At 33.6% G+C, this 72,089-nt stretch overlaps 1 protein-coding gene and 1 long non-coding RNA gene across 2 annotated transcripts; both read left to right on the top strand.

The window, feature by feature from the left end:
- Positions 1-18,799: 18,799 nt before the first annotated feature.
- Positions 18,800-22,600, top strand: run (segmentation protein runt). The gene is made up of 3 exons (XM_023169852.2): positions 18,800-19,508; positions 19,872-20,042; positions 21,833-22,600. Exons 1-3 carry the CDS (start codon positions 19,067-19,069, stop codon positions 22,387-22,389), a joined length of 1,170 nt encoding a protein of 389 aa, XP_023025620.2. The 5' UTR covers positions 18,800-19,066; the 3' UTR covers positions 22,390-22,600.
- A 17,645-nt stretch (positions 22,601-40,245) lies between these two features.
- On the top strand, positions 40,246-42,086 carry LOC141482576 (uncharacterized). The gene is made up of 2 exons (XR_012465593.1): positions 40,246-40,483; positions 41,934-42,086. It is a non-coding gene; the product is annotated as an uncharacterized lncRNA (long non-coding RNA).
- Positions 42,087-72,089: the final 30,003 nt, after the last annotated feature.

Here is a 72,089-nt window from a genome sequence, read left to right on the forward strand (position 1 = left end):
AAGAATTACAAATGAATAGTATAAAGTAACAATTATATTAAGCAAAAAAATAATAAATAATGCATATGAATTTTCCCCAAGAATCACTTCGTCCGTTGGTGAAAACCGTATTGTTCAATTATTCCATTATTCTTTCAAGTAAAACAACGGAAGAAATGCATAACCTTGTAAACTCAGTCGTACACAAATTTGATGACTGGTTTTACAGGAATAGACTTATAGTTAACCTGAGAAAAACTGTCTGCATGGAATTTGCAAATTCATCTTGAAGCCTACATGATTTCAATTTCATTTTCCGGAATGAATCCTTGGCATTAACAAGCTCAACAAAATTTTTAAGAACAATAATGGACTCACATTTCACGTGGCAAGAACATATAGAGTTCACATCCAAGAAATTGAACCAATCGTATTATCCCATTAAATCCCTTAAGAATAGATTAGATACTAAGGCACTGATCAGTTTATTTCGCTAAGTTTCAATCCATTATTTACAACAACATTGCTGTCAGGGGTTTAGCAACTGAGGTGGACAGAATTTTCATAAAACAGAAAGCATTACTGAGGCTAATTTTCAATCTAGATTACAGAACGTCATGTAAAGAGATTTTTCGTCAAAATAAAATAGTAACAGTTGCCTGTTTGTTCATTCTAAAAACATTGACGTATATCCATGAAAATAGAAGACAAACTAGAGTAGAGATCGGAAGTCCATAATTATCATACTAGGAATAACCATATTCTCATCACCCAAAAACACCATTATGCAAAATATAAAAAGTCTCTGCTGGTATCCGTATCTTTAATATACTGCCATGCGATATGAAGACACTGGCACCTCAAGTTTTTAAAAAACAGTTGAAAGTGTTTCTATCAGAAAAAGTTTTCTACACAGTAGATGAATTTATACTTGAAGTTGTTAATGTCAGATCATTGTCATTGTGACGTATATATCGTAACATTTTGCTTATTCATCTATTTCTATTTTTTACTTATATTTTAATATTTATATGTTTGTTTTACAATGTGTGTCACATTATTTTTTATTCAAATGACATTTTATAATGTTATACATTTATATTATACCTAAGAAATATGACCTGTCCCATTTACATAATGTAGCACAAAGGACTAATAAATCTATCTATCTATCTATCTATCAATTACAAATAATAAACTGAACTTCCACTTTAACACCCTTATATTTTAATAATATTCTAAACAGTAACTGACTAACACACTAGATACATTTTACGAACTGTACTCTATCAAGAGGAAAACATTAATGAATGAATAATCATTCCCAATTTCATATCGCTTCCACTAATACCTTACATAACTCATTACTACTCAAACTATCAAAATAAATAATGACATGACAGATTCTTTTGAATGTGTCATCGAATTTCTCTTCACAGCCATCATTTACCTCCATCAACGCCTGCAACAAAAATGCCAGTTCACTGTATGAAAGTCCATCCAGTAATTTTTCAGTTTTTCGTGTTTCGACAGACAGACACGGTGTTTAAAATTGGTATTGTCATGAAAGATTCGATTCAACTTTTGTTATTTAGAAGAAGCTATAATTGAGATTTCAAAGCTTCATATTTTCTTAACGAGTGAATCGATTTTGAATTCAAAATTTCTTCTCAAGCATGTATCATTCGGACACACTTCCTATTGAAAAAAGAGGCTCCGAGGTTTTACAATGGTTTCAATGTCAAAACTTGTTTTTCAAAACGAACAACATGTTTTTGACTTCTTGCGAAATGATCATTCCCTGACAGTTCAGCTTTGGGGTACGAATTCGATGATCATTCTGTATGTGTGATTTCATGTAGCTGCAAGACATGAATCGACGCGTGTTTCAAAATTAACATCATTTGCGACAACTGAATGTGTGAAATTTTATTAGTGGGCAGTTGGACCCTGCCGAATTATTAACCCTGGATCCGATGAAACTAACAATGAAAAACGTGACTTTTTTCAGGGAGGGTACATATTAACAATCGTCTGGGGTATGCAATGAGATGATTTCTTGCCACATTAGGGATGTCACCCTAGCGAGAGTCATTGTGGCAGGCGTGCATAAATATATGTCGATATTAGATAGTATTTCTCACGAAACGAATTTACTTTTTAACAGTGAATAGATACTTCAAAAATGTTCGAGATTTTTATTGCTTTTCACCAAAAATATGTTTCTCGCATGTATACAGGGTGTTTATTCAAGGGGCTATTCCAAGGATATTTTGTTCTTCGATTATTTTTGACAGGGCGCTTTGTTTCGAAGATACGGAGCGAAAAAGAATTCCGACAATAACAATTTATTATCAAAAATTACATGTAATGTTTCTAAATCTACAATTAAACACAGAAAATGCACGTCAAATACTCTCGTAGACAAAGTCAATCAGTTTCAACCTATTCGATACATACAAATATCACTTACGAGACATACTATTCAAATTGATAGATTTTTCATCCAGTGTAGTACCAGTCCAGTGTAGTACCAGGACCGTCTTTAACCTATTGCAGGCCCTGGGCATAATAGGATAATGGAGCCCCTCTACGACTTTGACAGAATAGACTTTGTTAGAATAGACAAAGAAAGTAGATAAACAGCGTTAAATATTTATTTTCATCAAGAATCACATGAAATGAATAGATTTTGGCTGGGAGGGCTGTTGGACGGGAGTATAAGAAGTGGAGGCCTCAAAGATTTTAGTCAATTAGGTTGGAGAGTTGGTTTGGAGAGTTTGATTTCAATTTTCTATGTAATTTCTCAAATACATTAATTGGTTGATTCAAACTTGGAGCTTCATACTTCGCTTCGTTCGCTCAATTTAAATGGAGCCAGTCAGACTGATCAGAGTATCACTGATGATTTTTCTTTAAAATGTGTATGTGCTCAGTATACCATTATATATTCAGATTAATATGAGCACGCTGAAGTCGGAAAGCTGAATTTAGCGCGAGAGTAGAATAGCTTCGCGCATGTAAAAGCTAGTAAGCTGGTATTGTAGTCACTAATTCAGGTTCGATTTCTTCAGATTATAAGTATAAATTTTTTGGTAATGAATATTGGTTATCGTTTTGGTGTTCTAACAGGAACTAGGGATTTTGTATTTGATCTGAGGGGGCCCCTATCAATCCCGGGGCCCTGGGCACTTGCCCAAAGTCCCCACTAGGAAAGAGGGGTCTGTGTAGTACGCTATACTTCCATTCTGGCTACGTTAATGATTTTTGAATTAGGTACCAGAATTGTTATTGTCGACATTATTTTCCGCCCCCTATCTTCGAAACAAAGCGCCCTATTAAAAATCAGCAGAGGACAAAATATCCTTAGAATAGTCTCTTTATTTTTTGCCGCATGTTTAATAAACACCGTGTATAAAGATAACTGTCGGTCATATAAGCATTTCTGCCAATCAGTTTGGTACTATCAGTCTCTAGTTCTCAATTTTAATACGAAACATTCACTCTCATCACTTCTCAATCCATTGGCTACTGTAAATCACTAGTTTTCAATTTTAAAGAGACGAAACATTCACCCTGATCACTTCTCTGCCACACCTATGAAAAAATACTCGAACTAGAAAAAATGGTTGAAACAAGAGCCCAAAAACAAAGCATTCTTGATTGAACACGAGACCCGCCATAGGATTCATCAGTGATGCTAGGCTGAACTACGAATGTATTGTTGGACTCAACTGAACCAGCTGTACACACAAATGAATACGGAGATCAATATTTCTTATTCATTAGAAAACCTAACTTTGAGACGTTACACTTGCATATCTGAAACTTAATATGAATTATAATATGTATACTAAAAATATGCTGCTTACGTCTTTGTTGTTTTGGTATTATTGGTGTGTATTTGAGTCATCCAAATAACTTGTTAATACGTCAGTTGTTATAGAAGTTTGTAGTATTTAGACTGTGAAGGCAAAACATGATCACCGAACAGTGAACAATACCTTAAATTATATCGTGCACTAGAAAAAAATTTCAAATTCAAGAAAATAACAAACGAGTTCCTGTTAGATCCATAAAAGCCTTAATACTAGCCAAATGAAAACAGCATATACTATATCAAAGAAAAATTGAAAATATAATCAATATTTTTTGGTCAGTATCGTTACCAAAGAATAAAATTGCTCTTTGTAAGCTATGCATGAAAAATAAAGTGAGTTTTCATGATGTTAAATTTCTCCCGATTTCTCTTGTCATCTCTAATTGCAAGAAGACTCTCTTGTCTCGTCGTGTCTCTCGATCAAATTTGTTTCGTTCATTGGCGGAAACTCTACAAATGAAATAAATCCAAATATTTTTTATGGAATCGACCAAAAGAATGCCCAGTTTTTTCACCTCACAACATACAATTAAATAGTTCATAATTAAAAAAAAAAAAAACTAACGTTCTTTTTCTTTTTAATTTTCGAGATAAATATTCCTGAAGGCTAGTAAAATGCAATTGTCTAAATAATCGATAATGCACATTGTTTTTGGTTTTAACTGTTTTTACCAACAATATTTAATAGAAACAATTTGGATACGTTGATAAAAGATACAGCCATTGCAGTGAAACAGACAGATAATAGAGATTTAGGAGCATACAAGATCAATGAAGTGATTCAGAACCATCCATTCCCTTTATCAAACCGTAGAGAAACAGGCATAATGAAAACTATACAACACGAAAGCTGACAAATCAAATGCCATCGTTATCCTTGAACGAGAAACATATATCCAGAAAATTGAATCAGTCATTCAATATGAGAACCTCACTGTCATTTCGCGTAAGGAATCATACGTTAAAAGGTAAGACCTCGTTAGTCCTTAGCTCGCACAAGTTTCGACTTTTGAGAGTTGTTTTTCGTAGGGGTGCTACAGCTGGTTAACGGAAAGCAGACAGACCAGAAAGATCCAACGAAAAATAGTCAAAATGAACTAAAAAGTTTCTTCTCAGATACTGAAATCATTTTCACGGAGTCAGAGAAACAGAGAATCAGCAACATGAACCTCTCCTGCCCTAAACTATATGGCCTGATGAAAACACATAAAAAGGATAACCCCATAAAACCGGTAGTTTCGTATAGGTATAAATAGTCCGGTAAAAGAATAGGGAATACATCTCAACATGTTCAAACGTATTACCGATTTCGTCCCACCTCACAGCATTGAAAATTCACTGACGTTAATGGAAAACATAAGTAACCAAACTACGCCACATAATTCAATTTTAGTTTCATTCGATCTGAAAAGTATGTTCTCCAACATAGCGTACAACGAATGTAAACCCCTCATTTTAGATATATGAGACAGTACAACAACAAATTTTATAAACAGGATTCAGGTTTACTCACCCCTTAGTCCACTTTTAGCGGATATATTTATGAACAGCTTGGAGACCACTATAGTGAGTTCAAACCTGGGTAAAAAACATATTCATTTTTGTTTGGTATAGATATGTAGACCATATTCTCGCCTGTTTCAGAGGTACCTACTACACGACAGCTGAACCAATTTATGAAATTCACGAATAACCTCAATAGCAACATTAAGCTCACACTTGAAACAGAGAAATTTCTTAGACCTGACCATTACACACAATCAGAATGAATGTGAGTTGAATGCTTTCAGAAAACCTAGCTAAACAGACATTACCATCCCAAGTGATTCTTTCCATCCAGACAGTCATAAATTAGCAGCCTACAATTCAAAGTTGCACAGAGCATTCTCACTGCGTTTGTCTGCTAACAATCTAGCTAGGGAAATTGATATAATTACACAGATAGGTCATGATAATGGTTTCAACTCAGATGCAATCCAGAAGTTAGTCAAAAAACAAAGCAGTAAATTCACTCACAGATTAATATAGGTACCCCCAGATCAAACAATCAGAAATCAAGAAATGGGTAACTCTTAACATATTTTGGTAAAAGAACGGAGATTATTGCGGGTTTCTCCATAAAAAATAATGCGGAAGTTGCCTTCAGACCACATGCCAGATTATCTGTTTTCCTTTTCAGTGCCAAAGATAAAGTGGACAAGTTGGAGAAATCTGGAGTTTATAAGCTTTAGTGTCCGGAGTGTAATAGTATTAATGAGGGACAATATGGTCGAAATTTCCAAAAACGGTATGCTGAACATGAAAGGTCCTTGAGACTAGGTAAAATGATTCCACGTTTTCAAACCATTCCTTGACATGCAGCCACAAGTTTCCGAATCTAAACGATACGAAACTTCTGCACTATGCCAGCGTTGCAAACTCAATTATTTAGAATCTTTGGAAATTCACAAGCATAAATATTGCGGGTGCAACCTATTAAATGATCAAATCGATTTAGTTCATTTACCGGTTTTCAAATTAGCATATCCATATTGCCACTAGAAAACAGGTACTCAATCAAGCAAAGTACCTCTATTATTACCTATAGTGGGGTTATATAAGGGCTAATGTAATCAATCATTGTTAGTTCAATGTATACGTTTGAAAATGTCCGTATAGGACGAAACTGCAGTAACGTTAGTTACAAATAAAAGTGCTAATCTATAATATTCAAGTCATTGATATCAACCAAAGATATTACTTTTTGGTCAAATTCAAGACAATTTTAAATAACCATTGCAGTATTTTCCGAACTCCCAACAAATTTTTTTAAAGTTTTTCAACTCACTTTCACTTATGAACATTGAATCATTTTCACAATTGAGTATTAATGTACTCTTTCAGCACTCATTGTATATGATATAAAAAATCAGGTTGAATCAGCGTACATTGTTAACCAGTCCACGAATACATCCCACACGATTCCTACCCAATTCCTTCGCCAAACGTTAAAATGAACGAATTTGAAATGTATTCACATTTAATAGTCAACCCCTCGTTCCACCAATTTTCCTCTAGTTCAACAATTTCCTCAGGCCCAAGTTACTTCGGTATCGAAAAAGTTTTCAGCTCGTATTATTGCAACTGTTCTCGTGGCACATCAAGGTGCGAGTTTACAGCTCAACTTCATCAAGTTACCTAGAGAAACAGCCGAAAAGCGACAGTGCGGTGGGGATGAGGGGGTGGCTTGGTGTGCGGCATGTTAGGGGAGGGCCTAACCACGGCGAGGCCTCAAAAACCACGCAGGGGATTGGCTATATACTATCTCTCTCGTTACGTTGCAACACATTTTTCCGTCCGTCCTTCTTTGGCTTGGGTAGTTCTATTTTCCGTCGCTTTTCTTTCCTGTCTTAGTTAGGAGCGTTGCGGTGAGCTAGAGCTTGTCCCTGTCTAATTAGGTTGATGATAGACTGGTCCGTATTCAAACAATTTTTATTGGAAAAAAATGTCCTCTGTGTTTTGAGATTGAAATATTCCGTACAAATTGGGTGTTTTGAATTGTGACAGGAATGTAACACTCAACTTGTTCGAGTATATGAATGTGATTGTTTTTGACAGAACACTTTCTTTTGTTTTTATAGGCTAGGATGATGCTAACGATGAAAATATATATTGAAAATATAAATACACAAATTAATTTTTCAACAGGCTTTTATTAGCTTCACCTGTATGTATGTATGTTTGTTTGTTTGTTTGTAACTCTCAAGCACGGGATCTGTATTTGACAGAATTATCGACATTATTTTGCTTGACGGGCAGATGGCGCTCTACGTAACCTCCTTGATATAATACGAACTCACTTTACATGTATTTCTTCATTTGAAAAATGTATTTTATTTTTATCAACAAGTACGCCTGCTGCCTTATTTTTAACCCTCCTTTGCGCGCCTGCTGCCTTGGACTTGGTAGCTGATTTTCAGGCTTCCTCTCCGGAATCGGAAAATATCAATTGTCATTTTTCTAAACAATATACCGCTGATTGATCCCAAAGTTTAGATAAAATATATATAGATATATATTTTAAAAACATGCCTATGCATATATGCATACAGCATATGAAACTAAAAAATGAAAAATAAGTATAGTTTAAGAAACTAAAAAACACGGTTTTGAAGAATATCGAACTAGAAAGTGAAACATTATTTCTTTCAAATAAGCTTAAAACAATAACGAGCGAAAAATACTAGTAGGTATAATTGTGAAAAAAGCGTGGGCACTTTGTGCAATATTACAATATTTATTTTATAAACGGTTTGGAAAATAACAGAACGAACGCATTTCACTTTGGGTACAATAGCTACTCCAGGGATAATTCAATGAAATGAATGGAAACACTTATGTCTAATATCCACTAGTTATTTCATTTTTACGACAGGTTTCGGATTTTATCCCATTATCAAGTATGAAAACTAACTAATACATTTGAAATCTGAAAACGTGGTTATATGGGGAGTTCGTAGCTAAGCTAGTTTGGGACCTATAATTATTTTCTGTGGACACCAACAGTTATATGAGATGATGCTTCAGCTGTTGTGCGGTGTTTACACTTTGAATATCCTGTGAGAAATAATTCCTTAAAAGCTCTAAAACTACGCCTCTTATGAGATAGCTTTTTGATTTATATGGTGTACAAACAGAATAGAAACTATTTGCTGAATTAATGAAAACATTCAGTAAAAGGTACAACTAGCATAGAATAAATCCAAAATACACACTGTTCTCGAACACCAAAACTTAAAACATTCTTCTCGATGGTCGTTTCACCAATCAAGTTGAAGTCCTCAGAAGATAAATGTAACATTTGGGGCCTGAAATAACTTGAACTTTTTGTTGATGATTTCAGTCCCAACCAAGGTGTTGATATACTTGATATCACATTCGTTTTCAAATGAGGTCTTTGAGGAACGTCCAATCAGACTCCTTCACAGACAATGTTGTGTGTACTATGAATTTGTTAATTTTTTCCAACTTGGTGAAACATAAATTAAACCTGCCGCATAATACTCTTAGAAAACTTCAAACAAAGAAGAAATCGGCATAAGGAGCAAATGAACTATTCGAATCCTACTTAAGTGATCCATAACAAATAGTTGACATTGATGATGATAAGTAACCCAAAAAGAGTTACTTATGGTGTTTCCCAAAGCACGGTCTTGTGTTCTACTATATCTATTATCTATACAAGGAGTTTTGTAACTACGGTATGAAACTTCAGAGAGGTATTTGTTAAGTAGTTTTGAGTTCTTATGAACATTCATTAAGTTCATATAAACATATGTCCAGAGTTGCTTCGTTTCTGAGATAGAGGGCATTGAAGGTATTCAAAAAGTGTCATAAATATCCTTACACCGATTAGGTTGAAATTTGCTACAGTTATTTGAAGTAGTAAGTCACCTTTATAGCCCTAACTAGATTGAAATTAGTAGTTCCAGTAGAGTCTCAGTGAGCACCACTGCCAACAATTATGGGAAAAAAGTCCGCCATCAACTTGTAGTTTTTTACTTTTCTAGATTATTCAACTGAAAATAAAACTTTTTTGTCGCTTGTATTTTCTTCATATCAAGCTTTTTTTTCGAAAAAACTTCAAAGCAACGTTGCATATCATGAACACCTGCTTTGGAAAATAGCTGACAGTGATAACGTTGTCATATCAGTGGAAATCAGAGTTGTCAATTAACAGTGATTCCATCATGAATAATTTCACAAACGCTGAAATGGCTGGCATACACTTTATTCATGGTTTAGCAAATGGAAATGCGGAAGAGGCACAGATAATTTACCAAGAGATATCTAGGTAAACAGAGTAATTTCATGTGCTGAAACATTTAGAACTCCACATGCAAGATTATGTGAAGAAGATCCTAAATAGTACCAGTAAGATTACACAGCTGGAAGTTAGCCCAAAAACTGTTTTGACAGTTCCAAAAAAAATTCTCCTATCCCATATCACATATAGCGAGTCCAAACTCTACTGCTTGAGGATTTTCAGCCAAGATCAATATTTTACTGGTGGTTGATCCATAGGATCACGCACATGACACACAATAATAATAAGTTTTACCAAATATTTTATTTACGGACAAAGCAAATTTTTCACATAATGCTATCATGAACTTTCACAATGACCATTTTTAGGCTGACGAAAATCCCCATGTTATTAGAGAAAGTCATTTTAAACAACAAATTTTGCTGATCGTTTGAGTAGGAATGATTGATGACTATCTCAGTGGCCCATTTTTTCTACCATCAAGATAAACAGGTGAATTCTACATGGACTTTTTGCGAGATCATTTACCTATTTTGTTATAAGAAATGCAGTTACTTGTGAGATGTAACATATAGTTTATGAACGACGGGGCTTCATCAGATCATTTCAGTGTTCTTGCTCGTCAGCATCTCGACATCACCTACCTTAATCGCTATATTGGACGTGCAGGACCTCAAAATTGGCCAGCTCGCATTCCTAATATGAATCCTCTAGATGTTTATTTATGGGATCATCTGAAGGCTCTTGTTCATAACACTCCTATACTAGAATAATTTACTATTGCAATGGAATACTCCAGGAAGTTTTGTCAAACAATCAATGACAAATCGAGTGTAGTCGTGTATTTTATCGGAAGTTGGACATTTGACTTATTTACTTTTAGGTTGAGATTATTGATTATTTACTTTTGGTTTTTATTTAATGTTGGTCACGGATAGATTTTCTTTCGAAAACGACGTTTGATATGAAGAAAACACAAGTGACGGAAAAGTTGTATCTTCAGTTGCTCAATCTAAAAAGAAACTCAATGTCAATTTTTCATTATTATTGACCAGTTTATTGAATAAGGCATTCCGGAAGGACCATATTCAGTTTAGCAGATGACTAATGATGAATAATACCATTTACATCTTGCCGACAAGCTGCCTAAAATGGGTCTATTAATCATCAACCAAGCCATCAATTCCAGAGAGTACCTCGATCAAAAACCATGGTTTTATGATCGACTACACATTAAGTTTAAAACTTACTAAAACAATGGCTCTAAATTCCTCATCTGTCTAGTTCAATCACAATTATTGTCCTGTGTCATCATGGATTGAGAGATTAAGAATTCTCACTTAGGTGGCTAAATACTCTGCAGATATGAAATCTGTTTAAAATATGTTTTTCCGTTCACCAGCTATCGCACCCCTACGAACGACAACCCTTAGAAGGCGAAACTTGTGCGAGCTAAGGACTAACGAGGTCTTACCTTTTAACGTTTGATTCCCAACACGATAGCAAGTGAAAATCGATCGTTCAGCCTGGGGCTTGAACAACCGATCAACACGGCTTTGAGTGAGTGAACAAAGCATCCACGTCGAACCGACCGACAACCGACCGGCTACCGACCAAAATAGGCGAAGGAATGATGTTTTCAAACGATGAATCATCAAATGTCAGTAATGTTATGGATACATGACAGCTTTCATGCCTGAATATACTTATGAAAGTTTTCGAACACAAATTAAAAACGAAATTTTGATGTCAGAGTTGAAGAAACTATATTGTAACAAGAGTTACAATGGCACTGTAGTTAACTTGGCCCAAAGGTTGAGTGAATAGAACTCATAAGCAAAACAAATGAAAAAGAAATCGAAAATTTGTTCAAAAATTCTGATAGAGCTCTATTTCATGGAACTATCAATCGAATAAGTGAAAAAGTACCACAAACGTTATTGTGAAAATTACTAATTCTGTAATCAATATGGTGAATGAATATTATTATTATCATTATCAATATTTCGAATAATTCCGACACGACAAAACCATTTTCAGAGATATTTTCGAAAATCCCACAAATAATCCTATATAATATTGCTGTAAGGCTGTCTAGAATATTTGTTGCTGATCCTCATAAAAATTTACTTGTAATTATAGATTTAACGAGATTATAATACACAAATTCTGAGTCGTCCAAGAAATCGATTCATGTTTTGCTAATTCCATTTCGAAAACCATAACCCAACCTTTCACAAATCCTATTTATTTTTACCATAATAAGGTAATGTTCATGAATTTTGTTATACCAACACCCATTTCGTGTTAATTACAGAAATTCCGAGGACTCAAGACTTATGCCGGCTTAGGCAATATTTCTTTGCTGTATGATTGCAAACAGCCACAAAGGAGGATAGAATAAATTATTCTTAAGTTTATAGACGTTGACCCAATCTTGTTTAGTAAATGGATTAAGGTATCTTTATAACCCACTAAGGTAATTTGTTAAATTATTTGCAGTGATAACAGGTATTCGCTTTTCTCGGAAGAGAGGTAGCTTATTGAACCGTCTTGTTGATGACTGCTTTTTCACGTTATTTTTATTTCAACTAAATATTTGTCGTTTTCATCTTTTCAGTTCTGAATATATGTTTCACACCCGTAACTTTGCTCAGAATTCAGCTTTCTCATTGTCATTTTATTTACCACATATCTTCTGATATGACAAGATGCTATACTGAATTAGGTGAACAAAAAGATGGAAATGCCAATGAAAGGGTTATTTCATTATTTTTCTGAGAGTCAGTTTGTGGACTTCTTTGCCTGATGAGATTCTTCTTGAATTACAAAGTATAAAAAAGGAGATATCAGACTTCAAGGAAAACAAAAAAAAACGTTTCTAATCATTTCATCGGTGGTATCAGATGAATCAATTTAGTGATAAAAGTAAAATCACAAAGAAGAAGTGATTATTCATAATGTACTTGAGTTACATGTCGATTGGAAGATATTCAAATATTACTTGTACTGTGAAAAGTTCACATGATTGAATAAAAATTGTGTTCCTTCCTTTTTCTAAAAATTAGTTTTTGAACTAATTTTAATACCTAGTATTTTAATACTACCATAGGTTGAAGTGAATTATTATGATTATAAGAACAGGAAAAAAAGGTTTTGACTTTCTACTTCTCCATCTTTATACAAAGAAATAATAATAATAATAATGTTTATTCACCATTTTTTATACACTTGGGTATATAAGGTAAGTCAGTTGAACTACAAGCTAGTGAGGATAAAAAGAAAGAGACTGAGCACAGATTTACATCTATATTCATGTATATGAATATACATATACACACATATATTCATATATACACATATAAACACATATACAAATAAGCGTATATGCCCACATGGTGAACATTTCACACCATTCACATAATTTAATCTGAATAAAATTACGTCAACTGTGAATTTGATTATTTGTGAGATTGTCAATTAAAATATCTTGGTAACTGTAATAGCATCTTTCTAAAAGTATAGTTTTACCACAATCATGAAATACTTTGTCACTTGTGATTTTTTCAACTACGTTTGGCAGCTTATTGAAGCATGTAATAGGGATTTTTTTTACAGCTTGTTATGGGATGTTGTGGGATTTTTAGAAGATCATCATTTCTTGTATTATTACTGTGTTATGAAGCAGTCTTATCATATAATTTTTGATTTTGTCTAACAAGTAAAATACATTTGAGAATGAAGATGGAGAGGTCTGTCAATTTTTTTTTGGCTATAAAAACGGGCCGGCAGCTATACCGGAAATCCATATTAAAGATTAACCTTATGATGCATTTCTATGCTATAAAGACTCTGGAAAAATCCCTTGCTCTGCCTCAAGCCATGATTTTTCAAACTTATATAAGGGTAGGCCATGGCATAATATATGCTGAGTAAGTCAGTTTCATCTAAACAGGATTTCAGCTGTTTTATAGCATAATATGCTCTATTTAGCTTAGCACATTATATAGTCCACCTGCCTATCCCAATTTAGATTATCGTCTAGGTAGGTCCCCAAAAATGTATTCAGAAGTTCGAATATTATAGCTAGAGCGTCGACCAATTAGAATATTTGTTCAGGAGTGGAAGTTAACACTGATCGATTTTGAAGTATTTAGAATAAGCTCATTTCTTTGGCACCAGGTACTGAACTGATCAATAATGTGTTTAGATTTGCTGATGCGTTTCTCATCATTATTCTCTGCTATAGTTATCGTTGTATCATTAGCAAATATGAATATGATGAAACTGTAGAGGTCCTAGAACAGATCCCTGTGGTACCCCGAATTTTATCGTCTTTTACTCAGATGTCGATTCATTGCAGATTACAATCATTTCTCTGTTTGGAGGAAGCAACTAATTCCAAAATAAATTCTTCACAAACATGTGTAGATCATGCAGAGAAGTGACTTTCAGACTGAAAGAAAAATCCTTCTGGAAATAACAACCTTCACATAAACATTAAATTTAATGAAAGAAGAATACTTTTCAAACCACTGCTTTTATATGCATATTGGATTACACAAAAACACTTTTCTCTATCCAGTTTGTATTTCAAACATTCGTTATGGAATTGAATCAGGATTGCTACACAGTACAGTATTAGAAAGAGGTGATTTTCACTCAAATGGAACATTGTCATCCTCAATGGCGTACATCGGTGTTCCGGAATGAAACACTTGTCTTATTGTACCTTCAGCACCGATCTATAACATTATAAGACGAAGCCCTCAATTCATCCATTACATTACGACTTGATGTCATGGATGTGTTAAATTTTCTCGTGTCACGGTGACAATATGTAATTATATTCATCATATATTAATTATATTCACAGCCGGTGTCATGATTGAAAAGAGCAAAATCCGGACTGGTATCAATGTTTACAAAGGGTAGTACAGTAACCTTGTTCTTAACGGAAAATAATCGAAGTATCAGTTTCATTAATCACATTTTATTCACCAATGAAACTACCCTCAATAGAAATGGCATTACGAATAACCATAACGCATACATATAGGTCGAATTGAACTTCTACGCAAAAAACGACTCATCACCAAAAAAGTTTCAGTCTTGTTTGGGCAGGCGTTGTGAATAATAATTTAATAGGACCAGTATTTCTTCCAAATAATTTAAATGATGGAAATTACTTACAGTTTTCAAAAAATGATTTACTAGAATACGAAGAGGTGAATTTGGGAATATGGCAAAATATATGGTATTCGCAAGATGTAGCTCTAGCACATTTCGATAAGAAAGTTAGGGAACAAAATGGTTTAGACTTTCACGGCTGAGGTTTTCAGTGTTATTGCTTTTCGAGTTTGAAAGCCGTGGATTTTTGGAATTTCTTCCTGACGTTTCGCTGGAGCGAGTGGCTAGCTTCTTCAGAGGCTTGCTGTCCAGAGGCTTGCTTGCTGTCGTCATCGGACAGCAAGCCATGATGGTTAAACCTCTGAAGAGGCTAGCCACTCGCGCCAGCAAAACGTCAGGAAGAAATTCGAAAAATCCACGGCTTTTAAACTTGAAAAGCAATGACACTGATAAAGTTAGGGAATTTCTTTTCGATCTGTACCCTGGACGTTGGATCGGAAGGGGGCCTGATGCACCTATTTCTTGGCTAGTCAGAAGTTTATCTGTAGGAACTGCAAGTGTTGAACAGCCAACTGAAAAATGTTTGAAGGGTAGTGAAAAAGAACCCGCATTTCGAAAAAGTACTAAATGACAAACATTTTTCTAAAACGGTGTATTGAACCAATGGTGTTACAATACTGATTTTATTGTAAGGCATAGACAAGTTTTGGGGGTTTTAGGGGTTCAATATCTCTCTAAATATATCACGAACTGAACAGATTTCGTGGTTTCATATGAACAAGACGCTCAAATGATGAAAAAGCCATAGATCAATCATCATCACGAAATGTTGAAAAGTTCATGAAATATTGTGAAATATCAATTTCCATTGTGTGCTTCCCAAAAGTTCTATTTTTGTTTTCGTGTGTATATTTGCATTGTGTTGAATTACATCTGATCGAGTTATTTTTGATCCCACAGTATGTGGTTCAATTCATGACTTACCTTTTTGTTACACCCTGCATGAGACGACAGCTAATATTTTCAAGATACTTAATTGGAATCTGAACTCCAAACTTGACCTGCTTCGAATTCACAAAACAGGACCAATTCTTGATATTTTGCATCAGATATACCTATTGAAAAGTATTTTAGAGATTTATAGAGAATATTGATCTGATTTTGAAGGTATTACGAATTTTTTGACGATAAAATTTGCAATTATTTACTTTTCTCCACTTTGCTTTATTTTCAATTTGATTATCAATGCAAATTAACAGTTAATTCACATTGTGTACATTCTGTGACATACCAATCAATAAATAATCACCAAATTATTCTTATGTTTATTTATAGACCAAAAGTAATAAAACATTCGAAATCATCAAACTCGATATCTTTATTCGAATTATGTAGTTTTCTCTATATATTTTTTCTCGATATTCCGAATCTAAATTTTGGTAATTGATCCTCTTTGTAAAACAATGATAGAACCTTTATACAACTGCAAAATTTCAAATTTCTATTCTTTCAAATTCCAAAGATATAGTGGTCTCTTCATCTGCGACTCACTATTCATAAATATAAAAAAACGGTTTTGATTTTAATATATATATATATATATATATATATATATATATATATATATACACGATTCAAATTCAAATATATTAACAAATGTACAATATCAAATGCATGTATATAAATATTAAAAAATTGTTAGTATATGCATAATATTTTAACACAGTCTGCTAAGTGTAAACACTTGTGTTTGACTGGGTTATTTGAAAAATAAAGATTATGTTCAGGGCCGTCGCAATGAGGGGGGAGGTGGAGGGAGCCTCCTCCCCCTGCTTTTTCGACTTGGGAAAAAGTTGGGAAAAGTTGGAAAGATAGAACAAAATAATAGTAAAAAAATGAATAAAAATAAAAAGAATTGAAATGAGAGAAAAGAAAAGGAGAGGTAATAAGAAATGGGAAAGAAGTAGGAGAAGGTTGGGGTTTCCCAACATGCATAACTTGAAGAGAATTCTGAGTTGTTTGAAATCTTCAAAAAAGTTTAATTTCTCCCAAATAAGAAAACAGTCCTGAACAGTTCACAAATTTTGAAGTGACAATTTTACAAAATTCGCAACTTGTCGCTGTTTTTAGACTTGTAAAAGTTGAGAAAATTCGGACCGTGAAGATAGAAAAAATAATATTATAAAACAATAAGCACAATATTATTTAAGTGTTTTTTCCTTTCATTTGAATTTAATATTCCTATACATGTGGATATGGTGGAAGACCAAGGACCTTATTGTCTAAAGTAGAAAAATTCCCATTATTATTTTCATAATCACCAAAATTTATTTTTTGTTCATACCCTAACGGGAATAAGCATTCAGCCAATCTTTGGATAGCTAAGTAATAAAATTAATATATTATACCTAGTAGTAACTAATTCCTCGCCTTTCATTTCTTCGAAAGTTGGGAAATTTTGTTGGTGCGGTTGGGAAAATTTGGATTCCTTCCCCCCCCTGGTTTTTATTTTCGCTACGGCCCTGATTATGTTAACTGTTGATACGTGATATTGTTCATGAAAAATTAATTGGAATGAAGAAATTTATCAATAATAGTATTTTATTATGAATGAGTGTGAAATGAATTATCTGTTGAACTGAATTATTTCAATGTGAGCACATTTTAAATTTTCTCACTATTTGGTATCTAATATCCAATAGTGTAATATTTTTTTATATGCTGTTGTTCTCTGGAATTATATTGAAAATTTTATAACCAATACATTTGCAGTGTTGTTGCATTAAATGTAGACTTCACTTAGCAATTTGAAAGCATTCACTGGTCTTTGATCTTGTATTATACTGATGTTTTAATAGGTATGTCAGTATTTGCAAAATGTTTTTTATATAGATGGTACTGATTTTGTAAAATGTTTGTTTGAGATTCAAAATGAAATATTTTCTGAATTAAACTTTTGATAGAAATCTGAAAAGTTTTTTAAAAATTATTTTTATTGCATATTTATGAATAGGTCATAATATTGGAGAATAATGCATGTGATAAAATATCATTAGCGTTTTCACTTCAAATATATTTCTCAGAAGCCTGAACCTATAGAGACATTTTCTTAATTTTTTTGTTAACTCAACTGAATGTTTCTTCGACTTCAGGCAACAATCTACATAAATTCCAAATTATTTTATTTCTGGGGTTCTGTTTAAATCAAGAGTGCAATTGCATTTCTGAAACTGTATCTGTAAACATTTCGAACTATGAATTTTTATTTCATCAAATTTTGGTTGATATTTTTCACTTCATGAAAATGTCATGAATTTAGTTTTCGTGATACTTCCTGCATATCACTAATGACCACCATTTTGTTAAAAGTTGAAATTTCATCATCTCGAAGCTTGATTTTAATTTAAAATCTGGCAGTCTGTGAGCAATGATTTTTCCCACTTGGAAATACAGTTTCTAGAAGTAATAAATCAGTTGACATGAGAATGAAAAGCTATAATATTATTTGAACATATTCAATATATGTACTTTTCTTGGCTTTCATCATTTGTAATCTACCAACAAACTTGATGATTTACCATCTAAGCACGACCCATCGCTATAAAAGTGAAAGCATTTCCCAGGAAAGCCAACAAAACAACCCGTTATAAGTGTGCAAACAATTCCAATTTCTATTATTCCATTTCGAAAACGGCACACCTTATTTACAATCCAAAATTCACCCACAATGCAATATTTCACGGTAAAATTGCCCGAAAGCCCATGAATCTAACCGTATAATATCTAAGACAAACTTTCATTGAAAAGATTTACAAGCCGACTCTGTCCTGTGTAAACCAAAAATTATATCTCACTCTAGCGTTTGTCGACAATCACACCCTCTTTCATTCACTAGCGGCAAATAATTTTTTCTCCCTCCATGACTAGTCAACAAGATTTCCGTTTCTCGCTCCCACCAATCGGGCGTCGCAGAAGCTTCTCTCTGTCGACGAGATATTATAAAACTTTGCCCAAACGCATAGACATCTGCCCTCTCTGTCCTACCTGTGCCGTAATCCAGTAATTCGACGCTTCTCTTTCCTCGTCGGTCTAGCTATTTAAAAACTACCCTCCTTTGAAGTAGTAGGAGGGGGTGATACCCGAACGTTAATATCCAGTTGTGAAAAAGTTTTGAATCAGTATTTCTCACGAGTTTGGAAGTGTTGGAACTTGGATAGTTGAAGAAAGTTTACGTGGTGTTTTATATAAACTGTTTTGTGAGTGTGGACTAAATGCATCTGCCGAACAGCAACACAGCTATAATGGATATGTACAATTCTGTACAGGAAACTCTTCAGGAGTACCACGGGGAGCTGGTCCAAACTGGCAGCCCTGCTATCTTATGCAGTATCTTGCCAGTCCACTGGCGGTCCAACAAAAGTTTGCCTATCGCCTTCAAGGTTGTAGCTCTGGACGACGTACCAGATGGGACTGTGGTCACCCTCAAGGCTGGTAATGACGAAAACTACTGTGCGGAACTCCGAAATTGCACATCGGTCATGAGAGGTCAAGTAGCGAAATTCAACGACCTCCGCTTCGTTGGGAGATCAGGAAGAGGAAAAAGCTTCACTCTCACCATTACCATCGGATCTTTGCCCTATCACCAAATGGCGACTTACAACAAGGCCATCAAAGTAACCGTGGACGGCCCGAGGGAGCCACGAACGAAATCTAGTGAGTATTCCGTTGAACTCGTCTAAAAATAAAACATCAGAATCTCTTTGTAAACCAGCCAACAAGCCAATAACGACCGTTTAACGTCTTTTTATGTTTGATAAACAACCAAAACAATACATAAACATATGCTGTCAGTGTAAACACATGAAAAATTTAATAGTCACGAAGGTTTGTCGGCATATCAAATCCTCAGCCAAGAAAATGTCAGTTTTATGGTTATTGCGATCAAATTAAAACACTGGAATCCATTTTATTGAGCATGTGTCTTGCATTTGGGGAATTTACTTTTGTTTAAAATTTTCGGGATTTGTAAACACGGATAATGTTTCAAGAGGTACTTAACTGGTGTTCTTTTTCTAGATTACCAATATGGATATGGGTTGCCAGGACTGCCTGGTGGCTTCAACCCCTTCCTTCTCCACCAAGGGTGGCTGGATACAGCATACTTGACTTATGCCCTGCCCGATTACCTCAGGAGAACGACAAATCTTCAGCATCAACAACCTAATGTACATCAACCCCTAGTGAAAGGTAAGGGCAGACACTTAAAAAGTTTTATAGTTGCAAAATTATTCAGGGGTCAACTTCTGGAATGAGATTTTTCAAACATGTTACTTTCAGAATGAGGAAGTAAAATCTATCAAATCCATACTAATATTAGACAAGAAGAATCAATATTAAAACACATCAAATAAAATTATTCACAATTGTCAATTTAGGGAATTTTATTCAAGGCAATAACAAAAATTCTCGATTGCTTCAAGTTAGTCTCAAAATTTGAAATCTTCATAGTATTCAAATTCTAATAATTGAAATGACTATCATTCTTGTATATTTGGAAAATTAGTGTGAATTGAGTGAAAATTATTTCGAGAAAATACACATTGATACATTTTCGTGTAATCTAAAACTTGGGTGTTCTATAACTCGCCACATGAGCTCATATTTTTCATTAATAAAAAACGTATTTTTTTATAATCGGAAACATTTTCCTACCAACAATTTTCAATGATTATAAAAACAATTTGACATTTGTTGAAATTTTTAATGATATTTGATATTTCATTAAAAAAATCAGCTACGTAAACAATTGTCCATCAATATATCAATTAACTTCCAAGGAAAGGAAAAAAATTGAATAGTTTTGATATTTATTGCAACTACCTATAATTATTCCACAAATGGAATCTTTTATTTTTCATTATTTTTGTGGGCAAGAATACATATTTTTTCTACCATTCAATACTCACAGTGGTGAATAGTTATTTCATATGAGTTCTTCATTGCAATTTTTATCTGAAAGGAATATTCTCACTTCAAATATGTACCCTTCTTTGAGTTTTTAATGATATAAGTTGTTTATCGTTCTGCCAGTTATTTTATCTATATTAATGACATAAAAATTAAATTGAAAAAGCAGAAAGAATTTGTTTCTAAATATTAATTTCTAGATATTTTCCTTTTGATGTTAAATGTATTCACAAATCTTTGTCTATAGGTTGCAAAATTCGTAGAGTTTTGAATGGACCCATTGAATAAATTATGTCTCATTCCAGAAGATTGTATTTTGTGGGATTTTAATCTGCTTATCTAAATTGATTTGAGAAGAGAATTTTAATTTATCTAAATAACTCCTCGTCAAAATTAATTTCTTGTTTCGATAATTTTGGGTAGTCTTAAGAAAGTAAACCCCCAATAAGGGAAATTTTTCATTTTGTACTCTAATCCGATTATCCAATACAGGGGATGACCAATAATTACCCTTGTTGAGAATAGTGACGAATTTTTTTGCGAATTATTTATTTTACAAAGTGATGTTCTTTGAAGTCTAGCCTCTTTTCATAACGTTTCCGCCACTCCTTTAAACTGGTAAACTACGATTTGTCTCGGCAAAAACCTTTCTTTTAAACTGATTTTTTGTCTCTCCCGTCAATTTTCATGTTAGGGAATTCAAAAAGTGAGACTGGACTGCAATTCGTATTGCAGTTCAGTTCCACATCAGCAAATAAAATCAACAGAAGAGGAGAATCCAAGTAATTTTTCCGAATTTTTGAATCTACCAATCCAAAATAATGAGTTCCAAACCGTTCTCTTCCAAATGTAATACGCCTTAGCCGTAGTTGAACTTTTGACCCTCTGTAATGTAGTAATGATCTTTACTACTTGTATGATCTTTTATTCTTTAGGGGAAAGGTTTTGCCTGTTTGGCCAATATAAAGTTTAGGGGTGTGTAATTCATTTGATTTTGTCGTTTGACGTCTCGATAATATCAAATAACTCCTCGAAATAACTTGTTACTAACGTTTCATATTCTTTTTCAGGTCCTCCATTAGCTTCCAGTCTCCCGCCACCCCATGACTTCTACGCCCAACCCCAACCCACCCTCCCAGCTAGTTTTCATCATGGGCCAAACTATGTACCGGCAACAATACCGCCGTTTCCTCAAGACCTCACCAAACTGCCTGGTTTCGACATGCACCTACGGCACGCAATGACTAACCCTTTGGACCAGCTCAGTATGAGGATATCCCCCGTTTCGAATAGTCAGAGCAGTAGTCCTCAGCTTTCCATTAATGCTCAAGAAACCAGGATACACTCTACCATGGACCAAAGTTCTGGGTCTGCTTCGGAAGATTCTGAAGAAGATATTGATGTTGTTAAATCCGCGTTTTTACCCATCAAGCCCGCTAGTGTTCTTTTGCAAGAGATCCAGCATCCCGACTCCACCGTGCAGGACAAGGAGCCCGCCAAAAGTGAACAAAAATCGCTTATTTCTAGGACCGTTAAGCCTATTTGCTCGAATTCGAACTCTTTGAATACCAAACTCAAATCATCCGCGACAGTTGGTGCAATCAAGGCTGTTTGGAGGCCGTATTAGTAGTTTTTTATTCCAATGATGCAATATTGTATAGAGCTTTATTTATTTGTATATAGTGTACATAAGAAATGTGTTAGATATTTTACAGAATTTAACAAAAATTAATAATGTACTGCAAATGTGATAGCATCAGATGTAACTGATAGAAATATAGGTATTTTTTTATAACCATCGATCGAAATCTTAAAGGGTTTATGATTGAGGTGATCAAATAAATGACCTTTTGTTATTAGTTATGTCTTTTTATTCCAAATTTATTTCTGAATAAATTTAATCTCCAGCGATTCAAATAAAACGTGATTCGCTACTGTCGTACAGGCACCGCTCTTAGAACGCCTTAAGGTTTTTGCTGTAGTGCTTGTGTTTTGTCCTTGAAAAAATCCCGCAACTTTTTTATTTTGCTACTAAAAAATGCCTTTGGGTTTAAAAAAAAAGTACAATGTTATTTTTCTTCAGATCGTGACATACGCGTCACACATTAAACTTCGCAGATCGATAGAACTTCCAATTGAAGGAAAACATTTCTTTTTCATCTTCAAACACTCTGAATGTATGTGAAAATAGTGTATTGACTTTTTCTGAAATATTTTCATGGCATAATAAGCAGAATCATTGATATTGAAACAAATTATTTTCCTTAGAAACAAACAATGTTTATACTAGGAAAAAACAATTAACAATATGAAAAAGAACATTTGATTTGTCAAGGAATTCACTCAACTGAGATATTATGAAGTATTCATAACACAGGAACAGTTCATATATATACACACACGCATATATATACACACAGTTCATATATACACGATATTTTTTATTTCTTTTCAGTCTTTGATTTTTCAAACTGATAGTTCAAAGCCACTTCAATGAATTGATTATTTTTCACGATTAAATTCAATATTCCGAATAAGATGTTTGAAATATCATGTGACTGGTTATGATGATATTTGTATTCATTCATAAAATGAAAGTTAAGTTTTTCATTCTTGTTCCAAATTGATGAAGGTGCAAAGTTTGTGTTTATTCAGTATTGATGTGTCTTATATGAATGAATAGTTGGTTCCTGAAAATATCATATTCCTTAGTTCTAGTTTATAAACCAGAAATTTGTAAATTCCGTTCACATGCACCAAACTGTGTGAAATATCATTCCACAACGCCATTATCGCTACACAATATATTGTGTGGCAATTTTGTGAAAGATATCTGATTCAATTCCATAAAAAATGTTTGAAACACAAACTAAATAGAGAAAAGTGATTTTGTATAATTCAATGTTCATACAGAAGTCATCGATGTCATCGATGACAGTATGTAATGGCATTCATTCGCTTATTTGATTCATTCCCAGTCATAGGAATCTTGTTTAAATCGGAAAGAGAATAATTTATGAAAAAAAAGATTTTGGCTTTCTACTTCTTCATTTTTATACAAAAAATGTGACAATTTTCCAACGAATGTGTCTTAGTATAATAAAATCAACCATTGAACGTTCGTATTGCCGAGCACAAGAAACACACACAGCGAGGTGAAACCAGCAAATCAGGAATAGCAGAGCATGTTTGGACTCATCAACATAACATCGAGTGGCTTCACGCTGAAATCATATACAGGGAGAAACATTGGTTTAGAAGGAAATTCAAAGAAGCCGCATACATGTTATCCAACAATGTATTCAGCCAAGTTAGCGTAGAGATACGCAACATATGGAAACCCATCATCAAGCGAAAAATGATCAACTCCCGCCAAACGGTCATCTCCCACTAAACCGGTGAAGCGGAAAAAGGAAAGCGGAGATGAGTGAAAGTACTCGAATGACCCATTAATAGTCATCACTCGGAGGAATTAGTCCAGTCATCACTGGAAGACGATTGTAGATACTAACAATCGAAACGTGAAGTAACTTGGCTTGGTATCTCTTAATTTTTTATTTTATTTCAGGTTTTTTTGCTAAATATAATTCTTATTTTCAGCTATTCTTTTTTAATTCTCCTTTTTATTAGGTCTTTCAGGGATTTCAAATCATTTTATATAATATCAGTCAATGGAAGTCCGATCTAATGAAACTCATCATGAAACATTGTCAATCACTTTTTTGGGAAAGGAAGTTTTTGGCTTTCTACTTTTCCATCTTGATACAAAAAAAAGGATGAGGGAATCTTTCCAAGAAATGAAGTAAGAAATCAATGAATTATACGATATGTGAATGATATCTGATTTTTATTCCACAACGAATGTTTGAAATACAAACTTAGTAGAGAAAAGTATCTTCTGTATAATTCAGTATTCATATAAATGTATTTGTTTCGAAAGAATTTTTTTTCTTTCGTGAAATTCAATGTTTATATGAAAGTAGCTGTTTCAGGAGGACTCTCTTTAAAATTTGTGTCTGAAAGTTACTTATTTGCATGATGTACACATCCATGTATAGAGTTACTTATTTCCGAATTAATTTCTTCCTTCCTTTCTTTGGAAGATTCCCTCATCCTTTTTTTTGTATCAAGATGAAGTAGAAGAAAGTCAAAAACTTTCTTTCTCAAAAAATTGATCACTCCTAAAAAATATAACCCCTTCAATTCACTGTCAATCACCTTCAAACAAACGTGTAAATTTATCTCTGAGATTTTGAGGTCTTGTGATATCACTTTCGGTAAAAAATCTATTTCTGATGAATATTGAATCATGGAAGATTTTCGTTGGCATGAAATTTGTATATGTAAATATTTTTTCTGTTTTGATTGAATGATAATCATTGCCAATGAAATGCTAATTCTGGTAGAGAAATAAATTTTACTGAACATCAAAATTAAAAACTTCAAATGCAGGAACGTTCTGAAATTCCTGTAGAAATTGTAAAAAAGACAAAATATAGCACAAAACATTCTACCCAAGATACCGAGAGACACCTGCAACAGAGAATATGAAAAATCACTGAATTGGATAGCAGTATACTGTGTTATATATTATTGATACTGTCTTGAAATCCGTGCTGACATAAAATGCACTTTCCGACCCGTAAGGGCATAAAATACTTTATTGTGTAGTTGGAATAAAAAATAGAATAATGAACTAGCATGACCAGAATTGTTTTTCAAAATGAACAGCCTAACTTCATCAGTTATATCAATGAGTCTCAAAAAAAAGTAAGGAAAGTTGACAATGTTCAATGTTTACAATGAGACTGATACCTTCCAAAACGCTTTCAAAACCACTAACGAATAAGTCTGTTTTCCATTTCCCATTTGTCGCCCCCTTCCCTCCCACCAACTGTGGTGTTTAGATGTATGAGGGCTATTATTATCAATTATTTTCAGTTAACTGTATTCCATTGAAAAAGTTTTTATAGGACAAAACTGCAGTAACGTTAGTAACAAATGCAAGTGAAAAAAATTATATATAGTTTTATATCTCATCTTTCATATTACCAATTCATTAATTCTTCAATTGCATCTGTTCTTGATCCAAAGCTCGTGAAATTAAAAGTCTGCAGAGTTTCCGAGTATGAAATAATTCAAGAACTATAATATATTTATGTCACACTTCATTGTGAACTTATCGCTGAACAGTTTACAAAACCGTAACACGTGTTTTTCAGGCTCAAGTAAAAGCGAGGACGGCACCCCTTATGAAAACGCCGTCTATGGAATTGATGGAAGAATCAATCCACGAATATCATAAATCAACGAGGCTTCTCTAGGCGTTTTTTTGCAAAGCCGAGCTTCTACATCGACCGCCGAACAAGATTTGTCCTCTGTCATTCATTGTTACTTTCACTGCAAAGAAAAAAAAATGGAGGCTTACTTTATTATATAGTCTCTCGTTCGTCCTTGACTTCGGCTATACAAAGTACAAATTTTCACATTCTGTTACACTTTTCTTTCTTTCTTTCAGTTGTTAGTAATTTTATTGAGCCTTTCGCTCGCTCAATTATTTTGTAAATATGTACAGTTATTTTTTATTCAGGTTGAGTTAAGAAACGACCTTGACTGCTTTTCCTTCTTACCTACTCATCTTTATGTCCATCTAATATATTCAATTCAGTTCGTTAGAGTGAATAGATATATTTTATTATTATTATCATCATTATTATTATTCCCTAAGTTTGCATTGGTCGAGCCCTATCCCCGAAGCACCGATACATTGGAGAGGGGACACCAGCATTATCAATTAACGACCACTACCCACACCGTGAGGTAAGTGATCATTGGGTCCAAGACTCATGTGTCTAAGCAAGCGTAGTGAGCCAAGAATGACAGCCTTCCACATTTGTCCGGCTAAAATTTTTGCCTTAGTGCGGTAAGCCGGCATGATTTTGAGATTCGAGAGTAGAAAGGGCATCATTCCACCAAAGACTTCAATAATCAGAACAAGCATCTTGACAGAGTGAACTGTATAGAGCCTGCAGAGTTAGAAGAGAAAATATCGATGTTTTATCCTTTTTTCCTGTTCTTTTTAGACGATATTCGTTTCTACAGAAGCTGAAAACTTCACGACAAATGTCGTCTTATCCTGATGGTCGAGAAGAACTACATCAGGCTTATTAGCTTGTATGAGCCAGATGGTGGGGAGAGATTGAATTCAATAAATTCGGCACTTCTCGTTCCTCGTAACAGATTCAATATTCGTAGGTGCCCTAGGTGGTAATACAGCACTCTTAGGGCAGCGTTATGTCGATGGATATAGCCTCAGACCACTTATGCTGGACATGCTAACATCAAGTGCATTAGGGTCTCAGATGCCTCACGGCAGGTCCTGCACCTTGTGTTAGGAACCTCTATACCCATCACGCAACCGCGATAGACTGAGGTGTTGAAGACACCATCCGGACAAGCCATGATGAACCCAACAGTTTCCGGCTACAGCCCACTTGACCTAAGAAAAGCGAAGGTCAGGTGCTTTGAGTAGGCGAGGTCATGAATATTGGTGAAAAAGACCCCATGTATTAACTTATACTTGTGTTGCCGCGGTTTTTATGTGGCAGAGTAGTGATCACCTCGTTCAGTGTCGAAAACTTAAGCGAGTTCATCAGCCGCTCTGGTAGCTCTAATTCCTGCTCTCTCATGGTCGCAAACCATACAGAGAAGGGGATCCAAACTCCTGACGACTTTACAGGCTCCATCCAGTACCTTTCTGTCACGTAGACACTCCAAACTCGAAAGTCCACGGGAAGTACCACCATGGAACGGATGATTGGGATGCAACCTCCTATGGACGTGCATCTTTAAAGTCGAGTTGATACTTCACTACTCCAAACGAGTAAAGTAAGATTGGAACGGCATGCATATTTGTTGCAGCAACTTTGTTCTTCCCCGACGCGACGGTTCCGATGACCACATCTGTAGGAGTTTGTGCTGATTCTTGCCGAGGAGAGAGTTTTTCACTGATGTTACCTCTTGTAAGAGGGGTTGTTCCAACTCGGAGTAAGTATACATCTTTCCGACATCCAGATGGTGCAGGACTATAATTCTTATTGTTGTTGTTATTACTATTATTGATGTTGTTAATAATATCATCATTACTTCCATTATCATTGTAATAAAAACCATATCCTGCACCACCAGTGAAACTTGGAAACTAACAAGTTATTTCCGTAGAACATCGCGTTTCAATTTCTCAAATTTCCCCTTCAAACTTGAAGTGGTGCACATGTAAACTACGCGTCCTCTCCTAATATCATCATAAACCTTTTTGGCAACACAAATAGAGAGTAATAAATCAATAGTAGTGTAAAATCTGAGATCTCACCCCATCCACATACGGCAAAGCCTCGCGTTCATTTCAACAATGGGAGTGCAGATTCGAATGTCCCTCGTGCACCGTGTAACAGCTGTGCAGTACTGATGGTGGATTTTGGATATGAACAGTGGCGTGACTGCGGAAAAACGATTTTCACACACGAAATTCAGAAGAACTTTTTCTTTTGATTTTTCTGTGTGAACTTCCTGAGTGATAATAGATCACATGGCAATTCCTCTAGGGATTTTAAATGATGTCTCTTAGTTGAAAAGATAGTTTTTCAAGGAAAAGAGTTATTTGGCTTTCTGTTTATCTATCGTCATTCAAAACATATTGTAAGGAAGGAAATATAGCAAGAAGCTTCCAGTGATAGTTGTTACATTTCCAGATCTTCAAACCTTTTCCAAAAACAAACTGATGAAGAAATTTCATCAGCAGTGTTATTAGATAGTACGGATTTCTTCAAGGTATCTCAACAGACATTGAATTACCTTTAAGAAAGCTTACAAAGCGCAGAATATCATTCAGTTTTTGAATTGCATTGGTCTTCATTCAAATACAAATCTCATTCTCCTGTAATCTTATCGATTAATGATAACCATTGATCATGAGATTGCTGCGATTATGCTGAATTTGAAAAAAGTAATATTACAACAATGGTACCTACAAAATTGAATGCTGAAATACAGAGATTGCAAAATAGTTGAAACTAAAAATGATGAGAAACCAGAAATTCATGTAAAAAATTTACCCACGTGATAATTCATTGTTTAATATGTACAATTATCTAAGTTTATATTCGCCAAGAGTGTGAATAGAGTTGCGAATGAAAAATCATTTGATTGTTTTAAGAATATTTTATGACTCAATTTTTTTCACCTCATTTGGGAGTTTTTTAAACAAGTGCAAATAAGGAAACTGATGTATTATAAACTATAATGTAGCTCAGAATGAGATTTAAATTTTGCAATATTCTTATGAATTTGTAAAAGAGACTCAAAGCATAACAGATATGGAAATGAAATAGATAAAATAGGCTGTACTCAAAGCAACACAGCTTATCCCTTTTTTGGGTTGTCTTATGGAGGTTTGAGATCAGAGTGTCGATGTGACAATGCCATTTCATAAAAGGAACTAATTTGATCTTTGAAAGCTTGGCTTTTCCATCTTTTTCAATGAGAAGATAACCATAAAATCGAATTCTCTATAGGTTATCTAGATTATGTGTGAAATCATTCGATACAAGACATTTATCAGCTTTCTGCTCGAATGATATTGTCAAATATAGAAAATAATCATGAAATTATCCAGATTCATTTAAGTAAATATATGAATTGAAAGATGTTTCAACCTCAAGATCATGAACAGACAGTATTCATTTGAGTATCGATTGATCATCAGCAATGCAGCACATCTCCTTCTATTCGATCCTGCTGGGTGGCAGTATAATGTAAGGTTTTGGTGTTTCAATGTATTTGTTTTTATTAACATTTTGAGTGTGAGTTCATTTTTTCCGTTTCTTTACAATAAATATTCAATTAAGTATTTAAATAGTTCTTTCATTATTTGGATGGATGAATGAATGGATGAAGCAGCAAATACAAATCCTCTCGTTAATAGCCAAGCGAGAACTGAGTTGCGACAATATATAAAAAAAATAGAAAGGTCTTTATCGATACCTAATTTATATAGTATTTCATCTTCAGTGATTATAATACATGAGGATATGATATGCATCATATCAGTCACATATATTATAAACAAGGCTCTTGATGCACTCATTAATTGACGATCTGCAATCAGATTTGTCATTACAGTACACCGCTTGTTGTCTGTTTGTGAGATATGACTTCAAAAATTCGAAGTACTAACTGGCATTATGTAGTATTCAACTCTTTGCAAGAGAAATTTGCGTGAGATAGTCGAAAGCCTAGCTTGAGCGAAACATAGTTGCTGCTATAACCCCACCCGCCACAAAACCGTGAATTGTAAATTCAACCAACTGCTTATACTAGCTATTATTACGTGCTTTCGGTTTTACCATAGGAGAAACATCGGTGTTGCTCCGGAGCTCGAAGCATCGACAATGACCCGTTCTATTTGAAGCGTGAGTCAAAGTCCGTAGCAGCACGGACTACCTTCCTCTGCCCCTTCTTGCACACCACCAATCGACATGGTGCAATAAGCTCTTTTTCGTTATGTTTATATCAACCATTCACACAAAAAACAAATATATTTGAATCATGGGTGAACAGTTGAAGATTAACGACTTTGACAATCAGAAAACATACAGTATTTTCATTGGTATCGAAAATTACAACCGAGCAATGATAGGTAAAGCTAAGATCACTTCTCTTAGTTTCGAAATTGATAATTTCATTCTCAGATCACCAGTTTGCCAATTCATTACTGTTGCATGGTAGGATGACTGCAGAAATAGAAAATCCATCTACCTATGTCAGTTTGAGAGCTCCAGGAATTCTACATTCCCAAATTTTGATCTATAGGAATTCATGCCAGGAAATATAGCTCCAAACTCGAAAGGCAGTATGAAAATAATAAATGTTTAGAGTTATAACCTAACCCAATGGTAGGATTCCATTCCGATTTCATTGATTCACGAAAAAGAAAACATATTTTCGAAAATGTGGACAATGATCTCATTAGCGCTGGATTTATAGTAGATTCAATGACTGTTCAGAATAAGTGTTACTGAGAAATTATTCTGAAGCAAATGCGAACCGAACTGGTCAGGGACATTCTAAATTCTTATTTTATGAACTAATTGATGATATTGTTGAAAACCATTCTGAAAATAATTGTAATCACTCCTTGAATGTAATAAATTCAGTATCCAAAATCACTGAAAATGATCTTGCAGAATCACCAGTAGATGATTAGAATTTGAATGAATATGCAGATCAACTGCTGGGTTATGAAGAAAAACACAATCAAGGACCCTCCACTTCTAACAAAAAGGAAAAAATAATAAGCGAGACAACTGAAAAAGGAATATATTATCAAGTTTTTACAAATGTAAATTCGATGCTCAAAAAAGTTCAGTTACGAAATTTTCCTTAATGAATATTTTTTTACAATACCTATAGTTTTTTTTGAACCCGTTATCAATAAAAACACTACATATTCGAATATTTTATTTAAAAAATCATAATTTGCATATCGTATTCAAAACCGTAACACGTGTTTTGCTATATGACAGCTTCCTCAGGCGTTTCAATACTGAGACAGTATTAAAATGTCTGAAGATGCTATGATATAGCGAAAGGGTCGTTGTTCGTCAAACCGTACATTATATTTCTTTTTTATTAAAATCAGAAATTTCAGCACCCATTACAAACAATTATATGGCGTACTGATAGAAACTCCAAAACTATCAGAAACCTCTCGAAAGGAATTCATGTTTGCAAGAAACTAGACTGATGATAGTACTGCCTTCTTTGCAAACACCTTTGGTCGACCAAGGGCATTAAAAGCAGATTGTTGAAAGAGATCTGTAATATTTTAATGTTACATATCAGGTTTTTTGACAAAGATTGAACATACTTTGATAGTATTTTCAACATAATTTTGGATTTTTTATCGTTTTCTTCTGAGGTCATTGACATCAAAATCATTAAACATGCCCTCGGATGAGTCCGAAATATTGAATGTTTTACCTGGCCTTTCCATCAAAGCCTAAAATGTACATATTTTCAGTTTTAGTTAGAATCGGGCCTTTTCGTTGCTAATACCACACAATTACTTGCTACTACAAAGGTTCCTGAACTTTTTTTCATCACAGACCACTTTCAAAATTTAGCTGGTTCCGGTGGACTCCCTTCAGCTACATTTCTACCATGTTCCCAAAATTCGACAAAAAATGTGAAGATTAGATCTTACTATGGAATTTTGCGACGCGGCTGTGTTCTAAGTACAAATCACAATTTTCAAACAAAAAGTGAGAATTGATTATTTAATTAATCAATTGATTGTGCTGTGACTGGATGTAAAGAAGTTGGTCGATTAAAAAAGTGATTCCATCCAACTTCGCTATTTTTACATCTACTCACAGCACAAGAAACCAATCAATATTCACTCATTTTATTTGGAAAACTCCCCATTTAGTGTGGTAAAAATAAAAAAGAAAAATAGTATATTTTAATGTGTTATTTATTCAAATTTGTTATTATTACACTAGTGTCAGTCGTAGTGTAATTAAAATTGAACATTAACAACGTAACTTTTACGCTACAATGAGAATCACGTCATAACTTTAATGGGGGGGATGTACTGGTTGATGGATTGACAGTAAATTATCAATATTTTCGTTCAGGAATAACCGCAAATCTGTCCGTTCTGTGATGTTCAATCTGCTCTTTTTTTTTTATTAAAAGGTTTGTAACGACACTGAAACGACACGTTGTACTGAATATGAAATTAGCAAGTTTTAACATGTGACTGAGCTTCTTAAAATATTATCTGCCCAAATTGATAGGTGAAGTCAAGCCAGCATTTCAATTCTTCACTATTGAAACCAGATAATTTTTGTGGATCCCCTCTAACGAATTGTGAACCCCCAGATTTTAGTCACGCCAAGGTAAACCCCCGTTGAGTATCTCGTGGACCCCTGGGGGTCCATTTGGACCACTTTGGAAATTACTACTCTGATATAATCCCGCTGTAAAAAGGATTTTCGAAAACTATGATTTTTGTATGTTGTTATTGTTATGACACTTGTAATCGAACCGAAACTCATATGCAGAATTTAATCAAAATAAATTTCCTTAAAATGCGTTTTATTTGTAAGCAGCTTAGGAGCTTGACGGTGCATGGAGATCTTAAACGAAAACTCTCGAATTTGCCCATGATTAGTTCAAAATAAATACACGAAAACATACGTTTTGATATAATTATGAGATCTGTAATCTTGACACATCCGGTCGCCAGTGGCGCCACTGGTCTTCAAACACCCGAAATGCCCGGCGTGTCCCCCTTCAAGTTCATAGCGAGAATGACTCTATTTAGGGCCTCTCAAGTCCCGAATCCGCCGTTTGCCGTGTTATGATTAATATGGCCCTGTCACCCGGTGTGTTTATGCCATCCAGCCCTTTTATTCCGGCACGCATGAATGCACACGTATCAAAACTTTGCTGGCGGGAGACCCAGAAAGCGATATTCGAGCGACATCAACAGCACGAGGTGCTAAATCAAACAGAAAAAGAGGTCTGGAGGACCTCAACGGCTGTTCGGTTTGTTGTTGGTTAAGAGGTGTGAATTTTTACGTAATTAGCCCTCTTGGGCATTTATACGGGGTGTGTTGAATGTTGATGGAACACACCGCATATGGATTGCATTTGGAGCACATATATTTTTTCTGAGTATTTGTCATCAGTGTCAGTTCATATGTTGATCGTCCACAACGTACATCAACTGAATATTAGAAAAACTTTAGTATCAAAAACTCCTTAGAGTTCATACAACATACAAAAAACATCGTTCTGCAAATAGGTAAGATTTTGATTTCCTTTGATAGTAGTTCTTTATTTCCTAGCGTCCCAATTCCACAGACCTTACAAACCTAAGGGAATAACTAGAGAAAAATAATTTCAATAATAACGAAATTGGTGAAGTCGTTCCTCTCACTAATGTGTGTATGAAACAAAACCGTTTCCAGGTTGCTTTTATGAACAACAGGAGGGAACGGCTATGGGTAACCCCTTGTCTCCCTACGTGGCAAACCTGTTCATGAGCAAATTCGAAATGGAAACCAAGAAAAATCAGAGTATTTCCCTAGGATACGGCTGAAGTATGTGGATAATGTTTTTGCGATATTCGATAATAAAAGATAGAATATTGAGGACTTTTGTTTCCTTTTTAAATAACAGATTTCTATCACTAAAATTCACGTAGGACAACTTCCATTTCTTGAAGTTTTGGTATTGAGGAGCCAATGGGGAAAGCTAGAATACGATGTAATCAGGAAGGAGACAAGCACTTACAGGTATATTTCTGATAGTTCACATCACTGTGCACAGCACACACGTGCTGGCTGAATTTTCTAGTACATTGTCTTTTGACATTTCTTCTTATACATAATAGTCTGGTTCACATGTACTCGATTTAACTCTTTTTGGTGACATTTTTCAGCCCTGTCCAAAAATTACGACCAAGGTGTCATTCGATTCGTATTTTTGCCTAGAAAGTTTAAGGAAAGGTCAGAAAACGCGCCGATAAAAATTACAAAAGTAATAAATATTAATTGAAAAAAAAATGGGGCTTTAGTTTTTTCTTAATATCTCGAAAAATTTTCAAAATTTTGGAAATTTGAAAAAAGATTTGAAAAGATCAATGATTTTGTGTGAAAAAAGAACCGACTCCCGAAACTGTATCTCGATTATTTATAATTTTTACAGAGCCCTGAAATTAGAGCCAAAAGCGGGTAGTCTGGCTTCCGCGCGCCTTTCGTCACTCTGACATAAAAACAAAAAAAATTATTTAAACTTATGTAAATGTAAATATTAAGGAATAAAAAAATTCATGTAATGTTGGAATACATCAATAAATAATAATCCGCAGTCAAAAAATGTTTATCCCAATTTTAACGTTAATTATAAATTTGTTTTTCTGAATTGAAAGTTAATATAAAAATCCCTATAATTATTAAACTAAAAACCTGGCATTTTTTCCTTTGGTAAAGTTATCCTTAATAGGCAAAAAAATAGATCACCGTTGCCAAAATAAAAAAATTGTTATTTTCAATTTTTTTATTAACAATTGAAAATTATAATTTTATAAAAAATACATTATAAATCATTTCTCTTCAATTTTTTATTGTTTCAATGTCTCATGGCTAAAAACTAATCAATAATATTTTTTTTAGTTTTTTCACAGCTATTGTTAATAAATTTAAATAATAATAAACAAATACATTGTTTATAAGCAATTCAAAAAATTTTTTTTTTCATTATGTTAATTGAAAAAAATCATGATTTTTAGAAAAAAAAAATATTTCTTAAAAAAATTTCTTTGTTGCTAAAAAATGCGTTCGTTAATCAACAATCGTTTTTTGCAACTAAATATTAAAATTAAGGAACCGTTTTTTTTTAAATCATAAATTCTATTGTTCTTTTAGGTTTTGAAAAAACTTTTTTTATTCTTTTTTAATTGTTTATTAAAAAAAATTGTTATAAACAATTTTTTTTATTTTTTTTTTCAATACTTTATTCTATAAAAAAAGTAACTATGTAACCTTGATACTTGTGTTTTTCATTCGCTCCTTCGCTTTTATAATTATAATAACTTTTAAACTATTGCAGTTATGACAAATATGCTTCGAGTCTTTTTTGTTCATTATGAATTTATTAACAATTCAAGCCTTTTACTGAAGTAGTCCTATTATTTATTTAATTATTGATATTGATATTGATATTAAGTAAATTCCCTGAAAACTTTCAAGTTTTCAGGGAATTTACTTGATCAAAAACATACTGAAAGTTATTTTTAAAACCATTATATGCAGAACCAAAGTATAATAGGGTTATAATATCAAATTAATTTTCTGCAGCAATAAATTTCATTTTATTTGCTTGTTTTCTTCAAAAAAATATTTATTGGTAGGCCACTGGATATTGTTTATCGCCTGAAGTTAGGGCTGATGTTTTTATATTTTTTTCAAATGTTGATAAAACGGTCGTTGTTTCAGAAAAGAGACAGTACTTACAGTACTTAATCAAACGCATCGTAACAATATCTCGAGCCTATGAATCAAAACAAAACAGACGTTTCCGTATGCCATTCATTCCTGAGTTCTTTCATTCCGTTTTCTCAAATCGTGAACTATAACTATCCCACGCTATTTCTGAATGAAGTAAAAAGCCAAGGAGCCCAGTTACACACCACATAAGCTCCCTATCTCCCGAACAAAAACATTCATAAATCAAAAACTGTAGTGGTGTTGACGGTAGAATAGCTCGGAAGCTGTTATGCAAAAGGTTCAAATTTTTCTATGATGCATTGTAGAAAGTTCGAAAATGAGGAGATGCGTGTTGTGTACCTTAACATTTAGATACTCGTTGTGGAACGCTAAACAATATTTTTACAACTAAATTCTTTCAGTTTACATTCTGTTTATAACGAAATAACCAATTATGGTTTTTCATCTATCATTTGAGCCATTTCAAAAAATTTAAACAGGTTTCTTTTTGAATGTAATATATCTGCTTTATCAAATTCAATTTGTCCTCTGTTTCGAGAAAATGTTGCGTTATTGTATATCTTCATTTAATCTTATATCACGTTTGTCAGTGATATTGAATTACTGAAAGTTGTTCCAATGTGAATCAAATTACAATCGTTATTAATAATATCATAGATATTGTATTTTCTTTATCGGGTGCAAAATCTGTCAATTGCGTTTTAAAGTTTTCAATTACTTCCATAATTGTTTCTGAAAATTCCCATATTCTTGTTCAAAGGTGATTGACAATGTTTCATGATGAATTTCATTAGTTCCGACTTCCATTGTCTAATATGATATGATTTAAAATCCTGTAAGAATCAATAAAATTTTATATCATATTAGACAGTATCTTAATGATGATCTAGAAGTGAATTCGAATTGGGGTGAAACTAACCAGGTTCAATTCAATGCCACAAAAACCGAGGTATCGGTTCTCCCCAACAAACAACCACGGATAGTAAATCTTTTTTTGGGAATTTTCAACATTTTCCTTCGTAATAGAGATGCCATGATCTTTTTTCTGTAATTCCTTGAGAATTTATTGAGAATATAAAGAACTGTTGAATGTATACAGCTGTCAGTAAAACATAGAAAATATTTCCCAATTTTGAAAAGCAATTCGGACAGTTACCTAAATCAACACATGTCATAACAATATAACTATTCATTAGTATTTGAGAAATATTTGATCAGATTTATGTAAAAGAATTCAAAGGAAATGAAAAATATATATTTTATATTACGTATTACTTTACTTACTTCTAAAGTAGGTCTTGCATTGAATCAAGTAATAGCTTGGCAACTCAGCTTTGTCACTATTTCAACTATTTTAGGTAAATTTATGATACTCATAATGTCATTTATGTCTACAGGTTTGAGAAATATACTTTCTTGTTTTGATGTCCTTTTGGTGGAAATTTACAAAGCAAGTTCGATTAAAACTGGGGTCGCATTGTGTATGTGAACAGGCAAATGTGAATGACAGCGATAGCCTCTTCAATCACCCCACTGTTTCCAGCTAAAACCCGGAAAAATATACCTTTATTCAATATCAAAACGGTGTGACGATGATTGAGGAAATAAAATATTCTTCTTATACAATTGTTGGTCAGATTTGCATTTTGATGTGACGTATAATTTATTGAAATTTAAGTAAGAATTTTGCAACATACAATTTTTCGTTTGAAAAACCAGGTCTCTATGTATCCTTGTAGTGGTGAATAAAAGTGTTTAATTAATTGATATTCCAGCAAAAATAATGGAACATGAAAATAGCCCATTTGAAACATGCATCTCACTCAATACGAAATTTTACCTCACCTCGATTTCGAACAACCAACAAACTTCTGAGACCATTGATATAAAGCGTGAATGGACGTTCGATTGTAACCGCAAGTGTAATGCGATTTATTGCCGAAAGTCTCCAAATATTTATTTTGGAGTTGACGTCTTCAACAATTCAGGTGCGACTCCAGCCTCTTCCAAGATAAAGACGTGAAATTTTTGTTCATTCGGGCCATTTAGTTTGTGTGAAAGGCGTTACCGACACATTATGAGATTTTTCCGAAGTGTGAATGAATGTATATGGCATAAAAGGAGATTTATGTATTTCTTGACATGAAATGATTGTATTCGATTCACGATTAAGATGTTGGAAGAAATTGTTAGAGGCTTAATGTTCCACTCTCGGGGATTTATCGACGCTTTACTTTCTTTCGTTTCAGGAAATTGTGTAAAGAGTAAACCAGGCATAAAGTTTCTGTTACAAATTACTATCAACATTTATTCATAGAAGACACGTTAGAGAAAAAAATAAAGTATAGAAGTGAGTCGAAAATTCAACGTATGTAAGAGCTGAATGAAACAAATTCAAACAGTGCTTGAGTAGTTTTCCCAATTGTTTTTCAGTCAATCATTTCGATATGTAGATGTAGGCATCTATTCAATTTGAAAATGAATACTTATTATGTCAATGCATTCATCTGAGAAGAATCAGGAAATAATTAACCACTCGACCTGAACATTTTCTTAGATACATGTCAATTAAAACTTTGTTTTTCATCAGAATTATCACTCGAGCAATCAGCTGTAGATGAAACTATTCGACCTATAGATAGCGGATTTTTTATACTTCCCAATTCAAGGTCAAAATTTATAATCACGATATAAAATGAACTTACTGTGAAATATACGATCCCTACATTTCATTAGCCGTGAAAACAACTATTTGTATAAGGGATTTGAATCCTTAGAAACTTTTCATGAACAACTCGTGAATAACATAAACTGTTGAATGATCAAAAACAGCAATATGTGGAAAATCATTAAAATGAAATGAATTGCTTTATTCAAATAGGATACATCCTAATATACAACAATGACAATAATGTTAACATTAATATACATATAAACAAAATAATAGAAAATAAATCTACTGATATTTGTTAATAAGTAGTCTTACCTACAATAATTGAAAATACATAAAAAATAATACATAATAATTTGGTATCACATTAATGGTCTCACCAATGGTCTAAGAGATTTCTTTTGAACAGAATAAGACTGTTAGAAGACTTTACACTTTCAGGTAGAATGTTATACTTGATAAATCCTTTAAAAATTAATGTTTTAGTTTTGAACGTTTTTGTTCGATTATTTACATACAAATTATTGCTTACTCTAGTATTATACTGATGGACTTGATTATTAAAAATTACAAATTTGTCAAAATATGAAGGTAGAAGGTAATGCAACATTTTGTGAATATAAATCATCTTTAAATATGTAAGCCTACTTTCTATAGATAACCATTCTAGAATATTTAAGATCAAAGATATATAGGTACTCCTGTCACATCTCAAAATAATCCTCATTGCGCGATTCTGTCGTTTTTGTAGTGTTCTCAGTTTATTTAAATCACCTGTGTATAGAAAAGTGGGACAATATTCGAAATGTAGTCGTATAATGGTCTTATATACAGTTATCCGTGATTACATATTAAGTGTTGGGACACTCTTGTGAAAAAATATCATTTCTTCAAAAAAAAAAATCTGTATGTGAGTGAAATGGTTATTCATTCATAGATGCTTGTCCAACATGAATCCTAGATATTTGAATTCAGTAATGAGCTCAATTTTGTCATTTTCTATTTTCATTTCAATTTGATTTGAATCTAATTTATCTGTACTTGAACGGTGTAGAAAGTATCATAGCATTTGTTTTGTTGACATTTAGATTCAATTTATTAGTTTTCAAATATGTAGCAATATTATTCAATGCTTCATTAATTTTTTGAATAGCTACATCTATATCTTTATCACTAACCGATACTAGGGCATCATCAGCAAAATAATGTTCATAATCACATTCATTTCATTTGTTGATATCAGTTATGTAAATTAAGAATACACAGTAAAAAGTATTTCTTTAAAAGAAGATCATTGCTTTGAAATTTTTATCTCTATTGGAAAAACTATCACTTTATGCCAACATCGTCATGTTCCACCAGAAAATCACACTTTTTTCAACAAAGAAATCAAATTTCTTGGTCTTTCAACGACATCATTCGTTTGATTATATCATTGCGAAGATGAACTATTTTGAATCAAGAAAATATAATATCATCTTAAAATACACCACCTATTTGAAGGGAAAAATAAACTGTTTCAAATGAAGAGCAATAACAACTTGATCTGAACACATAGTGTTTGTTTGAATTCATTACTGTATTCCTTCAAATAACTCAATTCGTTTATAACAAGAGTTTTGTGAATCTACATACAAAACTATATTATGATCGACTGAAAATAACAGGAATTTTGTATAGAATGAACAGGGTTTCTTTTAAAGAAGTATTTCATTCATTTCAGTTTAAAAATCATGTGGTGCTCTGGTCTTTCTATGACCCACTCTAGTGAGAGGGGAGCGGGAAATTCCGTGTTAACACCGCGTACGCGCTAGTATGTGTTGGAAAGTGATGTTGGTGTATTGCGTTTTTGAGGAGGAAGTGTTTTATGTGTCTGTAGGCAGTGCAATTTCTTTACGATTATTTTGTATCAACCATAATGGAACAGATTTTACAGGACTGGGGTCTTGCACAGTTGAAAGATATTTTCATGGGTAAATATTATAATTGGATAAAACTCCGTTATATCAGTAAGTACCGCGTTGTATACGTAGTACCGAAGAGAAAGTAGTAAACTTTGACGGCAACTCTTAACTTTGCCTTCATTTTGCGAAAATTTTAACAATGCTCCGTAATTTTTCACACATCTGTTTAATCTGTTTATCTGTTTAAAATCTGTTTTTCCGTTAACCAGCTGTCACACCCCTACGAACGACAACCCTCAGAAGTCCAAACTTGTGTGAGCTAAGGATTAACGATGTCTTACCTTTTAACGTGTGATTCCTAACACGGACGATAGCAAGTGAAGATCGATCGTTCAGACTAGGGCTTGAACCACCGACCAACACGGCAGTCAATTCGAGTGAGTGAACAAAGCACCCACGCCGAACCGCTTGGCTACCGACCGACCTAAAACTATGAATATGAAACTATGAAAATGAATGATTTTTGAATTATTACATTTGCCGAGCTCTGCAAGTGTATATTGATTTAAACTGATAATTCCTCCACGTTGATTCAAATTTGCTAATCTCTTGTTTCAAATAAGAGCATTTTCTCTAAACAAAATTTGATTTTCTCTCAGACCGAATTCATTTTTTTTTTGAAAGATAGAGGTACTTATAGTCTCTACAATAAATTATAATACAAAAAATACCAAAATAGGCGCCAGTAGGTATAAAAAGCTTCTATATGTGACAGCCACCTTCTGATTTCAACATGTAAATATTTGTTAAATTCCGAAACGTCTTTGCTTTCTGTAATCACTTCAGAAATGTTTTTATGTTATTCATTGGGAACAAATTGAATATATCCTACTCAGCTTGAAATTATTTGTTAGTTTTCCGTTAGGAATGTAAGAAATTGGTAGAAATATTACCAAACTCACTAGAGATGAAATATGAATTTCCAAAAAAAAACGTGAATGCTGTTATTTAAATAGCGAATCATATTCCTTTAAGTATGTCTGTATGATCATGAGTTACATTTTTATAACGAAACATTTTATACAGGGTTTCAAACAGGGTTTTATTGGAAATAGAGTTTATTCTATGATTTTCACTATAAGGGTTTTACAAAAACCGCGACACGCCTTTCGCTATACAATAGCATCTTCAAGCATAACCTTATGCTTGAAGAAGCTATTGTATAGCGAAACACGTGTCGCGGTTTTTGTAAAACCCTTATAGTGAAAAGGCATGAGGTTATGCTTGAAGAAGCTATTGTATAGCGAAACACGTGTCGCGGTTTTTGTAAAACCCTCATAGTGAAAATCATAGAATGAACTCTATTGATTAGTTTTTTAAATATGGATTTTCATCAAGTATCGGCCAGTTCTATTCAATTTTTTTTTTTATTAAGTGGCTGCTGTTTTCATATTTTTACCTTTCTATATATTTGAAATAGTGGCTAAGGATGATGTGCTGATTTCTTCTTTTGGTTCAGAATCCAAGTGATGTTCCGGCAATTGTGGATAAACAAAAGCAGAATGCAGAACTTAATCGACGACAGTGATTTTTTTAATGTTATTTACCAGAATGGCATCTAGTTTTAAAAACTTCATTTGTGTAAAATTACTAATAAATTAATTCATTTTCTTGTCTGAGTTGTAATGTTGTTTATAGGCTTCGATTTCATTTCATTTGTTAATTTGCAATTTGTTAAGAATATGTCCCTTTTATATTTTCTTTTCTTATTGAATATTTATTTATGTTATTTGTATAACTGCATAATCTCTCAAAAGTGTGCAGTTGGAATATGATATTTGAGCAAAGATTAGCAAAGAAAATTTAGTTCTCTATTACGTTTTATTTTTTATCACATGCTTTTCAGGATAATATTTATGGTTCGATTGATGACTTATTTATTTTGTAGAAATTCATGTTGAATATAGAATGAAGAAAATTGTAACGAATAAATAAACACAGTAGAAACTAGACAAAAGTATTTTCTTTATTATATACTTCTATATTTATGTATAATATTTATGATTTGCAATTGCTTCAAATAAACCAATCGTAACATGTAATGTATTATTTAGTTTCTTTCCTTACCACTTAGAGCTGTTCATATTACAGATGAGATACTTTGGATTCAAGTAACTAAATACATCCAAATGAGAGGGACAGTTTATAAACAGAAGCATAAGTTCATCTTCGATGAAGTAAATGAGTTATTTGATTCATACAAATAGAAGTGTTTCAAAGAAAAATGCTCCTCTTCAAATGAAAAAAAAAATTCTCATACGGAGACATTTAAATAATGCTCCAAGTAAACATATCATTCTTTCAAAACCCAAAACAGTTTTGAATGCATATTTACTTCTCTTGAACTAATGTGATGATTTCTATTGAAATGTATGCACAATCTTGGTGGAATACTTTTTTTTTACTTAAAAGAAGCGTTTATTCAGTCCATTTGAAATAATGATTCAAATTCAACTTGAGAGAATATGTTTCTCAGTTTAAAAAAATATTTCTTCATGAATATAGGAGAGCAAGATTTCCTTAAATCGAGATAATTTTCTTCACTTTGAGATTTTTATTTTTACTGTGTAACAATGGCCTAAAATTCTTTCCTGCGGCAGTTCCTAGCAGTTCAAGTTAAAAAAAAATTGCAGTGTTTCTATTTTAGATCCTATTCTGTTTTGAAAAATCTTCATCATTCCATACAAACCACAAAAGCATGCTGAAAAATTAATAAATTATATTGAGAAAAACTTATCAATTCAATCGTAAAACGCGTTCTTTTTATAAATGCCGGTGAACAGACTACTTCTTTTGTATATACACAATCATAATATGTGTAGATAATTCACCTCATGATTTGGGTATAGAGCTCGATCATGAATTGAGATTCAAAGAGATTCGATATAGCCTAATATATACAAACATCTTATGTCCATGACTGCTGCTATCAAAAATCAGCTGTTGAATAATTGAATAGTTTCATTTGAAGTATTTTAGGAACGAAGAAAATGATAAACGTTGGGATGATTCTATAATGTGATATGGCTGACGGACTGCGAATAGCCATTATGCTACCTAGGTAGCATAAATGAAAGATAAACAATCTCTATGAAACGCTTTTGTTGAACTCGTTGGATTTTATGAAAACGTGAATATAGTAAACTAAATAGGTGAAGAAACATTTCAGATGAACATCTGATCGGTTTATGTTTGGTCATAGTATTTACCGAATAAAATTGACCAATTAGTTACAACAAGCCAAAATACACACACGTGTTGGAAATCACCAGTTTCGAGACTTTTGGAGCTGGTAAACTTGTAATTATACTCTCTCCTTTCCGGAAGACCTGTTAAATTTTTTAACTGCCTGAGTTTCAATGTTGGATTAGAAAAATATGCATATTGACGCATATTTTTGCATATCAACAGGCAATCTACTTCAAGTCCAGTCGCCTTACTTTATTATTTTTATTGCTCAAGATGAAACTAAAATTGCCCGCACTTGTTGGGTTAAAGTTGAGGATACCGTGTTTTGTTTACTGCCAATAAACATTGCAAAATCCCTTCATTTTTATTGAGTTATATAGACCAGTAATAAAAAAAGGAATAGAGTTTGGTTGATTGTACCTCTGACCATTGCGGTTTATTATATTTTGTATTCTGCCTAAACGTAGTGCTTTGAAGCTTTTCGGCAATGAAAGTACAGTCGGTTGAAATATCGTAGAGTTTTATTGGTACTACACAAAATCATTTTGAAAAGAGAAATGAAAATTTCTATGTTACAAATAAAAGTGATAAAAAACATAGAAATTTTCATTTCTCTTTTCATTATGATCTCCTACCACGTAGTAACTAACGGCTACATCCATCAATTTATCAAAATAATTTTATTTTCTATTTTGATATTCGGAGGCAATACTAAAATAAGATTCCATATGCATAAAATATAAACCTAATCCAGAATATGACAAATCATTGACTGATTTTATGATAGGTCGTTTTGATGATTCAAAGTTTGAGTAGGAGTATAATATTAAAATTTTTGCTATGGTTTGTTTGACAATGGACGCAGAGAATTATGATACAATTGCGTTACAATATGATGTTCAAAATTAGACCTAAATTTCACGAATATCTAAAAACTATACTGGTTAGGGCACATGATTCTCAGACCCAATGATCACTTACCCCACGGTGTGGGGGAGTGGTTGTTGTTTGATAATGCTGACGCGCCCTCCCAAACGTATTGGGGCTTCAGGGAATTGGACCTGTCCAGCGCAAACTACGCTTAAAATAATAATAATAATAATAATAATGTAATTATTATTTTCAGATGAATTTTTTAATTAACGTTGGATGAATTGAGAATAAAAGGCGAAGTTCAACTCGGTAGCAATGAAAGCAACCTTGTTGTTCTTACACTAAACCCCTTGAAATATTTCTGTGAAACTAAATGAATACCATGAGACTGAGAAATGAGTATTCAATATCTAAAAGTGATTCTTAAAACTAAGAATGAAATCATAGTATAAAACATATGTTGATGAGAAAACAATGACAAATATTAATATTATTCATGGACACTAAACAAATGATTTTTAAGTTGTGAAATGAATTTTCGAATATTACCAATTTTTAAATCTGAAAGATACTGTGAATGTTGCTGATTCGATAACAAGATGATCGTATCAAAATTTCAGTTCTGAGAGAAGGTGGACAGATTAGTCCTCTGTGGCGAATATTATTAGTATGTTTATCTGTACGAAACGTTATTTTCTGATTTGAATAGCAAGATCTACGTGTTGTAATAATTTTATGGAAAAATGTAGTTGCATGATAAATTCTTCGCTTTTCCATATTCAACCAACCAATTTCAGTGAGTTTGAAATATATTCCCTCCCGCCTCTTTGTTCCGTATATCAATCGCAAACAGGAATTTTGAACTTTCTTGATTTTTTTGTAGTAAGCGATATGGAACAATTAACGGAGTCGCCATAAGTTTGATAATACCAAAGCCTCGTAAAGTTTGATTTTTAGTGTAATAGGTGAATAATGTTGAATACTATTATAAAGTTTCTTTACTCGTTCCTGGAAAGCAGTACATTGCCCAGTTGGAATAAGTATCTCTTGATTTGCGAAGGCAAAGGCGCACGTCGGTCCTTGACTTTTTATAGAAGAATTCATGAGTGCTGAAAAGGGTTACCAAGTTAAAAGTTCTCATTCGGACGCAATCTACAGACGTTTCTAGAAATACTGTACCTCTTTTCAACACCTGTCACTGTAGACCAAATCAGTTACACTGGGATAGGAATCTCTTCAAGCATACCAATAAAATGAGGAATACGGTTTAGTTGGGGGAGTTTGTATAGGATTTTGCATTCCCAACCTTGAAATGAATGAATCAACAAAAATACTAAATCAATATTGAAAGTAAATAAAAGAAATCAGATTGACCCTGTTCTGAAATTTTCTACTCTTTCCAATGATGGTCTTTACAGGAAATATAACCAAGTACAGGGTCTAACCTTACGGTTCGATACACTACACTTTACAACTTGTGATCGAAATCCTTTTTCCAGAAACCATCAAGGAAACACAAAGCTGTTGTTTAACACTCCTTCAAATGAACTCCTCTGATTCTTGAGATCCGGGACTCCAGCAGTAGCGACCTCAGACCTATTTTTCACAGAGCAGCCAAACACGTCTAAAACGATCTCCTCACAGTGTCTGATTTAATCAGTTTATTCCTGTTTTTATGCCGTTGGTGGTTCTCACATCTTCATTGGTTCTTATGATTTCTAAGATTGTTTGCTTTTAATGATTTTGCGACTTTACGATTCTACGATTTTTTATGATCCTATGATCCTGGTAGAACTATAATACAAAAACTCTACGATTAGGTAAAACTACCAATTTCGAAATATGATTTTATAGAAATTAATATCTAAAAATGCTACAATAGATAAAATTTATTCTTGAGAATAATTCTCAAAATTTCATCTAAATCACCACTACATATTTTCTATACGAAGCCATGCACAGAAAATACCCTTTCAACATTTCATCCTTCACACATAGAATTGATATCGGCTCAAAGTTCAGACAATCCGACCACCTGTTACATTATTCCCTTCAGACATATACCCAGAGCCCATCGATTCTAAGTATGACATTACTAAAAGTAGACATCTCTCTCTGTATTTCACTTCTCACTCTACGTTCATTACTATGAAAATTAGGTCTATGATCGAACAAAAGAAGAACAGTTGCTGTCATCAATTTTTGTATACCTAACCGAAATAAACAGTAGGTGTTAGCATTCTGATCATAATTTCTAAGTTCTACTGCAGACTTCTCAGAAAAATCCCATATGTGTGAAAATTGAATATAAAAATTGTGAATAATTGGTATGTTGCAATTTACAATTCAAAATTGGCAAGAAGGGGTTTCTTTGTGTGCATATTGTCACGCAATCCCATTAAAGTGGAAAAATGAAATGTCACCGCATATATAACTGGTGCAGTATTTCTTTTACATGGCTTTCAACTCTTAAGTTATAATTAAGCGAAACACCACCGTTTATCGTTATGTTAAATGAATTACGAGTAATACCTCAACGTTTAGTAGGCCCGAAAAGAATACTTTCTGATTCTTAGGGATTTATAATCAGGCAATAATCTGTAGCACTCTTCAAAAGTAGGTATTTCAAGTTCTTTATTCAGAGTGCCACACGCAGAATTAACGCCCTGATGAAAAAAATTGCGATATATTTGAGTATCGTTTGCATAAAGAGATCCTTTCTTCGATGAAGACTACTGAGAAGATTGGAGAAATAAAAAGCGAGTATTATAGACCCCAGAATTGACCACTGTGGTACTACAGACTTCACAGAAGAAAGCATTATGATTTGCAATCCATTACCACTTTCTGAGATTGGTTATTGAAAACATTTAATGAGCTACAGCAGATTCCTTTATGATTAGGCATGCTTAACAGTGTCGTTAATGGTATCAAATGCTCTACTGAAGTCTAGCAATGCAAGGATGTCGTCAACAATATGTGAAAGAGTCGAGGTATATCTATACCCTTTTCCAAAACCTGATGAATATTCGATAGCAAACTAAATTTCGTAAGGTGATTTGTTAATTGTTTTTCAATAGTTCGTTCCAGTATTTTAGACATGGTTGGTAGAATACTAATATCACGATATTCTTGTGTCCAGCATCATTTGAGATTTTGAGTACAACTTTTATCACTGCCCACTGCAGTAGGAAACACCCCCTCAAGTAGACATGTATTAATGATCTGAGTAATGTATTCAATGGGAAATGTTCCTCCTGACGAAAATCAAGTAGTTTTTATAAAAGAGCTCAAAAACAATGCTTAAACTTATCATTTCAAGCTTTTTCTTTAAAAAAATATTTGAATACTTAAAAAAAGAGGAATGAAATCTTGCATTCGACCTTTAAAGGGATTCGCTTTTATTTCCCCATTTGGCGACATCGATTTCAGCTAATAAAGGACTATGAGGCTATTACTTGTAAGAGACAAACAAAGATGACATATTTCAGAGGCATGCTGTTCTGTTTACTTGTGTTCCGAGTTCCGAGGCATTGTGTGACATGACATTTTGTACACGTAACCTATCTTCCACTATATAAATAAATAACAAAACAACTGTTGTTTATGTGGCTTGTGGAAGTGGTTTTAAACTATAATTTATATTTTGCCTTAATTGTTGATTTATAAAGATATTTTTTCTTTTTTAAAGGCAGGAAACAAAGCCGAAAATTCACTCACAGATTAATATATCCTCAGGTCCAACAACCAGAAATCAAGAAATGGGTAACGCTAACATATTTAGGAAAAAGAACAGAAATAATCGCAGGTTTCTTCAGAAAAAACAAGGTGGAAGTAGCATTCAGATCACATGCCAGGTTATCTTATTTCCTTTTCAATGCCAAAGATAAGGTCGACAAGTTGGAAAAATCTGGAGTTTATAAGCTTAAGTATCCGGAGTGTAATAGTGTTTATGTGGGACAATGCGGACGAAATTTCCAAAAACGGTATGCTGAACATGAAAGGTCCTTCAGACTAGGATAAAATGATTCGACGTTTTCAAACCATTCCTTGGCATGCAACCACAAATTTCCGAATCTAAACGATACGGAAATTCTGCACTACGCAAGGAAGGGTTGCAAACTCAATTATTTAGAATCCTTGGAAATTTACAAGCATAAACATTGCGGGTGCAACCTGGTAAATGATCAAATCGATTTAATTTACTCTCCGGTTTTTAAATTGGCACATCCGTATGGTATATATATACCTATATATACCTGAATGGTATATATTGGCGAATGTAATGGATCATTGTTAGTTTATTGCATTAGTTTGAGAATGTTCATATAGGACGAAACTGCAGTAACGTTAGTTACAATTAAAAGTGGTAAAAAACATAGAAATTTTCATTCCTCTTTTCATTATTATAATTCTGTTGGTTTGTTTAAATGTGTTTGTTTGAATTATTTTCAAACAATTATACTAAATTGTGTTAAAAAATTAAACGTACCAAAACCACGAGCTGGCTTCTTAGCCTCAGTGGTTCATTTGTTTGTTCCAAAATGTAATTTTTGTAGAATATTGAATAATGTTATTTAACTTACTATATGTAAATCTTTTCTAGCAACTTGTTATTGAGATAATTGTATATTTTTCTTTGGACATTAACATTATTATTATAGTAGTACATTGTCTTGAAGTTTATATAAGACCGTTTCAGTACATATTGTAATCTAAAAAAGGTATATTTTGAAATATGTATCTCTCCCAATTACCTACATAGTAGGTTATGGTGAAAGCCTACCAAAAAACAACTACCTTCCTAGATAATAGCACACTGGATATTGAATTATATCCGACAGGCATTTATGCAATATATCTCACAGAGGTTAGTCCCATAGATGTTTTTCGTTCATCCAGAATGTAGGAACACGCTGAAATCATTAGAGTACATCACCCACAAACCCCTTTCGAGATGGCACCTCTCATCAGTGCAGGAAAGATCCGACTCAATCAGCAAAGTGCCTGGGACTCGGTTAATTTCAGTGCGGCTCAACTGCATGTATAAAATCTTCGTCTGAGAGAAATATTGTTAACTAGTAACAGTAACATCTCGTGAACAAAGTCCCAAGCAAAAAAGTAACATCATATATACCAATTCCCTAGCAGAGATCAAATCGTTTCTGTAATCTGTTGAGAATAAAACAGCATCTAGTAGAGGTTTCTCTATTTTTTTTTTCAAATATAGGAGTCAGTGTTAATTCAAGATAATGTACCTGCAATTAATATTGCTAACTGTGGTAATGCCAATATATATTTTTGCAGTCGTTATTAGCTATCAAGTTGTAAAAAATGTAGTTGAAAATTGAATAAATTTTTGAATTGACACTCGCGTTCGCTCGTGCCACAACTTTCACTATACTATTTTCCTCAAGTTTTCTGAGAAATTAGTTCAGTCTATATCAGTTATTATAACCAATTCATTTGCGTTACGGAACATCTAAGAAACAGAGTACCTCAAAACGTTATCATGCATAGTGCACGTGACCTCCCAGACAAGGCTGCTTGTACAAAGTTGCACTAAGGAACGAAGGAAATTTCACAATTTTTTTTTATAATATGCGGCTCGGTATAGGTGGGGTGAAGGGACATAAATTAGCAGTTTCTTCAGCTGCATTAGTACTTGACTTTTCAAAAATTTTAAAGTAATAAATACCGTATATTTACACACACAGGCGTTAAAACTCCGACACTGTAAAAATGCATTCCGCCAGCCGATTACCGTTGAATCCAGCATAAAGAGGCTTCTTTACTTCATCCAATAGATGCAATTGTGCGCGGTGATCATGCTTTGATCACGCATCTATCTTTATTTGTGTTTCTTTGTTTATTGGATGGATATAGTTGGTTTAACTTTATATAGCAACCCAGTTCCAGCAGAAGTACAAACTGTCTCCTCTTCAAATTCAAAATTTGTTATTTGGAGATTCATACTCTTGATTCTACCTCTTCCATTTTAATTATTCCCTTTCAATTAAATTGAACTGAAACCATTTTCAACTCGAATATCGAACCGTTTTCGAAATGTTAAAAGCACGTCTCTGGCTCCCAACAAACTCTGAACTAAAATGGAAGTAAAAAGGTATAAAAATCGATTCATTACACGAGAGCAAAGCCGCGAATATTTACAGGGGCTGATTGACCAGGTAGCCTAACTTGATTAGCGATTAGGCTGATTGTAACGCTGAGGACTCAAAGGAGTAATTAGCACGAGTTCAACCAGTGATCAGTGGTGGGGTGAACGTGATTCATTAGAATGTTTTTTCCAACAGCAATTTTAAATTTTTTGATTCAAGCCACTCACAAAGACAACAAATGGTTAGCGTGGACGATCATATTTCTGATTTCGAGGAAATTTCTTCAGGTGCTCCACAAGGTTTGATCTTTGGACCTACCCTCTACATAATTCGCACTAACCAGCTTGAAAAATTCAAATATTAGGTGAACGCTGAATATATTTTGTATTTTATTGAATTGGATTTGTATTGTATTTGGTTTCAACCTTAATGCCGAATACTCTGTAATCAAATTTGGTTGAAAAGTAACAAGATCAAAAATCGAGAATCTGATTAATGGTAACCTGTCGTAAATCAGGAGAAAAAATCTGAAAGTTTTTACGGATGACGGGCTCAAATTCAAAAACACACTTCAAGTTTAGTTTAGAAAGCAGTTGGTGGAATCTTCATTGGATGTCTTGAGCCTGAAAACCAAATTACTCATTTGCAGTCTACTCTCAATCTACTTTGCTTAGTTTTGATGACATTGGGGCGGGGGGTCTAGATGGTGACTACCTCAGCGGTAGTTATTTACTTCTTCATACATATGGCAACCCGCACATTGTCTATGTTTGAAAAATGCATATAACAATGTTTACGTAAGCATGGGAGGGGGTAAGAACTTTCCTTACTTTTGCTGTCAAAGGGGTGGAAGGGGGGGTGAATAATTGTAATAAATATGCTTACGTAATACTTTAACGGCCCCTATACGCGAAAATGCCAGGTTCCTGTAAGAGTCCGGTATTATTTCACGAAAATAGTATCTATAAAACACTCTTCTATCTGTCAAACAGATTCAAACTGATGTTTAACTGAACATCAAATTCACATCATGCGAACCTCGTTTGTGAAATGATCCAAATTTCGATAGGCACTTCACACAATTCTAAAGGCCAATTGAATACACAACGGTTGAATTTTATAACAATTCACACCTTTCATTTCAATCGAAATGCTTCCGGTTTCCAGTACTGCCCAAAACAACATCTTGATAACAAACAATATTACTCATCCATTGAAACAAAATACTTGTGGCGTTTTGAATATTCACACCCGATACCCGACTCATCTCCCCTCTTTTCCTCTTAATATGAATAAAATATTATTGTAGTGGATATTTCATCGCGACTGTCAACATTTTAAATAAAACCTTTAATTTCATAGTTGTTTTGTAATGTGTCGCCTGAGAATCAACCCTGTTCTCTCTGTATCATGTAATAGTTTTATAAATGAATTCAATAATTATTATTATTACTGCGTCCCGAAAACGTCGTATTGGTCAGACCCTGACCCGAAGCTTGAACACATTCGTAAATCGTGTCGATGTCATCAGCCAATTACCACTATCAACACCGTGAGGTAAGTGATCATTGGGGCCGAGAATCATTTCTTCTGAGCCACCGTCTTCAGCCAAAATTTCTGTCGGGTTCCAACGGTTCCACCAATCAGAACAACCATTTTAATAGAGGGACTTAGATATAATCCGTGGTTGTATATAATCCGGATAAAATTTCTGAATTTAGAACAATCAGTCGAGCCGCCCTGTAGGTTCGTTATTTTTAATATTACTGAAGTTTTTTCCCAACACCAAATAGTTATTTTTAACACCTCGACACGTGTTTTGATCACCAAGTGATCATCTTCAAAGAGGAAGTATAATAATAAGATTAATAATAGAGTTTTAATCAATAAATGAGTTTCCCATATGGTGCATACTTTGGGGATGACACTGTATAACATATATGACACAAGTCTTATCGATACTCCAGATAGTATTTGTGATTAAATAAAACATTTCTTTTATTACGGCCTTGATAATCATTAGATTGAATGTACCAGGTTGAAAGGTTGATAAGGAATTGAAACTTTGTCTATTTTGATTTCTTTCTATTTTCTGTTCATTATTTATAGAATCTTGGCAATTTTTTAAAAATTTAGCAGTTATATTTCTCAACACAAAGAGATGCATACCTGTTCGAGTATTTGACGTCTTCCCAGGCAACTGATTTTCACGTGTTGTTTATTTTCTTGTTTGTATCATGAGTTTCAGAATCACCATCATTGAAACTAAATATTCCTTTCAAATGTACTTCCAAAAACTGGACCCTAACCTATTCATTTATATTCTGACTTGTCCTACTTTCTAAATTTACAGCCCCACTAAAAATTCTCCACGCGACAACTGAGCACAATCAGAGCAATTCCGAATGTTCGGCCAATAAATAGCCAATGGAAAATAATTATATTTCCGTTCTGCTTCGTTTTGAGTCCAGGTCTTGTCATTTTTGCTATTGTATCTCAAATGGCTGTCTTACGCCTTGAATAAACAATATTTACGATACACGAATGTGGAAAATTCGTCTTAAATAAAGCAAAATACCAAATAATAATAATAATATGAATTTATTCAATTTTCAGTACAAGGATCAGTCTATAACAAAGGACAAGAATATAAAAATATAATTTGTAAAAATGAAAATGCAAAGAAAGTAAAAATTGTAAATGTAAAAATGAAAATGCAAACATCAAAAGAGTATAAAAATTGCAACAAATAGGCCGTAAAATTTGCACTTTATTCTCCATGATTTTACAATATTAATGATGGAAAGAATCTAATACAAATATTTGGCAAATAAATGTCCCACTTTACTTGTTCCCATTTTAGTAGATAGTTTTGACATTGTTCTTACATGGTATAAATAATTTTAATGATGAAGGAACACTTACTAAGGCCTTGCATGGGCGTGGGTGTTCTTTCATCGTGTATGGTTATGGAATAATCATAAGTATGATATAAAAAAAGAGTGGAGTAGAGACATTAGACATATATATATATATATATATATATATATATATATATATATATATATATATATATATATATATATATATATATATATATATATATAATAGAAACGAAATGTCAATTCCAGAAGAATTTATTCATCGGTTTACTAACTATGAACTAAATAACATTAGATTTTTTCCAATTATGAAGACGGAGGCAAATTTTGGCCGCCGAAACGTTAAGGTAAGTATCTACAATTTCTTAGCTTCTTTTTTGATAGGCGACAATAATAAATATGACAAGTTACTGATGAATAGATTTTTTTTATTTAATTTCATTTCACATAATTCACAGCTTATCGGGGTGAACTGAGAAGTTTTTCCTTTTTACACCTGTATGAAGTTCACCATTACAATTTGAATTTTTTTTTCAGGTCGTGAAAGTTGAAAATACCCAAAAAAGGTCGATGAAAAAACATAATCTGTATGAGATTGAATTGAAAGCGATGCATTTTCTAAAGAGATTGATTTTTGGGAAAGAAAAATTTTTTGCTCTTCATTTTTCCATATTCATTTAAAAAAAATGTAGAAATCTTCAAAAGAAAGGAAGAAAGCAGTTTATTTAAAAATAAATCCTCTATACAGATGTATAGATCATGCAAAGAAGTAACTTTCATTCACAAACTGGAAAAAACCCTCTCGAAACAACTACTTTCGTATACACGATGTTTCCTAACTACGGTATGAAACTTCAGAGGGTGATTCGTTAAGTCGTTTAAGAATGAAAGTTCCTACGAACATATGTCCGGAGTTAATTAATGTAAAAAAGAAACCACAACAACAAGTCGCTGACGTACTTTTTTCCAAATATTGTTGGCTGTGTTGCCCACTGACACTCAACTGGACCTGATAATCACAATGTAGTTAGGGCTTAATAAGCGCCTTAGTATATAATAATAATAATGTTTATCCAACAATAAGAAATTAACAAAAAGCAATTGAAAATTACATAAATACTATGAAACAAACATAGATACTCACCGAAGCAACTGATTGTTTGTAGATACATGTGGAAAAATCTATTTGGCAATTACAATGTAGGGGTGCTGCGATACTGTTTTTTTTATAATATAGAAATTAATCATTATAGGTCAGCCATGCTGAATTTTTGACATTCGGGAAGTTAGTCATAATAGTTGTATTATTTTCGCTATCGGTACGTGTATCAGAATCGAAAAATGGTAGTTTTTCATCATTAATTACATTTTATTATTCATTAGGTCACTAAAGGATATCCTATTTGTATTAAGAATCCATTTTTCCAAATTATATTTAAATGAATTTTCATTACTTATCAATTTCAATTGTGGAGGTAAGTTGTTATATAATTTGGGGCCTAGATAAAACATATTTCTTTGTCCAATATTTTTGTCTCATGTTGGAATCATCACCATTTCGCTTTTACCACGAACTAATGGTTCGTGGCGTGATTATGTTCTATAAGTTTCAGCTCAATTAATGATCGGTGAATACTCAGAATAATTCTTTGGCAGTATAAGTGTCTTGTGTCAATGAAAAAAGTTCATCACAGGGAAAGGTTATTTTTTTATTCTGGATGATTTTCAAAACCCATCTTTGTAAAACATTTACATAGAATTAGCATGAAGATCCCACCGTAAATGTCGGTCCATAATAATGCTAAGATACTTAACGGACTCGGTTTCTGCTACTTGAGTACTTTCAACAATTTTAAGATTTCCTAGTTGAGACAAATTATTTTTATATGAAGTGAATGTCATATAGTAAGTTGTATCAATGTTCAGTGTAAGTTTGTCGTATTGAAGCCATTTTGTGATTGTCCAAAAATCAGTCTCTGCCTTATGTTGTAAATCTTCCCAGTTATCTGCAGTATAAATGATTGCTGTATCATCAGCAAAACTAAGATCTGTGCCTTTTGATTTGAGAAGTAGTAGGCTATTCAGATATAACGTGAACAATAACAGGCCTAACACCGTGCCTTGTGGTACGCCAAAGGTGACGGTTCTGATTTCACTTGTGCAGTCAGTCACATTCACCCTTTGTTGTCGATCCGTTATGTAACTCTTAAGAAGATCATGAACATTTCCATATTGACGATTAAAAATGATACTATGTCGGTTCAAGAAATTCGTAATCCTACTTTTCAACATTATTTAGATTACCTTGGCTAACGATGAAATCAATGATATGGGACTGTAATAATTTATATCTGTTTTATCACCTGATTTATGCAATGGTTTGATGATACCAATTTTTAAGGCTTTAGAAAAATAAGCGATATTCATTTTTGAATAAGAAATTTGGCATTTTAATATGATTCAGTGGTAGAGTTAGGTTTTTAATGGCTTCGAAAAGTTTATATTAACGATATATCACAGAAAATTTTCCTTCTCCTTTACTGTATGAAATAAAAGAATAAATAAAAAATATTGAATACTTCCCGAGAGAAAAATTCGAAAAACAATTCATTCAAATTCTGGCATATTCTTCTGATGGCTGACACTACTAGAAATAAGTACATATATGTTCCCTCAGAATGATAATTTGAAAATACTTGTCATCTGTTTGATTTTCTGTCATGCAAAGTGATCCACAGAGTTCTATTCTTGACCTATTGCTCCTTTCCATATATAAATCATCCTATGTGGTAATCAGTTATAAGTTGTACATATCTAGGAATTATATGCTAATGGCCTCGATGTTTTCAAGAAAAAAACCAAGAAATTCATTTGATATCAGGAATTAAGATTTGAATGGGTACCTATGTAGAATCTGATTTGGGGCACTATTTGTGCGGAAATCTTACAATTTGGATCTGAATATCATGAAAACTTGCATCCTATCAAACTATAAAAATCTATTATTGAACACGTATTGATATTCAGATCCATGGATAATTAGAATATTGCTTTACAATTGGAAAGAAGAATAACTTACTAGAAGTGTCAGTAAAAAGTTTGACCTAAAAAAGTCAAATCAGAGCTGTGCCATAAAATTTCAAAGAGAGATGTCGACCAAAATTGCGAAAATCAAGTATTCAGTCATTATCCCATCACCCAGGAATGAAAAGATAATATATGCTTTGACGATCAATGTTCTCCATATGCGACCATGAAAAATTGGGTTACGAGCTTCAAAGGAGGTAAGTTTTCCGTTGAAGATGAACACCGATCGGAAAAATCCAGTTTCCCATAAATATCAATGCAGAGCATAACATGATTTTATTAAAGCCTCGAATTGGGCCAAAACTGATATCTGAGGCCATGAACGTTACACATGAGTGTATTCAATATATGCCGATATAAACATAAGAAGAATTTCTGCAAACAATCTGTTTTAAAATCTGTTTTTCCGTTAACCAGCACCCCTACGAACGACAACCTTCAGAAGTCGAAACTTGTGCGAGCTAAGGATTAACGAGGTCTTACCTTTTAACGTGTGATTCCTAACACGGGTTGGACGATAGCAAGTGAAAATCGATCGTTCATCCTGGGGCTTGAACCACCGACCAACACGGCAGTCAATTCGAGTGAGTGAACGAAGCACCCACGCCGAACCGCTTGGCTACCGACCGACCAAAATCCTAAAATGTCTGAATGCTGATCAGAAACGTTGGATCTGTGCTTGATTCTGCTGGGAATTTCTATTTGACGTTACTGAGAAACAATTATGGGGAAAAACGTGAAAAGTTGTTCAAATGTGTTTTATTTTTGCAGGACAATGCTCCTGTTATCAAATCCCATGTTGCCATGCAAATAATTCATTAGTATTTGAAAAACTTAAATACTCCTCTTTTTCTCCTAATCTGATTTCTTTCGACTATCTTGTCTTTATAAAAACTGGAAGGGATTCTGAAAGATTGGTAATTTTTCAAAGAGGTGTTGATAAAAGTTATGGAGACTTGAAGCAAAATAACACATTTTTTTCAAATCCTGTTGGAGGTCCGCTATAAAAAATGTAGCCAATGGAGATTGTTATGTTTGAGTAAAAAAAGTGCTTGGCCTCTACAGTAGACTAAATATTTTTCAATACATCCTCAATACATTTTCATTCATTCTGGTAGAGATCAAAATACTGAACAATTTGGTGGATAGTGGTTTGATTTTCAATAAATTGAAACAAAGGTAATACTTTATTTGTTTTCTGAAGAATTAACGTCATTCAAAATGTTACCTCATCATGATTGTTCCGTATATTTTATCAGGAAGAGCCCCCTTCATCTAGTAATGCCAACATCCTATATCAATCATTAACTACTTCATCTGTGTGTAAGTCGATATATGTGTATAAAAACCTCTCTGTTCTTATCAAGATGTCCTTAGGAGTGAAAATCTTCTTCGAATCACTATTCAACTTTCTAATGATAGAAAACAAGTTGATGTTGGGTACAGGGCCGGATCCAGGAAGGCAATAGGGGCATGCACCCCTGACGACAGTTTTTGGGGGGCGCCAAAAACATCATCAAAATCAGTAACGGCTTTATAACCTGAAACATAAATTTCAATGTCAAGTTCAATCACTGAATAAATGGAAGTTTTATTGAGAAGCAATGACATTGTAAAGTTTTAGTGCGAAGTCCCAATTCTATTGAACATAAATGGCTTCTTCAATTTCCTTTGATAACATTACAGCAGTTCTGCAGCAAAAAAGTCCAGAAAGCTAAGACTTTAATGTTTGAATAATGTATATATGATGGAATCTGCCGATACTTGATGAAAATCCATAACCAACATATTCTAAAAATTGTGTGATTTTCACTAGACACTAGATTTTCACTCGGGCGTGTCTTAATGACACGCCCGAGGAAGCCATTGTATGGCGAAACACGTGTTGCGTTTTTGTAAAACTGTCTAGTGAAAATCACACAATAAAGTGTTTTTAGAATACGTTGAATAATGTATTATTTTCAATGAAACCTTTATAATTCATTTGTATATTAGGGAGGTATTGGAGCTATATATTTGAAATATATATAGTCACGACAGAAAAAGTAGAAATAGAAGTTACTTTTGGTATGATTAACTGATTCTGCTGCATATTGCAATTTTTCTTCATTTCTTCTGAAGTATTGTAGACTTGGTGATATATCAACGTAATATTTTAAAAATATATTGAAACGTAGAAATATACTGAAACTACTGAAGTATATGTCATGAGAAACAAATTATTATTTGATTGAAATAACACCGTGATTTTTTTCTTGAACTCACGTAACACTAAGCATTTTGATAGATTGGGCACCCTTGTAGGGGCTGTCAAGATCAAACCCTAACCCTCCTAATAATAATCGTTAGTCCGGCCCTGGTTGCGTATTGGTGTAACACTGTTAATGTTGAGTTTTCACGGTCGAAATGATCTGGTTATTATTTGTCAAGTTGTTGTGTTTACTGTATCTTGTTTTTGAATTGGATAGAATTTTGTTTCCTAGTTCAATTGAATTTTTCATTGATTTATACTTTGAGTATTACAGATAATTTCAAATATGCTCTGAATTGATTACTTAGCTAATATAATATACGAAGATGCAAAGTACTCATATATAACGAAATTAATTAATTACCAGTCTAGAAAAATTTATTGAAAGATTATTGATGGGGAAACTATGTGCTGAACAGTATCTGAAAGTTGGCCGTATAATAAATTTCCGATCTCATAACTTCCCCTCGTGCGACAATAAGAACCCCTCAAATTTAACGCATTTCATTTTTCGCACATTGGTCCCCTTACAAAGGTCACATGTCTGGGTAACATTTCTATTTCTGATTCGGAACGACTGCATAACAAATGAAACCTACTCTGCCACAGTATAAAAATTTGTAAACCGTGAAAAATCTGGTTAGACCATTTTATTGTGTTCCATTTGCATTTTGATGATTTAATTTTGATAATGAAATGCGTGTGACATGTGAATTTGTCAGGAACGTTTTCAGCCCTTTAATAAATTCAATGCGGGTCGAGCTAATAAAAAGATTCGTTCAAAGAGGCAGGTGACAAATTCAACATATCCTTGTTTGGCAAGTGATTCCAGTTATCCTGTCTAGTTAGGAAGGGGATAAAAATGCATAAGTAAATAAAGTTTGTTGGAAAAATAGTTCATAGACGTAATGCACATGACTTAATAGTATTGACATTGACAATTTCACAATTTATTAAACTCGCAATTGTTAATTCGTCCTGCGTTTGATATATGCTGTGTATCATTCTATACTCGTTTATTGATGTTATGTTGCAATGAGTGTCAAAACATTATCGTCGGTCAATTCCCATATGGATATACAAGAAATTAAACTGAATGTAAATTTTTCCTCATATTCAACAGGCCAGCAGACAATAGAAATATAGGTAGATAAAAAGATAGACAGATATTCAATTCCAAAATATACAAAATATATTTCTTGGCAACCAATCGGAATGTACCCACTATTTCCGACCTAGTACGGAAAGTAAGTACTTTTCGGAGTAGATCGTGAAGAATAACATCGTTTTTGTCATTGTAAATATAAAAATTTTGGTAGATATGATTTTGATAAATGCATTTGATCGTTACCATATCGGCGAAATAACGACTGACTGCTTTCTGTAATTGTTTGTAGTAAGTCTTATCCAAGTTGGATTTGATTTCTTCCTTTAATTTCCTGTCTTTTGTGTTTCGGGCCAAAAAGTATCAGCTGATATTTTTTAGAATTCATCTTCAGATTATGGGCTATAGATAGATCCAGTAACTTTTGTAGATCGCTGTTGATTTGTTCCATTGCCACCTGCAAGTTACTTGGAGGAAATCGATAATATAATTGACTGTCATCTGCATAATGATGAACTGTGCAATGATCAATTATTTTATGGAAGTCAGATATATATAGAGAGAACAGAATTGGGCCAAGGATAGAGCCCTGAGGTAGTCCATAATCAGGTAAAGCACTAGAACACTTTCCATCCAGACATACTGAGTCCGATTTCTGAAGTAATTCTTCAATAGATTTACACTTATCCCAATAAACTATGGAAAGCAGCAGCGATAGTGTGATCGTTAATATGCTATATCAAATTTCTAATACACTATCTACTGCTACAGCACAATTATTGCCTCAAAAATAAAATTCCAGGTATGAAAAGGTTTATGATTTGTTCTTGGAATGTAAGAAATGCAAAACAATTACAGAGGTTGTTATTTGGCTCAAAAATCTGTAACTGTCAAATCCTCTACCTTGTTGAAAACAGCCACTTAAATTCCCCAAAGGTTATTTCATTTCTCAAAAAGAAAAATTTTGGTTATACATTCATTAGGGAAGCAAATAATGAAACATATCTGATGCTAAAGATAATTTCAACAAAATGTGACAACTACAGGATATAAAATTGATAGGGTATATATTCAAGAGAGTTTAATTTTTGGGAAAAAAAGTTTTTGGCCTTCTACTTCTCCATCTTGATATAAAAATGTGGGAATCTTCCAAAGAAAGGAAGGAAGAAATCAGTTTCAAAAATTTACTCTATACAAAAATGTGCTCTATGCAAAAAAGTAACTTTCAGGCACAAACTGTAAGAAAAAGCCCTCAAAAAATAGCTATTTTCATATAAACATTGAATTACACGAAAGAAAAATATTTTGGAAACAAATACTTTTATATGAACACTTTTCTCTATTCCATATTCATTCCAAATATTCGCAATGGAATCGAACCAGATATCATTCACAGGATTCCTACACAATAAAATTATGAAAGAAGTAAAATTCCACTTACATGGAATGGTGTCATCCTTGCTGCTAGGCATCCGTAGTTTCACCGTAATACACTTGCCTTATCGGCAAATACGGATAACATAAGAAAAACACTCAATTGTTCATAATTACGACTTTTTGTCACGGAATGAAATAAATCTACCCATGTCATCAATGACAGTTCGTAAATTACATTCATTCGCTCATTTGATTATATCCTAGCCATAGGAATCTTGTTGAAATTGAAAGGGTATATTTTTGGGAGAGAATAATTTTTGGAAGAAGTGGAAGGCCAAAAACTTTTTCTTCCAAAAATTAATCCCTCATAAAAATATACCCCTTCAATTTGAACAAGATTCCTGTGAATCACTTCTTTTTACTTCTTTCATAATTTTATTGCGCAGGAATCCTATGAATGATATCTGATTCAATTCCTTAACGAATATGTGGAATAGAAACGGAATAGACAAATGCGTTTTTCGTATAATTCACCGTTCATATAAAACTATTTATTTCGAAAGTATTTTTATTTCGTGTAATTCAATGTTTATATCAAAATAGCGGATTCTAGAGGGTTATTTTCCAGTTTGACCCTGAAAGTTACTTCTTGTCATGATCAACACATCTTTGTATAGACTTAATTTTTGAAATTGATTGCTTCCTTACTTTCTTTGGAAAATTCATTATCCTGTAAATGGGTAACTGTTGGACAATAAAGCTATTATTTTTTTTCCAACCGTATTTTCGCTGGTCAGGCCCTATCCCCCGAAACCCCGATATATTCGGGAGGACGCGCCAGCATTATCAACCAATGACCACTCCCCACACCGCAGGGTAAGTGATCATTGGGTCCGAGAATCATGTGCCCTGAGCAAGTGCAGTGTGCCAAGAATGACAGCCGGTATGATTTTAAGATTCGAGAGTAGAGAGGACATCATTCCGTCAAGGACTCCAATAATCAGAACTACCATTTCGACAGAGTGATCTGGATAGAGTCTATTATTATTTTTTTCACCGTAGTGTGAGCTGGTCAAGTTGTATCCCCCGAAGCCCCGATACATTCGGGAGGGCGTGCCAGCTTTATCAACCAATGACCACTCCCCACACCGTAAGGTAAGTGATCATTGGGTCCGAGAATCATGTGCCCTGATCAAGCGCAGTGAGCCAAGATTGACAGCCTTCTGCATCTGTGCGGCTAAGATTTCTGCCTTAGTGCGGCATGCCGGTATGATTTTAAGATTCGAGAGTAGATTATTGTTATTAATATTTCAATATTTTTGGTATCAAGATAGAGGGTAGAAGGCAAAAAAATCTTTCTATCTCAAAAATAGGATATAAAAGTATTAACTCAATTTGCTTTAATTTCAGGTAGCAACAATTATTGGGTTAGCCAGTGCGTGTCGACGAGAAAAAGTAACAAAAATATCAATTGATCTAATAAACTACAATTAAGACATGTTGTGTGAAAATACTAGTTTCCAAAACACATCGCACTAGTATTTCTAAAGGGACACAACTCAAAAATCAATATGAAAAAAATCGATAAATATTTTTTTATCGATCATATAAACTGTATCAAGTTGATACAGTATCATCTGAACTATATCAAGTTGATACAGTTTGGATGTTAATACAACTTGATACAGTTCAGATAAAGAAATATTTACCAATTTTTTCATAGTCTCAACTCAAATATACCGATTTTTGAGTTGTGGCATTTTAGAAATACTAGTGCGACATATTGAAGGAACTTTTTGTAATTGGGCAAGAAAGCCTGCTGTTGTTTTTTCAACATGGTATGATCACTTCAACCTTTGTAGCATGTTTGTAGCCTTAATATATGTTTCTTCCATAAAAACAATAGATCGACAAAAAAATCATGTCATTAACAATATGTCTAAAGCAGTTTGCGTTGAATTCATCAGCAAGCTGGGTAAGTCTAATGACTTGAATATAAATATTGATTCGGCATCTTGACAACCTCATAATGAACATAATGTTTGGGGACGATCTGTGGAAGTAGTAAGGGTTTTTGTTATCCAAAAAAGATTTGTAAGATTAATCTTCGATCTAAAATATAACGAATGAAGTACAGAAGCCATTTTTGAAAATAGATTCTGACGGTATTTGCTATCTATCTTTATAAATGACTGTCTTACATCCATTTAAATTTGTAATCGTTCACTAGATCTCACTAAATACACGATTACCCCACCAGACAATACCATAAAATTCATATCAGAAAATACAATCTTATGGGATACAAAACATCGCCAAAATATGCCGGGGCAATGGCTTCCAACCACCATCCAGGAAAAATTAAAGATCACAAAAAGTATGAAATATAATTGAAGAAATTTTTATTGGATAACAATTTCCATTCTCTTAGTGAATTTTTAAATCATAACGAGAAGTGACTTATTTTTTTTATACTACTTTTAAAATGAATTTAACTGTGCACTCGCCGATCCATTGTATCCCTATGAGTATTTGTATATGTTTCTATAATTATCTTCGCATTTTAGCTTTAATTTTTATACTGGCCTGTCTTATGTACCTATACCATATACAGGGTGTCCCTGGACTTCCTCTTTTCCTCTCGGGAATGTATAGATGGGGTCAAAATATCACCAGTACTTCATATAACTTTTTTTCCTAAAATCCTTCGTTACCAAGTAACGGGCCCTCGAAGTTACAAAATGAAAAATGTTTTTCTTTGATAACTTTTCAAGTGAATATTCAAAATCATCCAAATTTTGGTAATTGACTAAACAAATGAATTCCTTCGATGAGCTTTCATGGTCAGTTGTTTTGCTACAAAGTCAGGAACGGACTACCCCCGATGGTCCACACCCCAAAACTTTAAAATGACAGATATTTCTCAATATTTTTCAACAAATTAAGGTTACTTGGACAATTTTATGAATAAAAGTACTCGTGTGGAAAGTCGATCGGAGCAACGAGTCTTGATGAAAATGTAGTTTCACTCGACGACATCAAACCCGCTCGTCCACCATTACTTGAAATGAATAATTATCAAAGCAGAAATAATAATGATAACGTTAATTCAACAACATTTATCCTGAGATGTCTACCATTATTCGAAAATATTAGTTTTTAAGGAAAATGGAAATGATAGGTAAAATGTTCATAACGAATTTTTATAATGCAAACACGTTTAACTAACGAAACTCAAGAGCCACAAGAGCAAACAGAAATGAAAAATCCGCTACAGAAACTGCTCGATATGACCACCTTCTCTCTCTATACATTTTCTTAGTCTGCGAAGACACCCTCTCTGTACTTGAAATAGCATTCCAGGGTCGTTTCGTATGGCTTCACAATGTAATGTTATTCTATTCAACAATGCATCTCTTGTGTGAATAGGTGTAGCGTAAACAAAGCTTTTTAGATGCCCCCACAGAAAGAAATCCAATGGATTTAAATCCGGAGACCGCGATGGCCATGAATATGGCCCACCTCTACCAATCCATCTATTGTGGAAAATATGGTTCAGATGGTCACGCACAATCAAACTAAAATGAGGAGGAGCGCCATCATGCATAAACCACATGTCTCTTCGGGTTTGCAATGGAACATATTCCAAAAGTCCATTCAAATCGTTCTGAATGAACTCCAAATAACGTTCTCCATTCAATCGGTCCTGTAGAACGAATGGTCCTATAAGATGGTTTCCTATGATACCAGCCCAAACATTCACGTTGAATTTCCGTTGGTGTTTGGTTTGCAATATCCCATGGGGATTTTCTTTGGCCCATATATGGAGATTATGAGAGTTGATAACTCCATCTCTACTGAAACCTGCTTCATCAGTGAATAAAACTCGATTAATAAAAGTCATATCCTCTCTTTGCCTATCCATGAACCAATTGGCATATTCCAGTCGTGCTGGAAAATCTTGAGGTGTCATGGCATGTACCTTCTGGATGTGAAATGGGTGGAGCAGTTGTTCCCTAATTATTCTATGAATAGTGGACTTGGATGTATGGAACTGTTCTGATAGATTTCTGATGCTCATTGAAGGATCATCAGCGACGGCTTCCAAAATATTTTCCTCCAATACAACGGTACGTACAGTCCTAGGAGCGCCCTCACCACCTCGTTTTGGCAAAACTGTACCTACAATAATATCGAAATAAAACAACGTGCTCAAATTGATTATCAATTATTACATACCTGTCTCCCTCAAGCTGCGATCGACACGCTCGAATGTTTCTCTTGACGGTACCGTTCGATTGGGAAAATGCTCGGAATACAGACGACGAGCTTCTGCAGCATTACAAAATGCTCGTCCATAAAATACATGCATATCTGCAAATTCATTGAATGTAAACTGTTCGACCATATCAAAAAAATTCAAAATATCCTATAGAATATTGACAATACAATGATAGTCATATGACAACGCACCACTCAACAAAACAAAATCGCATTCCAGTTTCTCATTTTTGATCAAAACTTTCTAAAAGGTTTTTTTGTCAACATCTGTGAAAGAAATGGAACAAATTATTCCCTGGATATTTTTCACCTGATCATGTGCAGCCATTTTTGTAGTTCATTCGTTTGTTTTTTATTAGTATAGTAAATATTTTTTCCGATGTGTGTTTTTTCAGCTAAATTTAGATTCGTGTTAAAGAATTTCTCCCATAAAATTATAATTATCAGTGAAACTCCTCAACAGTTTAGCTGTGAAGAAGAATTTGAAACATTCGAATGTTGAGTTTCATGAGATTCAGATAACTGATCAACACGAAACGTGATTATTCCACACGTAGTATGTACATACAAAATATGGAATGAATTCGATATTTCATAGTAGAGTAGCTTGTTAGTTTAAAAACACCACGAATCTACAGAACTTGATATTTCTTTTGAAAAAATATCTGCTATCACACTTGTGACTTAAACTTCCATATAGGTTCATTTCATTCACTTCATTCACTTCATTTTAGCATACTTTGTATTATTCCTGTTATAAATGTTGTTGAATTAACGTTATCATTATTATTTCTGCTTTGATAATTATTCATTTCAAATAATGGTGGACGAGCGGGTTTGATGTCGTCGAGTAGAACTACATTTTTATCAAGACTCGTTGCTCCGATCGACTTTCCACACGAGTACTTTTATTCATAAAATTGTCCAAGTAACCTTATTTTGTTGAAAAATATTGAAAAATATCTGTCATTTCAAAGTTTTGGGGTGTGGACCAATAAAATTGAAACTATACTGCGGACCATCGGGGGTAGTCCGTTCCTGACTTTGTAGCAAAACAACTGACTCCTGCATGAAAGCTCATCGACGGAATTCATTTGTTTAGTCAATTACCAAAATTTGGATGATTTTGAATATTCACTTGAAAAGTTATCAAAGAAAAACATTTTTCATTTTGTAACTTCGAGGGCCCGTAACTTGGTTACGAAGACTTTTAGGAAAAAAAGTTATATGAAGTACTGGTGATATTTTGACCCCATCTATACATTCCCGAGAGCAAAAGAGGAAGTCCAGGGACACCCTGTATATCTTAACTAATCTTATCTAATTACGCGTAAAATCAGCATCATTCATCACAATTTTGGTATTTTTGATACATCTCTTTTCAGTTGGGGTTGAAAAGGTTTTTTTCTCACAATTTTTTTTTCATCCCTGATTTCATTTTTCGTACAGTTCGTATTCAAACTTCTGCGTCTTCAACTACTCATTCTGAAACCTTCAGAGTTGAAATAATACATTGGTAACAATATCAATTACTGCTTACCATCGCAAGAGTTATTCCTATTCCATCTGCCGTTGCCTCCGCTTGCATAAATCCTAATACTTTATTCACAATTTCTCTGCTTGAGAACCATTTTTTACTGCTCTAACCAACACGCTGTTGGCTACACGAGTTCCTCAATGGTAATGAGCTATGGTCCCACTTCGCCGGCTGTAGGTACTTCCTTTTTAAAGATTATTACCATTGTTTACTGTTAAAATTGAAACTATACTGCCCGGCACATATATAGTTGAATATCTTTAGGGAATATCAAACAAGCTTGTCAATTTTTCAAATCTGGAATCAAATCATTCGCATGAAAATACCAATTACTTTTGAAAAGTTAATACCTACTCATGTTTGTAGAATAGATCTCTCAACAATGAAATCCTTGATGCGATGAAACCTTCAAAATCATCCAGTCATATAAAGGACTGGGCACATATTCGTACAAAGTCAAAATATTTCAAATCCCCCAATTTCTATAAGAGAATAAAAGCATGCATCCTGAAAGAGATATCACTGTGCAAAGATTAATCATCTGAAACATTAACAGCTGAATAGCTGTCCACACATTCTAAATATTTGCGAAAACGGCCTTGCCTGTTGCTTTTTTCTCCGCCACGTTCAATTGTCCTTTTCACTATCGCTGAGAAGACTTGATATATTGCACTCTTTTAAATCGTTGCTTTGTGCTCTTTTCCGTCACGGCTTTCTTCGATATGGCCAGTGTGGTGTGTATTTTATGGATTAGTCCGTGGCTTTTTTCATAAAATACCTATATTCTGACGTGCGAAGCGTGGATTTTTTCCATTTTTCTACCTGACTTAATAATATTTTGATTTTTAGAGTTGTTACGTTCCAATCTGACCATTGCCAATAATTTTATGTAAATTGAGGTAGAATGAGAAAAATAATTTGTCAATTATTTTTAGCAAGTACAATCGATTCTATACAAGGTGAAAGAAAATAGGAATGATATTCCTTATAAACAGTTTTTGAGATAAAGAAGATTACGGATAAGGATTTCATCAAGAGCACATTTATTTCAATAATGTTAGCCGTTATATCAATTGTTCAGAACTTTACGTCACCTAAATATTATGAAAACTTATTGGAAAATAATGTATACTGCAAAAAACTCTAAATTAGATATAATGAAAACCAACTACTTATGACAATTGACATTATAAATGATGAATCACGGAGAAGCCAACTTAGAAGAAATACGTTTCCTTCAAGCAAATCTAGGTACATATACATAATAATATGACAATTAACACTAACGACAAATAGACATATAAGCCAAAGTAGAAAAAATGTATATGCTCCAAACGAAATCATCATCAGATATGACTTCAAATTCGTTTATTTTCGTTTACTGTAAAAATGATGAATTGATATGTGAGAAACTTCTTTATATCTTGCTTCCTTTGAAAGTTTCCCACATTTTTTGTATAAAGATGGAGCAGTAAAACGTCAAATAATATAAAGGTAATAAAAAAGTGTTTTTCTGATACATTTTCTTATTTTCAATTTAAGAGCCACCGGTAGAAAGCTGTTTCAGCCTATTGGCATTGTCAGTACCGGGCAGGCGGTTCTCGATTGAAGACAAAATGTGAAAAACCAAGAAACTATATATATATATATATATATATATATATATATATATATATATATATATATATATATATATATATATGGTGGTATAACATAAAAATAAAAAATGAAACAATTAAGTGGGACACAACACTCCAAAAGTGGGGCAAACCGCAGACACGTGTTTCTGGCTATTGGCCTCATCAGCGCGGTGCAGCAAAGTGTAAAGATGGGCAACACTTAGTTACCAGAAGAATGTAATACAAATGCACGGAACCACCAGCAGGAGCCAGCCGTACAATTGTGGTTTCAGTTAATAGATCTTGTGTTCACAAGAAAACTATCAAAATCACTACGGAGGCAGCTATAGCTACCTGCGTGACATCCGGGTCCAGGAAATATACAAAAGTTATCAAGTATCTTGATATAGATAAAGAATTTATGAATCGGGCATAGCACTCAAGAAAGTGGCAAACCATAGACACGTGTTTTAGGCTTTTGGCCCATCATCAGTATGGTGCAGCCAAGTGTAAGATTGGGCAACACTTACCAGAAGAATAAAATACAAATGCACGGAGCCACCAGCAGAAGCCAGCCCCACATTATGTTTGACATAATACCAAAGAGTTTTTCTTACTCCCAGGTATCCTCAAAATTGACTGCATCCTCACAAACAGAAATTACATAGTGATCCTCGCCTCCCTACCATATCGTATTCACTGGAACTTCAGGGTTTCTTGGTTCAGGATATAAATTTGCTAAACTTGAAATGACATCATTTTGAAGTAGTGCCAAATAATTATCGCCGTTCAAGTTGCCTTCAATAAAAAGGGGCCAATGATATGGTTTCTTACAATCCCTATCGAAACATTAACCTTTTGAGGGTATTGCGTGTGTTGTTCTCTCATCCAGTGAGGATTTTCCGTTGACCAGTAGCGGCAATTTTGCCGGTTGGCATGACCGTTAAGAGACAAAGTACACTTATCAGAAAACGTAACGTCTTGTTATTGGATGATATTGTCATCCAACATGTCCATCATTTGCTCACAAAAACAAGTTCTTCTATCAAAATCATCTTTCGTGAGCTCCTGAGTAGGTATCATTTTATAGGGATGCATTTTATTTTCTTTTAATATGTTTACTATCGAAGTATGGCTAACGTTGAATGTAGTGGATCCCTGTCTACTCTATGTATGTGGATTTTCCTCAAACATCACATCAAATTTGAGTTCACCACTCATTGCATTGGCTGCTGCTTTTTCTTCTGCCCCACATGACCAAGCTCGCGAAACTTCTGTATTTTGCTTATTGTTCTTCGAGACATGGGCGCTGAATTTCTCATGAAATAGGCGAGCTACTTCCTGTTGTATTCGGATTTTATCTCCGTAACCAATCATTTGCAAAACTGTTATTTCATGCATTCCCGTTGATCTAGCCATTTGTCAGATTTGAAGTTAACGAACTTTGAAATTAAATCAAAATACTGACAACTAATGTTATAGCATACAAAACAAGTTGACTAGGCGTTTTAAACTAACGTTGCCACGGAAATTATTTACAGTTACCATAAGGGTACCATCAGAAAAGAACATTGCTATGATTTTTGCTTACTTTCTTATTATCAATTCCCCAACATGAAATAAGTTTTGCAATTAGTTTTGAGTGTATTTTATAGAATTTCGGTAATAACATGATTCTAATTTATTTTATCTTAATTACTGCGATAAACTTGAAAGCGATGCCACTTTTTAATAGAAAATAAAAATACCTTTCTAGCAATATGTCACAAGCCTATTCTTCCCATTTGAAGAATTGGGGGCTGTACCTGTCATTCGACGGGGGTTGAAGGTAGGGGTAGCATTTTTTCGTTGAAGTATTTCAAATTATAATTTAAATTTGACGTGTTTCGAGATTTTGTTTAAATATGTACCGTAATCGAAATAATGAATTTATTCAATTTGGCTTTTACACACTGTATAATATATTTCATACGAGTATTATCTATCATTCTTTCTGAACTGAATCTGCAGTTTCTCTATTGATTTGGCTTTGTGTATTTTTCAGATTGTGAACGGTAAAATCCCCAATGTCATTTCTCTTATCAAAAAGACAAATAAGAAATAAAAAACATCGTCAAACAAATACACTTATTCACAAAATTTGGGATTTTTAACGGCTTCTGTTCACTACATTTTTTCTGCAACGTACAGCACAGTCCTTATACGTTATGGCACCAATCAATTGTTTGTGTGTTCTCTTTTTTAATATATCACCACTTGAAACATCTTTGCCACGCTCGAAGTGAGGTACATTGTTACACTCGGCATTCAAGTATACTTGAAATCGAGCAGATGTTTTATGTTTTCTAGCGAAAATATTTATATGAAATGACCATTGGAGAGATCGATATATTGTAATCAATTGTTTGGTGTTTTCAAGGGCAGAGTTGCGGAAAAATCGTTCAGCTAGAAATGATTTGCCCGCCCCTTTCCCAATGCACAGCCAACTGACGTTGAAAATAAATATTCAGTAGATTTATTGGAGTTCGAATCAACTGTTTCGTTCGGGATAAAAAATGAAACGGAGAAGGTCATAGTCATTATGAAAAAAATGCTTCAATACATCATTGGCGAACTTTAGACAATACAAGGTAAAGAAATAATTTTTGAATGACGCTAAATTCATTAAAGTTTTATTTTGAAGTGTTTCATTTTTCAATTTGGTACCTCATTGTTCTCAGGAATCTTTATTATTCTTGGATAGATTGCCCTGTACTGGCGAAATTACTACTTTTCTGGAAACCAGGAGTTATTTCTTATTCAAAAAACACTTCATTGTGAGATTTTCACTTAACAGTTTTACAAAAACGCATCACGTTTTTCGCCATACAATGGCTTCTTCAGGCGTGTTTTTATTAAAAGAGTTATTCCTGTTAAAATATGAAATATGACTTGCCATGAAATATGGCTGGAAATAATTTTCTTAATGAACATAATATTCAAATTAACAGTCCACGGATTTCATTGTAAAATTGACTGCAACTGGTATTTATAAATTGATGAATGTAATCGTTACTACCTGGTAGGAGATCATAATGAAAAATTTACAATTTTACAAAGACTTTCCTTTCGGCAGTAAGTCTCGTAAAGAAAAACTTCAATCTCAATCTCAAAAAAGCAAAAAATTACTAGTTCGTTGCATAAGCGAGCAAGAAAAATCCACAAAAGCAGCGCTACGTGTGTGATGGACGCTTAATAAACAGTAGAAACCATTTTCAGATTCTGAGATGGTGAAAAATTGTATGTTAGAAGTAGT

Source organism: Leptinotarsa decemlineata, unplaced genomic scaffold (assembly GCF_025532065.1).
Source record: "Leptinotarsa decemlineata unplaced genomic scaffold, Ldec_3_MD MMD2_tig00001393_RagTag_RagTag, whole genome shotgun sequence".
NCBI classification, from domain to species: domain Eukaryota; kingdom Metazoa; phylum Arthropoda; class Insecta; order Coleoptera; family Chrysomelidae; genus Leptinotarsa; species Leptinotarsa decemlineata.

Coding starts and splice junctions, on each gene's coding strand:
- run (XM_023169852.2), top strand. CDS start 19,067: ATGCATCTGCCGAACAGCAACACAGCTATAATGGATATGTACAATTCT. Junction 19,509..19,871: donor GGAGCCACGAACGAAATCTA/GTGAGTATTCCG, acceptor TTCTTTTTCTAG/ATTACCAATATGGATATGGG. Junction 20,043..21,832: donor ACATCAACCCCTAGTGAAAG/GTAAGGGCAGAC, acceptor ATTCTTTTTCAG/GTCCTCCATTAGCTTCCAGT.